This window comes from Calypte anna, chromosome 10 (genome assembly GCF_003957555.1).
Source record: "Calypte anna isolate BGI_N300 chromosome 10, bCalAnn1_v1.p, whole genome shotgun sequence".
NCBI lineage: Eukaryota > Metazoa > Chordata > Aves > Apodiformes > Trochilidae > Calypte > Calypte anna.
The window spans coordinates 19,988,916-20,060,027 of record NC_044256.1 but is presented as its reverse complement, the minus strand read 5'-3'; the positions used below and the strand labels follow the sequence as shown (position 1 = coordinate 20,060,027).

Here is a 71,112-nt window from a genome sequence, read left to right as displayed (position 1 = left end):
GCAGGACAAGTCACTTCACCCCTTTCTCTCCTTTGGAACAAGCACATCCTGACCTCCTTCATGGGGATCTAGCATCAATCCCCACTTCAGAGCTATTTTTTTTTTGCTGACTCTGTATTTTGCATGTTTTATGGAAAATCTGAGACACCTGATCCACACCAGTCCAAGCCCCAGCAGTAAATGGGGACGCAGAAGAAAGGGAGATGAGACCAAGAGCATCACTGTTCTCTTTTGTTTAATCAGTTCCTGCACACTTGTCCTGGTGAAGACACAAGTCAGTGCTCACCAGCCCTACCTACTGAGTCAAATTTTCCCTCCCAGCAGCAGACCCCCCATTTCTGAGGGTTTTAAGCACCTAAAAACAAGAGCTCCCCACAGGGGACCCAACCACCTCCATCAAGGTGGAGCAGCTCTTGGGAAGGCCATGGCTGGGTGTGCAAACCACTTGTGCTGCACAACCTCTGCACTTCTGTGGTATTAAAGGTGAGATGGTATAAAAAAAAAAAAAAAATTAAAATTTAAGACCAAAAATACAGATGCTCTTCTGGTGCCAGGATGAGGCTTTGCTTTCTGCTCTATTCCAGAAAGCTGGGATGGTGGAGACCTGGAAAAAGGGGGAGGAACCTGCAGATATTTGCCCCCAGCAGTGACCCCACTGGAGCCATGAGCCAAGAGAAGGAGAACTTTGGCATTTTGGTGAAAAAGAGGGAGCAGAGCCACTGCCCACGGTGGAAGCTGGCAGAGGAGCCCCAGTGTCTGCCTGGCACCAGTCTGACCAGCAGCTCCACCCAGGAACAATGTGGGGTCTGTAAAACCCCCAGAACGTGGAGGAGGGGACACACACACACACACACACACAAGACAATCCCTGCATTTATTTTAGTCTTTTTTTTTTTTTTTTTTTTTGGCTCCAGAGTCTTGGTTTAGGAGTAAATCTCCAGGCACTTTCCTTATCCAGGCTGAGAAGGTCCCAACTGCTGCTTGGCAAAAGATGCTCCAAGTGCTCCTCAAGAGGTGCCAGCAGGTCTGGGGGTTGTGGTGGTTTTCCTGCTGCCTGGCCAAGCTTCAAAGAGTGACCCAAGCCCAGCAGCCTTATTTAAGAGCATATAAAATCAGAGCTCACTGAGTAGTTTGGGTTGGAAAGACCTTTAAAGGTCATCTAGTCCAACCCCCCTGCCATGGGCAGGGACATCTCCAACCAAGATCAGGATGCTCAGAGCTCCATCCAACCTGACTTTCAGTGTTTCCAGGGATGGGCATCCACCCCCACTCTGGGCAACTTGGGTCAGGGTTTTACTATCCTCATTGTAAAAAAAAAATTCTTTACATCTCCCCTAAACCTCCCCTCTTTTAGTTTCCAACCATCACTCCTTGTCCTGTTCACAACAAACCCTCCTAAAAAGTTTGTCCCCAACCAAATCAGCCACTTTCCTCAACCATCCCCATCTGCATCTCAAAAAGGCACCAGAAGCAGCAGCAGGGACACCAAAATGCACCAAGTCCTCCAGATCCCAACCCCCCAACTCCTCTGAGCAAAGGCACCAACTCCACAGGGATGCTGGGGCTGAAAACCAGGAGGGGAGAAGTTCAGCAGCACCTCCACCGTCCTGGCTTGCCAAATTTATCAAGACCTTGAAATTCAGAGAGTTGAGCCCCAGGATCCTAAAAAGTTTGTCCCCAACCAAATCAGCCACTTCCCTCAACCATCCCCATATCTGCATCTCAAAAAGGCACCAGAAGCAGCAGCAGAGACACCAAAATGCACCAAGTCCTCCAGATCCCCTTGGATTCAGATCCCAACCCCCCAACTCCTCTGAGCAAAAGCACCAACTCCCCAGGGATGCTGGGGCTGAAAACCAGGAGGGGAGAAGTTCAGCAGCACCTCCACCATCCTGGCTTGCCAAACTTATCAAGATCAGAGAGTTGAGCCCCAGAATCCTACAGGGTGCACATCACTGTTTCCCAAGAAAATAAAAAAAAAGCAAGCAAATAGGGGGAAAAGCCCTTAAATTCACTACTAAAAGTTATTTTTATTACAAACATGACTTCTGGTAATGTTTAGAAGGACAGAAGAACAACTTTCCACCAGTTCTAAAGCAGATGATGATGCGGAAGAGCATCTGTCCCCAGCACTGCCACATTAATGAGCCACATCACCAGCTTGACTTGACAGTTTGCAGCCCTCGTTGAGGTTTCCCTTTTTAAAACACTGGAAAAAAAATTAAAATTAACCTCCTAGCCCCCCCAGCAGCAAGCACACACTGGTTTATTCAGAGCTACACCACCAATAAAAGAAGGAAAAAAAAATAGCTTGAAGGCACAGGATTTTCTAGATGGCACTTAAGCCATCAGGAGTCATCTCTGCTCCTTTAGCTCAGCATCTCCTGAAGCCACCTCCTGTCCTGCAGCTCTAATCCACTGAAAAAAAAGCCTTTGGGTGTCTGTCAGTACAGTTTCAGCCTTAATTACAGAGAGCCATTAAGTAACACTACTGTTCCCCCCAAAAAAACCCTGCCCAGTTATTTACTGGGAAGGGATTTGTCAGGTTGAGCCCCACTGCCAAACCTCTGATAAACTGAAACCTCATTTGCCTTCTCATCTTGGATTTTTCCCCCTTCTTAATGCTTTGAAATCTGAAGTCTGGGCAAAGAAGGGTGACAAAGGCTTTTCCCTGCCATTCAGGAAAAATAAAAACAAAACTGAAACTAATCTGGGCAAAGGAACCTTTTCCAGGAGACCCCAGGGATTCTCTGATGTCTGCAATGGACTCAGCCCCCAGCCTGGCCCAGGAGGTTCCCCACTGCTCAGCCCTGGCAAAACTCACACCAGGAATAAGTTCCTCCTGTAACAAGGGGCTGAGCTACAATAAGACAACTCAAATAATTTCTTTTATCAGCAGCAGAGAAGATGAAGACCAAAAACCCATCAGGAAAATGAGATTATTCCTTCAGGACATGCAGCATCAAGTGGCAATTTAACACCCAGACCACTGCATTCTTTAAACATTTTTAATTACAAACTTTTTCTTTTTTCATTGTAGAAACATCTTGTCCACTCAGGACTCACTCTGAGGATTATTGCCTATTAAAATGACACTGAGGTGACACTTGGGCTTGCCCCAGGCAGCAATCCCCCCACAAATCTTCCAGTAAGTGTCAGGAAGTGGGAACAGATGGATTCCCCTTTCTGCTCTGCACAGGACCACAGGGACCCTGATGCTCCCTTTCCACCCAAGGAGATGCTCTGCACTGCCAGTTCCTAAGCAAATTCTTTTCAAATCTTAATTACAGTTGAATTTTCCTGACCCCATCAAGTCTGACAGGCAACTTCTTGTTTTACCCAGAGCCACTCCAAAGGAAAAACAAAGTTAAAGGATCTTACCCAGCCCCACTCCAAAGGAAAAACAAAGTTAAAGGTATCTTCAGGCTTAAAAAAAAAAAGAAAAAAGAAAAAAGAAAAAAGACACCAAAAAAACCCTGCAAGCTTCAACCATAACCTGGCAATTTCCCTTGCGTGGGGATTTATGCTGATAACAGGTTCAGGACAGTAATTACTGGGCTTGTAAATCCAAACCAGCAGCAAAGGCTGAAACAAGAAGTTTGTCTGGTGTTGGGGTAAAGGCTGGCAAGTGCTTGTGGCTCAGGGACACACACCAAACACATTTTAGCCAGCAAGGCAAAGCACAAGCTGCCTGGAGATCTGGGAGAAGTATTTTTAGAGTGGGTTCTAGGAGCTGATTCCTTCTCTTTGCTCTTTTGGAGCAGAAGAGCTGCAGGTTCCTTCCCATCCTAGCAAGGATCTGGGATGTTTCTTCTTCCTGACCATCTCCCAGCCCTTGCCCAGCTATCTGGGCACACACAGAGGTCACTGTCCCCTCAGGAGCCATTGCTGGTTTGCAGCTGATGGGTTCCCTGCAGCATCTTCCCCAGGCTCTGCACACCAGGCCTGGGGAGCCCAAATGTTCAAACCCACAACAAGGGGCAGAGCCTCTTTTTTTTGGGGTGTATTTTTTATGCTTAAGAAGCTCCAATACTTGTTTTTTAATTATTATTATTATTCCCATGGGTTATATATCCAGGTGGGAAACTGCTGGGAATGTCAGGATGTTGATGCCTGATGCCACCTCACCAGCCCAACCCCAGCACCAAAGGGTTCTCTTGGGTTCCCTTTGGGGATAAGCAGCCCACAGCCACACCTTGGAGAAATGGGATGGATTTTTGGACACATCCAAAGCCTTTTCCTGCCATTAGACCAGGAGGAAGCAGAGAAGCATTTCCCAGGAAGAGCCAGAGAGCAGGACCTTAGGAGCCAGATTCGTCTCCCCATCACCCAAAGCTGCCCCATCCTGGGTGTCTGAGACCCCCCCAGACCTCAGCTTTGCCCCTCTGTGGTTCTCTCCCAACATCTCCCAACCAAACCAGGGCAAATCTCTGGTTCTGGGAACACTGGGAAGCCCTCAGCCCACATTTGCATTCACAGCTCTGGGGTGAGCCCCAGCAACACCATTTCCTCAACATTTTTTTTTTTTTTCTCCTTTGCATTTGGAACAAATTAGTGGCCACATCCCCCCCCCCCACATCACTCCTCTGGGTGTTTCCCACATGCTCCTGGTGCTTAGCAGCAGCTGGATGCAACTTTTTTCCTCCCTTGGCTCTCAAAGCCACAAAATCTGAGCTACCCATCCAAATGAACACAAGGAGGGACACTCCAGCTCTGTGTCCTTCAGGTGTCTCTCTCCTGCCCCACAGGACACAGCTTTGGCCACAGTTTTCAGCTCTCAAACTTACAAACCCCCAGTAAATGGGGTTTTTTTTGTTTTTTTTTTTAAGAGCATCTGACAGACCTTATCTTTCAGCCCAAATCTTAAGCTGACAGTATCTCCAGGGGGTTTCTCCTGAGGCTTTGCTCAGAGCAGAGCTACTGATCCTGCGTGTAAAAAGCCCACAAAATTCCTCTCCAAAAGGAAAAAGCTTTTGCAAAACTCATTTTTTTTTTTCCCTCTCCCTCCCCAGCACATCAGCACCAACCTGAGATGCTCTTGGTTTCAAATCCAGGGTGGTGACAGCCACCCAGAGGGACCCCCCCCCAGCTCCCAGGGGCTGGCAGCACAGCTACCACCATTTTATCAAGAATTTTCCCATTTTATCAAGAATTCCAACCAGCTGCCAACTTCACAACTGGTGACTGGAACCCTTTGCAAGTTGCAAAATCAAGTCCTGTTTTATCTCCAGGCTTTCTGCTCTCCACACCAGTCCCTGGCAGCACCACCAGAGTCTGACATATATTCAAACTATACTCTGAACACTGATTGCTTTTTTTCCAGCCTCAGATTCTGCTTGTCACAACACAGCCAAGGGGAAAAGCACCTTTTTTCCCCCCTCCAAAAAAGAAAAGGCTGCCCAGTAACTCCTCCAGCCCCAGGGATGCATCATCCTCCAGCCTCAGCTTTGCCCTGAGTCCTCCTCATGAAGCTCAAGGCACCTGGAGGTATCAGACAGGCAGAGTTTTGCCTCCTAATGCCCAAAAACCCCAAGTTTTCAGGCAGCCCCAGCCCCATCCATGGCCTGCAGGTTCCCAAGAGCTTCCAGCAGAGCCTCCATCCAGGCTTTCACCAAGCACCTGCCCAAATCCCTTCCCAAACCATTTAAAATATCTTATTGCAGCACAGACACAGATGGGGCTTGGAAAAGGGACTTTTGGCTTTACAACAGGAAGGAGGGAGGCAGAACCATGAGATTTTTTTTTTTTATCAGTGCTTGCTAGGAACCACTTTGGGAGGGGTTTCTCAGGCATATGTATGGCACGTGGCCTCCTGGGCACATTTTTCTTTTTTCCCCTTCATGGCTGAATCCTTTCTTGAGGTTTTCATTTTGGACTCTGAAGCCTTTGAAGCTGCTTCTGAGGCTGCATTCAGGACCCAGAACCTGGAGGTGCTTAACCAGCTTGCTCAGAGAAACCCACATCACAGAAATCCCAAATGCCACTTCCAGCATCTCCTAATCCTCCAGCACAGGATGCCACAGCCACTGATGGAGAGATAGTCCCCTTGAGGTTTATCCATTGTCACTTCAAGGCTTTGTCCAAGCTTCTCCATCAAGAGAACTCTCTGGGGTTTTTTGAATGCTGACCACAAGTGCAACAGGGCAATAACTCCCCACATTTGCTTCAGCTGCTTCATGGTGCCACTTAAAACTCAAGCTAAAACTGGGGAAACCTCCCAGAAATCTCTGTTTATGATCAAGAATTCCACTCGAGAGCTAAACCCTGGGTTACCCTTCCTGGATTTGGCACCCAAGAGGAGATCTCTTCCATCCAGCTGCACCTTGGTTGCTCACATTCAGGTGACCACAGACACCAACCTTCATTCCAGCAGCTTTATTTTCCAGGAGAAATCCTAAACCATCCCAAAACCCAGGGGATGGGAACTCCATGCCTACCTAAAGGGATGGGGAAACCTTGGCAGATTGAGCTTCACCAGGCAGGGTGCACATCAGGGACCCAAGGATGGGGAAGGGATGAGCAAACCCAGCAAATTCCTCACCTCAGTCCTACCAGGACAGATCTACTGAAAGGTCCTCAACTCTTTTTATTAAAAACTTAGAATGGAGCCAAGTAATTCTCCTTGCAGCCAACAGGGAATAATTCCCATTTAGGAAATGGGAAAGGTTGGGAAAGTTCTTTCCCATGAGGGAAGTGGAAAAATGGCACCAGGGAGGTAATTGAGGCCTCATCCCTGGGGATGTTCAAGGTGTTCACACCCTGATCTGCTTGAGGGGTTGGAGTAGATGACCTTGGGAGGTCCCTTCCAACCCAAATTATTCCATGCTGGCCAAGGGCTACCCAGGGAAGGAGGGGTTGGGTTTGCACTTCACCACCTCCCCATCCATCTCTGCCACGTTGGGCAACCCAGCAGCATCTCTGGGTTTCCCAAGCAGAGTCTTCTGCTCACCAGATGCTCTCAGATAACTCTGGGGCTCATGACAAGTCCTACTTTTATCTTGCATCAGAGTTCACCCCAAAAAATCATCGTATGAGGGAGCGTGGAAGACACATTGGCTGCTTAATTGATGTGTTAGGATTTAAATATATTTTTATATATATATAAATATGTATTTCTATTTAGATTTAAATAGAAATATATTTAAATATATTTAAAAATACCTACAGGAACCTGCAAAGCTGTCAGCAAGCACTGTCAGGAGATCAGGATTTCAACCTGAGCCCCAAAAGCCTCAAAAATTAGGCAGTTTGAGCCTCATTCCTGTTTGCTCATGGCTCAAACTGGGTCACTTTCCATCCCTTTTGGACCCACAGCATCCTCTGTACCACTTCATTTTATCACCCAGATCCCAACAGTGAAAAACAACCAAAAAAAGCTGTTTCAGGAGCAGCATCAGCCCCTGACCTGGGGTCTGAGGTTATCCAGGGCTGCTTGAGGAGGGGGTTGCACATGGATTCTCCTGGGGATTTATGGACAAAAATACTGGAATTATCTTTTCATCACTTCAGTGCCACAATCATGAGCTGTAACTGCAAAGCTCTGCTCCAAAGGTGACTTCCAGCACCTCAAAATAAAAATAAGAAAAAAATAAAATAATATTTGGGATGGGGGGGACAAACCCTGAGCAGAGTCTGGACCCAGGGGTGACAACCACATCCCAGGAGAGGTTCTCTCAGAGCCAGCACAGGGGTGTATCTGTGTCTTTCCACCTGGGAGACAAACCTGGCTCATTTCCACTCAGTTCTTTTGAACTTTGGGTTGAGCAGAGGCAGAAGGAGAGGCAGGGCAGAGCTCAGATATTTCCCTGGCCCTACAGGCACAGGGAAAAGGAGTTAACTGATCTTATGACATCCACTAATTAATGTTTGTCAAGATCTAGAGATGAGCTGCTCTCTAATTATTTCACAGCACACCCAATTCCTTATCAAGAGACCTGGTCAGAGCCACCAAGCCTAGAATGACACTTGGGTTGAATCCACCTCTTTCCCAGCCTGATCTGGCAGGGTCAGTGGAGAAGAAGCCTCATCCCAACCCCTGAAGGCCAAATCACATCTCAGAGCTCAGAGAAGATGAATCTGATGTGAAAATCCAAGAGACATCCTGCCTGGACCATGTGGCATCCCCACCACCATCTACTCCATGGACACCACGAGGCAGCAGCAGGGATGCTCTTGAGACAATGTGGCTTCTCAGGGTGAGTTCTTCATTCCCAATTGATTTCTAATTAAAAAAACCCAAAAAACCCACGTGGCTCCAAACTCTTCTCCTTCAGAAAAGACAGTAGCATCCTATTTCCCAGTGGGAAAAGTCTCCTGGGTAACAAACCTTGGATTTCAGCAACGTGCTCAAGAGGTGCAAAGGGTGAACAGGAGCTTGGAGGTGACCTCAGCCTCTTTCCTATTAATCCTGTGTTGAATATTATCCAGGAGAGAGTAATTTTTAATGGGGCCCTGGCTTGTCTTGTTTAAACTTGCACATACCTGAGCTACTTTTAGGCCTAAACCTACAGAAAAGAAAACAAGAGCTTGGCTTCAGCACAGCAAGAGAAGTGCTAATGCCCTCTCCTTTTATCTCCAGGTTTACTCAGGAGCCCAGAGTCAATACACAACCCCAGAGCCTCTTACATTAAGGCACACACCTGACTTCTGCACTGTTTTAATGCCAATTAACTCTGGGGCCTCTCAGCAGTGCAATCACTTGGAGAGCACTTCAGATAATCCAGCTGATAAAGCAAAAAAAAAGTATCCAAAAACCCTACAAATAATATGGTGTGATCAGCAGCTCCAGGGAAGGCTGAGAGCTCCAGTGAGGGAAACCAAAGCATCTCCCACAGCAGCAAACCCCTTTTTCCTTCTGCAAATCTCCAGGGCTTTATCCACAACAAACCAACCATCCCATGCTGCTGATAAATACTGGGCTTCAGGTGGGCCAGAGGGGAGCCCAGGCAGCAGGGGAGAAATGGAAGAACCTCAGCTCAATGCTAAGGTTTCTGTTTGTCCCAGAACCCCAGTCTGGGGTGGGTTGGAGGGACCTTAAATCCCCCCCAGTGCCTCCCCTGCCATGCTCAGGGACCCCTCCCACCCCCCCAGGGTGCTCCAAGCCCCATCCAACCTTGGACACTGCCAGGGATGGGGCAGCCACAGCTTCTGGGGGCACCCTGGGGCTCAGCACTGAATTTCTCCCTCCCAGCTCCTCTTTTCCAGTTCCAAGCCATCCCCCCACATCCCATCAAGGGATGGAGCATCCATCCATCCACCCAGAGACCCTCTTGGGGTCACCTCCCTCACCTGCTCCAGGGGGATGACAAGGAAGGAGCTTAAACCCCCCCCAGTGTCTCCCCTGCCATGCTCAGGGACCCCTCCCACCCCCCCAGGGTTCTCCAAGCCCCATCCAACCTTGGACACTGCCAGGGATGGGGCAGCCACAGCTTCTGGGGGCACCCTGGGGCTCAGCACCCTCACCCTACAGAATTTCTCCCCAAAATTCTCCTCTCCATCTCCCCTCTCCCAGCTGGAAACCCTTCCCCCTCATCCCATCCCTCCAGTCCCTTGTCCCAAGTCCCTCCCCAGCTTTCCTGGAGCCCCTTCAGGTACTGGAAGCTGCTTTAGGTTCTCCTTGGAGCCTTCTCAAGGCAAAACAACCCAGGAAAATTCAGTTTTACCCAGAAAACCAGGGGTGAAGTAACTGAGGAGCTGGGTTAGGTCTGCCCAGGGAGCCATGGGGAGAGGTAAGGAGGGAACCAGGCACCCTGTCCAGCTCCAGGGTTGGGTCCTGCTCCATAAGAGCAGAAACTACCAAAGGAGAGACACCCATCTGTGTGAGCAAAGGACCAAAATCCAGCCTGGGTCCTGGACACTGCAAAGTGTCTCCTGCCAGGATGGGGGTTATGGAGGTTTCCAGCCCCCTTAGCAGTGTGCAGACACCTCTCTGTCTGGTGGTACCTCAGGAGAGCCTACTGAATGTGTAAAGTTCCTTTATTACCCAGAAAAGCCTTTAAAATTCCTGTTTTTCCAACCCTCTGCCCCAGACTCATCTCCTGGTGTGCAGGTCTGAGACCAATGCCCAAGGCAGCACCAGAAGGTGATGCCAGCAAAGAGCAGACCCCAGGCTGGGGCTTCCCAGCTCTGCTCCCCAGTAATCAGGAGATGCCCCAAAACTGACCAAGACAAACCTACAGACAAGTGGGGAAAACCCCACAGCCAACAAGAGGCTGCAAGAGCCTGAAGGGCTCAGAAGCTCAAGGGGGAAACTTTTTTTTTTTTTGTTTCATGTTCTAAATTAAGTCCTCAGGTTTGGTGATTTTGGAGATGGGAGGGATGATCTTCCTTTCTAGATCCACCTGGGAAAAGCTGCCAGGGTGGCCTCCAAACCCAACAGGCTTGCAGGAGAAGAGATGCTCCTGGGGAGCTTCTCCCAAGGGATTTTCCACAGGAGGGAGAGGAGCCCTCTCAGGAGGTTTACCAGCTCAGGAGAGCCTGAACCCAACTCAGACCCAACCAAGTGGTGCCAGCAGAGCAGCCCCAGAGTTCAAACAAGCCCCAGTGCCCTTGGTTCAGCAGCTGATGAGCAGGACCATGCCCTGAGGAGGAAGAGGAGGTGGAGATGCTCCCCACGCCTCCAGATCCCTCTGACACCTTGGTCTGAATGAGCTCAGCTCCTTTTAAACCTGTTTGAGGCAAGAGCAGAGGCCTGCAGGGTGGCAGCAGGACCTGCCCAGCGGGTGCTTCAGACTCTGCCAAAACCCAAGGGGGCTTTGCTGGAGGAAAGGTTGGGTTGGGATGGATGCTTGGGGAGCCAAAGCTAAAGCCTCCAGTGGCATTGCCCAAATCCAGGATTGACAATTCCCAGGACACCTTACAAGGAGAAGCCCAACTCTTGCCTTCTCCAATCAGCCCCAAAAGAGGGGGTACAGAATTAGTCTGGCTGGAAAAGACCTTGAAAAATCACCAAACTGTTAGCCCAGGGATGGGGACTCCAGGGATGGGATGGGGACTCCACCACCTTCAGTTTCTTCTGGTACCCAACCTAAAAACCTCCCTTCTTAATCTGAGGAAGGTAAATCTGTGCTACTTGGACACCAGCACCAACCAGGACACCAGAATCCCAGACTTTGCTGCCCCAGGAACTGGTCACACGTGTCCAAGGGGAGCATTATGGGGTGGGAGCTCCCTCCAAAAACCACATCAGCAGCTCCAAAGAAGGGGTTTCAAGTTTCATCACAACTGCAGCTTCCAAAAGTGTTGCTTTGGGCCTGAAAACCCAAGATTTCCAAACTCTAAGCAGTTGTAAATTTTCCACTGAGGATCAAAAAGCATTTGAGTTTAAAAAAAAAAAAATAAAAAAAAGGAATAAACCAGGGAGGATTCTTCACCAAACATTTTGATGGGGAAGTAACCTGCAGGATGTGTGCCAGGCAGAGAATTGCCCCAGCATCCAAACCACAGCTTTTATTTCACAAACTGCCTTGTTACAACTTCTGGAGACAACTGATTAAATCACAGAATCTGACACTATGGAAAAAAAGGAGAAAAAAAAAAATAATAAAAGGTTATTGCTGCAGAAGGAAATTATTTGCAAATATAAGCAGCCTGGTTTGTGATGCATAAAGAGCAAACCTTCCAGAACTCTAAAGCCATCTGCTCTGCCTTTTATCTACAGATTGCTGAAAATGACCATGGCAAATGGGGTCATCTCACACCCCAGAGCCATAAAAGAGCTCCCTGCTTTTTGCTGCTCTGGCTAAAGAGGATTTGGGCAGAGCAAGCCTTGCAGATGACCCACGAGCCCTTTTTCCATCCTCATCCTGCTTGGAGACCAAACCAAGGCCCCAGCACTGTTTGGCTGCACAAACAAACACCAGCAGCAGGGTTTCAAGTGAGTTTTGCTTCTTTTTCTAGAGGGCTGGATCAAATTAAGAAAGGAACAGCATCACCAGAAAGGCTCAAATTAAACTGTGCCCTCACTTAGCACAATGCTGCTGGCAGGCAAGCGGAGCCTCTGCCTTGCTGGTTGTGTCCTTGGCTCTAGAGGAGCACCAGGAAAATCCCAACCTTCAGATCCTGCTTGGTACTTGGATGCTGAGTTCATTAAATCAGGGGTTCAGCAACAGGAGAGGAGATTTTCTGGAAAATCCATGAGGATGGGGAGGCTGAGCAGTACCACGGGCACTGCCCTGGAGCTGGGGTTGCTCCTTAGCCAAGAGATGGAAGCAACAGAAAGTTGCTGCTCCACAGGGTTCTGAAGCTCCACCAAGCATGAAGGATGGAGAAGGACCAGCCAGGACCCAAACTAACCTCTTCTGGATCTCAGCCAACCTCTAGTAAGCCACAGCAGAGATGTTCTCAAGCTAAAACTCATCAAGATTTCCCCCAAAGCCACTACAACCTTACCAAGGAGAGGAACAGGTTTCAGGACTGCTCCTGGCTTTGGCTGTTGCTGCCAACCCCACATCCAGGAGTCCATCTGCACACATGCAGAGATGCTCTGAACATCAAAAGCTTTGGAGCTGCTGCTTGGGCTGGGGCAAGGAGCTCTTCTGATGCAAATACCTCCACAGCCCATTCATTACCCAGAGCTCCAACCAGAAATACAGCTTCTGCAGCCTGGGATCCCCTGCCCCAGCCAGTCTTTCCTGCTTCTAATAGAGCTGGAATTACCCTGAAAAAGCCTTTCTGAAGATGGCTCAGAACACCTAAGTTTTGGCTTGCTGCACACACAACCCCACTGGAGGGGACAGGAGGTGGGGGTGGTCCCATCACTGCCTTCCCCAAGTCAGGGTCACCTCTAGATGCCTCCTGCCTTGTGCCAAGGATGTCACAGGAACCACTCATAAAATTCAAAGCCTCACCTTCATTTTACAGCCCCTTGGAAAGCTATGACCTGCCTGAGACCAGAAATAGGATTAGGGAATCCTCATGGTTGGAAAGGACAGGGAACCACAGACACAGGCTTTACATTTCACAAAGGATGAAGCAAGTTGAGTTGCAGTCAGACTTTGAGGACTATTTCCTGGAAATGGGCATGGCAGGATTAATCAGAACAGCCAGGGTAAACCAAAAACAAATTCCAAACTTGTTGTTAAATCTTCACAACAGGTCAGATCCAAGAGCTCAACCAAGCCAGTGACCAAAGTCAGCACTGAACCATCTGTCACCCAAGAGTGAAATAAAAATGTCATGAACTTCAGAAACCTGAGATTGCTCCTGCAGAAACCTTGGATCAAAGTGCTTAAAAGGAACCTTTTCAGTCCACCAACTTCTCCAGCTCCCAGGCTACCAAAACCTGCCTTGATGGGGGGCAGATGAGTTTTCTTTTTTTGACTTGAGGCTGCCAAGCAGCAGAGCTCCACGAGATCCATCTTCAGAGCAACAAGAGAGCTTCACAAGGCAGAGCATCTGGTTCAGCAGGAGTTCCTACTGAGCAGAGGATGTCAGAGGTGTCCCTAAAACACATCACAACCCCCCCATCTACCACCCCAGGGCTTGCAGATGATTTCTCTTGGAGAACCATGATCAAACAGCTAAAGGAGGGGTCTCCAGGAGAGGGATTGACTCCCAAGGCAACACATCCTCCCTGATAACTGTGTCCCAGCTTCCTTTTGCCTATCAACATCTGGGGGATGTTTAGAGGTGGCCAATTTATCTCCAACCATTCCACAGATGGTGCCTACAGCATCACCTTCAAACTTCAGGAACTCCAAGAGAAAACCATCCTCTGGAAAGCAGGGAGAAACCATCCCCAGCACTTTAGAAAGATGACCAAGGAGTCACTAACACATGAAGAAACAACAGGGGAAAAAAGAAGGGAATATAAAACTTACAATAAAGTGCAATGGCTCTGGAAAACAAGCAAAATTCTCCAGTTTGTACAAGATATTCCAAAAGCTGGTGTCAGGCCATGGTGTTTGGTATTAATCCCAGATGTATATCATCTCCTCATCAAAGAGAACTTGTTACAGTCAGCCAGCTGCTTTTAAGCTCCCCTTTTCCCCCACAGTGTAATCCATCCCGTGCTGCTGGGATCTCCTGTCCCATGGAACATCCCTGCAATTTGTAACCAGCACACAACCCAGCTCAGCTGGAATTTCATAAATCACCCCAGAGCCCCTGTTTAATAATAAATCTTCTGAGAGCTCCAGATTGCAGGGGACAAAGCAAAGAGCTGAAAGGATATATATATATATATATATATATTTTTAAGGGTTTGGGGTTTTTTATAATTTTTTTTTTTTTGCACCTTTGGAAGAGCTGCAAAGACATTTGTAAAATCCACAAGGGGTCAGTGTCTTGGCAGAAATCCTCCTCCAACGTTTAGGAGCACAAGCATGGGCTCAGCTTCAGGATGTTTTTAATACTCCCAGCCCAGGGTAGGATTTGTGGGGGCTGGGGGCTGATTTTGATGTGTCTCTCTCTTTTTAATAAGAAAAAAAAATAAATTCTGCTTTGCTGGGCTGGTTTTCTGCTTGCTTCAGCACAAGTGACCTCTCAGGAGTGGGAGAACCCAAGGGAGGTGCTGATCTTGGCCCCACCACTGCTCACCCAGGATGGGTGCTGGGGGCAGGCAGGAGGTGGGGCTCAGCACCCCCAGCTTTCCCAGTCCCAGAAACTTCCTCCAGGGGCTCAGCTCAAGACATCTCATATAAATAACATCTCAAGGGTTGGCCCAGATGGTCCTTGAGGTCCCTTTCACCTGACACCCTATGATGGTGGCAGAGCATCCCACAAAGGGACAATGGGATCACCCAGGCCCTTCTCTGGTGCTGTCACCTACACCTGGGACATCAGCCCAGCCTGGCCATGTGAGGCTGCACAGCAAAGGGACATTGGGTCCCAAATCTACCCCAGCTTCAGCCCAAAGCCACCTCTGTCCCCAGGGCCCATGGTGCAGTGATGGGGAAAGCCCCCAAGGGGAAATTTTGTGTAGCACATGAAGCAGAGAGAACTCAGCAGGGACTTTCCTGGTTGGAGACACTTGGAGCAAAGCAGCAGAGCCAGCAGAGCCTTAGTGCCCATCTCATGCAGCCCTGACCTGAAAAGCTGCTAAAAACCAGATGAACACAGAGGAAAAAAAGCACAAGGGACATTTGAGCAAGAAAGGCATCAACCCCTCTCCAAAGATTTGAGCCCCAGGGGCATTCCCACACACTCAACTTGTTTCACTGGAACTGAGGAAAAACTTCTGTAGGAGGAAAAAGCTTTTAGAAGTTTTCCATGCCAAGGGTTCAGCTCCAAGTGGCATTTTGCAGGGAGCCAGGCCCATCAGCTCCTGGACTTCATGGGTCAGCATCAGGACATTGGTCACCAAACTATTTCTAGACCACCACAAGCTTCAGTTCCCAGCCATATTTATTTAGTTTATTTCAAAGATTTGAATTGGGAGAAGATGAATTTGAGACAAAAAGATCACAGCAGCCTCTAAAAGCCACTTGCCCATGACACAACTCTCCCCCTCTACCTGTTCATGGGCTTTGGGCCCAAAATTCTGCTTGAAAGAGGCCAAACCCCAACCACAGACCATGGTGTCCAAAAGGGTGGAGTTGGTAGAAGCTTTGGAGGCACCAGACAGGTCCCAGGCTTCCTGGCCAGGCACAAACAGGTTGAGATCCAGAAGAGTCTGGACATGGAGCACACGTGGTCTGAAGGCAAGAGAAAGGAAGATTCTGCAGAACAGCTGAGTTCCTGCACAAGCCTCTAATGTGTTATAACCTTTTGCTTCATCTTCCAGGGCCAAGGAAGAGCTCTCCATGGGAAAGCAGATCCCTTCTGTGGGAAAACTGGACCTCTGGGAGGCCCAAATCCCTCTGCAGAGGTGAGCAGAGAGAAGGTCCCAGTGCAAACACATCACATAGGGAGAGCACTGGTCCTACAGCTCCAGCACCAAATTGTTTATCTGGAAATTCACACGCTTGGGAGCTTGGAGAAGGAACAATGGGTTAATTATTGACTCACCAAAGCTATTTTTAAACAGCTGGTGGGACAGAAAAACTGCAGAAGCTGTTACAGCATCAGCTCCCCTGGACTGACGGTCCCACTCAAGCCCCACCACGCGAGTCGGAGCATCGTCTGGCTTACAAAGCTCTCAAAAGAAAGAAAAAAAAAACCACTCCAAATTCCCCAGCATTTGAATCACAAGTGTTTGCCAAGAATGGGCCTCCCTCCTTCCAGTTTCATAATTTTTCCAGCCTTTCAGCCTCCCTCAGCCACCATTTGGGTAATAATTAACCGCTCCCAGCGCTCAGCGCCTGCTCAGTCGAGAGCTCTGCATGTTCAGGCTTGGCATGCAAGACCTTCAAAATTAACAGCATAGCAAAGTTTATTTCTGTTAATTATGCTATTTTGGAAGGAGAAGAGGAAGGAAAGCAATTTCCAGAGAGCAGTGGGGGTTTTCTTCTCACCCTCCCCCCCCCAGTCCCTCAGGAGAAGGCACTTCACACACATCACATCTCTGCCCCAGAAAGGGGGTTGTGGTTTCAATTCTGTGTCCCCAAAGTGAACACAGCAGCGTGTCAGATATCCCTGCTGCCATGGGAGGAGGCCCAGCACATGCTCCACACAAAGCCCTTCAGATGGTGGCATTTAACCACAGCTGGGGGGGTTCAGTTTGCTCCCTACAGCAGTTCAGGCCATTCACGTCCCAAATCCTGTCCCACCACGACCTGACATGGAGAGCATCACCCACCTTAAAAACATGCCACCCAACTTGGAAGGTGCTAGAATGCAAAAGGGCTGGATGGAAGAGACAAACAGGGACCAGATGAATATCTTCTCCCTCCAAACCCTCCCAGGGAGGCTTTAAGAGATGCTCTGGGGACTCTCCCCTTTCCCTCCCATCCATGTTTTCTTCCATTGCTCTTCCCAGGTTGGTGGGCAGGCTCTGGAGACAGCCCCAGCCTGTGATCTCCTGCTACAACAACCCAGTTACATGGCCACACAGCCCTCACTGCCCTCCAGCACAGCAGTCACACAGGCAAAACACCAAAAAAAGTTTTATGGCCATTTCATTGGGCTCCTGCCTCACCAGGAGTCCTTGGGCGCTGTGCAAGTGCCACCATCTTCTGCACCACAACCCCAGACCACATCCCAGTGGCAATGGGCAACCCCATCCTGGGATGCAGGCAACAGATGCTCTCGATTTATTCTTTGGAATAAAACCAATCAAGACCACACTGGGGATCAGAATAAGCCACATTTTCTTTCCCCTGGGTCCCAGCTCCAGGCCCATGTCCACTATCTGCAACAATTGTGGAGGACCCAGGCAGTTTCACCACAAATGTCACCGAGCCATCAGGTTGTCACCCAGCCTGGCAGCTGGAGGGAGCAGAGGTTGCCTGCACCCCCAGGGCTGTCCCATCCCAAGGAGCTCTGGAAGCACCATCCCACTGAGGAGGAACCTTGGCAGCAGTTGCAAAACACCAAGGAAACTCTTAGGTCTGAGAAGGCTTTATTAGGACCACGGGCTTGAGAGGAGGACAGGGAGATGCCACCAGTCCCAAGGCCCTGGAGAAAACCATTTGGCATCCCTGAGATCAATTTCCCCCCCTCCAGCACTAACCCCCTCCTCCCAGATCCCACTGAGCACAATCCCATAAACAGCATCCAGATGGGATTTGGGGAGGCTCAAGAGAAGTTCTTGATCTTCTGACAATGATGCCCAGAAGGATTTGGAAAACTGACAGCAAAAGCTTTGAAGTTTTCTGTAATGTGCCAGGACAGCTCCATCATCTCTGTCCCACCCACCCAGCCAAGGGGCTGAACACCCTCCCCACCTCCCTTAAATTAATCCAAGCTTAAACTCCAGGGAACATTCAGGAATCTGGACACTTGGTGCTGCCCTGATGTTGCTCAGAGTCTCCCTGGTCCAGAAGTCCCCCTGATGTCACCCAAGGAAGACAGCACTTAGGACACTGCCTCTGCTTCCTGGGCCAGGCTGAAAATGCTCTGGGAAAAAAATGATTCCCAGAACAAATTACTGGCACAACAGCAACCAAAGCAAGCAGGAGGAAAGGCAGCAGAGCAGTGCTCCTCAAAACCCCAGAGAACCTGCTGGGGTTTGGTTTTCAACCCAGTTTCCTAAGGACACAGGGCAGCAAACCAACCAACCAACCAGCCCATCCAGCCATCCCCACCATTTTGGATCCACTTATTTAACTTCTTAGCAAAACCCAGATGAGGATGAGCAACCACAAACCCCATTTCCCAGGGTCTGGCCCATTGCCTCACATCCTCCTCGCTCTCCCTGGGCCAGCACTGATTTAACACAGAGCCTTCCACCTGGGATGCATTTTACACCCCCCCAGCTTCCATCTCATTCCTCAAAGCTTTGTTTTCAACTTTAGCCCCCCAAACTTGCATCTCCCCAAGCTGGGGCTGAAAGGCAGCTGCAAAAGTCACACAAAAAAATAAAAATCCAGGGAAGTCACTCTGGCTTTTAATGAGATTTTTTAATTTTGGGGTTGTTTTTTTTTTCTGCTGACTTCCATAGCCAAGCTAATAAAAATGGAAAGCAAGAAGAAATTCCAGCAGAAGGGAGGCACAGGGGAGGAGAAAAGGGAAGATAGTGCTCATTTGAACCCATCCTAACGAGGAGAAGATAATTAGCCCCACATATCCCAGAAAGAACAGCAACAGGCGATGCAATTATAGGGAACACACAACTTTTAAGAGCAGTTGCCAAAAATGCCTGCTTTTATTAAAAAGGAATGGTTTCACAAAGGCCCAACTGTAAGAAAGGTTGTAATTTGCCCAAATAAAACTTAATTTGATCCATGAAATAGCTGTGGTTTATTGTGTAATATATGTGCTATGTGTTTTAATTTAATAGAACCCAATATAATTGTAAGCCAGGCGAGTTGCAGAGCAATTTTGGGGTTGTTCCCACAGTCTCTATAGGAGAGATGAGACTTTGTGCATCACACCAGCCCAAGAATAGATCAGGAATCTACAAGGGATTATTCCCAACGTACCCAATGGAAAAGAAGAGTTTTGAGGAAAGCAGGAGGAGTTATTTACAGGAAATGAACTCCGGATGCTCCGCAGTTATCCGCTGCCTCCCAGGCTCTTGGGGTGTTGGGATGGTGGCTCTGGGATCCAACTGGTGACTCTGTCACCTCCAGCACACCTCTCCCTTCTCGGGGGATCACCCCAAGCCACCTCATGGGAGGGGAAATGGAGATAAAACTTTTATTTTTGCTAAGAAGGCTGTGATCCATGTTGACCATCCATGAATCTAGACCCATGCTCATCCATGGCACAGCTCCTGCTCCCAAAGAGCTGAGACAAGGGAAACAATAGGGTGAAGGGACCAGGGTCCCTCACCCCTCCTCAGTACAGCTTCCCAGCCATCCCACACCTAATTCCTTGGAAAAAAGCTCAAAAAGCAGCCAGGCAGCAGCAGATTGTTCACAAATCCAACCACTCAACCCCAAGGCAGCACAGGGCTCCAGCAGCTCCATCCCCACAGGTCCTCCCCCTTCCCCATGGCCATTTACCCAGGTGAGGTTTGATTTTTGATCCTGGCATTTATCAGAACAAAATAAATGCCCCCAAAGCCTCCAGCTGTGCAGCTGCTTCACCCTTCTTAAAGCTCCACATCCAATCCCAACCATTGGCTTCAAGTTGTCCCCATCAGCAACAACTCCAGAACAGTCAGAAACCCTAAGCCTATGGGACCTGCTGGGCAAGACAGGGACATGGACAAGCACTGCAGCAACTCTGCTGCTCTCACAGTGTTTAGAAATACTAAAAACACCAATTCACACCCTAAACAAAGAGCTGGAGATGTCCCTTTACTTGAAGACCATGAATTCCAGCAGCATGGCAACACAAGACAAACCTCCTGCTACTTCCCCTACACCCCTAGGGAGGTTTCCTCTTGTTCTTCACCAGCATGTACAGAAAATGAGGGTGTGTGGGCAACATTCAGCTTTTAATTCTACACTGCACAAGTCCCCTGCACAGATTAAATCCTGAGAACCATGATCTAAAGGTTCAGTGACCCTGCAGAACCACAGCAAAACCCGTGCCATGAAGGGATCTTGGCCTCTCTTTCCAGGAGGAGCTGAACAAGGTTGGTTTTAGATATAATTTCTTTCCCCATCTGGCCAGGGGAAGGAATTTCTCAGCTGGAGGAGGAAGGAATGGCAGAGATGGATGATGAGCATCTCACAAGAGAAGCAACAGCCTCTGGGATTCACCAGCAGCAACTGGGCTGCTCCTCACCAGCCCAGGGCACTGAGAGGTTTGAAACATTACACAAATCCAGAGATTCCTGCCCACTAAACCCCCCCCCAAATCCCAGCCCAGAAGCACTCCATTCACATACTGGAATTCCTAACCGAGGACTTCCACTCCAGAAGACTTTGGGGGATTTGGCCCAGGGAAGGCAGAAATCAGGCAGCCTTCAACCTCCTGGCTGCACCCACAAGACCCTAAGGACCCAGCTGCTGCCTCCATCAATGATGTGATGTTCAGGTGTCCATATAAAGGCTCCAGATAAAGGAGTTTTGCTGCCTGAGAACCTCAGACCACCTCTGCACCTGATCTCCAAAGCAATCAGCTCCTCATTAGTCACATTATTCATCTCAGCTGGGGAAGCTCCAGCCCAGGACTCACTGCCTGAGAGGGGTGAGACTCCCCAGCTCAGGCCCCAAACCCACAAAACCCCCCAAAATCTACACCAAAACCACTTCTCTGTACAAAGACCTGATGAACCAGAGCAAGCTCCAAGGCCAAAGGATTGCAGAAGCCCTTCAGCACAAGCAAAAAGTCCCAATTGCCAAGAATTTGCTGCCCCAAGGTCCTCTGATCCCAGCAGGGATCCTCTGGTGCTCCCAGGGGGGGCACATTCAGCTCCTTCAGTTCAGAGTTTGATCCCCTGGAGCAGCAAGATGGGGAACCAGCCCCCTGCAAACCAACCTCCCTTTCCTGCTGCCCTGCCCAACACACAAAAGCACCAAGAAACAGTGAAGCCACATGAAAAAAAAAAACCAACCCAACATTCCCAGGCCAAAGCTCAAACAGCTCCAAAGGCAGCACCCAGAAGCTCCATCCTAACACCAGCCAGCACCCTCCTGCCAAGGAACAACTTCTCTTTTTCTCCTTAAATTGGGGTTACACCATACAAATCTTAAAGGAATAAGAACATGCCACTTACCTTGGGTGCTGGAAGCCCACGACTGCTCCAGGAGAGAGAAGAAACCCCATTTAGAGGGGGCCAGGCTGTGGGCATCTTTTATAGAGGTTGAGCCAGATGAGGAACCAGCAGCAGCTGTGGCTGGAGGCCCAGGTGAGGCTCATTGGGTCATTAGCAAACCCCAATGATGTTCAGCTGCTCCTGCAAACCCTGCTAAGGAAAGAAAAGTCCTTTCCCCTCCATCCCCCCCACCATACAAACCCCAATTGAAGAGTCACCCATGAGCACCATACAGAGAAGCAACAGCTGAGCTTTGGGAGGGTCCAGGGTGGAGTTCAATAGTTTGGAAGTCCTAAAAGGTCTTAAGTTTGAATGATTACAAGGAGAAACAGGACAGAATGATGCCTTACTGATGCCTCACCATAAAATCCTTTTTTATTCCCTTTAAAGCCTCGCTGTCAGCTGAAATAAAACTCTGGATTTATTCCTGGGGAAGCACGTAATAAAAAAAATAAAAATCAAAAGGGGTGGGGCTGGGGGAAATAAAGCACAATCAGTGGATTAACCCTCAAATTTCAACCCACAGAAACTTCTTCTGCTGATGGAAACCCAGAATAGGGCTGAAAGTTGCCCGACCAGCCCAGCTGCACCTCAACAGCAAGGAATAAAGTCAAGAAAAACCAACAGCAGGTGAAGGACAATTCCTGTGGGGACTGGGATGAGGATGAGGACTTTGTGGGGTGGTTTAAAGCAAGTGTCCATCCTTGGTGCCATTTTGCCTGAAATCTGGGAGCAGCCAGCAGCAAACTGGCCATGATGGCACCACAGCCTTTGGGATGTGAATGGGAAACCTTCTGGGAAGTGATGGGCAATGCTGGGAAGGGAAAAGGGAAGAGGGAGAAGCAGCTCAGCTTTTGGCTGGTTCTTCCCAGTGAGGAGAGAGCATTGCTAAAGGCTTTTTAAAACCAAAACAAAACCCAAAGCATAAAAATGGCCTTTTGACCGACTGCCTGAAAGTGCTGGAGGGAGTGATGTAGGTGGTGTGGCAGAGGCAAAGCCAAAAGGGATAAAAAAAAAAAAAAAAAGCCCTGCAAAGCTCTTGAAAGCTGCTTTTAACTGACAGTGACATGTTTTGACACTGTTCCCTGACAACAAGGGCTGCAACACAAACATAAATTAATGATGTCAAGTGCTAACCCCGATGCTGTGTGAACTCCACCAATGTGGTCCCAATTAAATACTGACTGTGGTTACAATCTGAAAAAATGCCTCAGGAAATGTCACTGGGACATTCCCTGCTTGGGTCTCTCCCTGATGTCCACCCCAGGGGCTGTGAGGTTCCCTGGAGGGGTGGAATCCCCTTCCCTGAAGGGATGGAGCCTCCTTCCATGGAAGGATGAGGTCCTCTGCCCTGGAGGGATGGAGAACCCTTATCTGGAGGAATAAGAAGGGATGGAGTCCCATTCCAGTGTGTCCCCAACCTTATGGCAGCTATGGAAACACCAACTCCAGTTCCTAAAATGCAGGATGAAAAAGCCCTCCTGATGGGCCTAAGCTCATGTCTTATTTTCCCTGAGTTTTGAGCCACCCAGGAGGGTTCAGTGCAATTTTTTCTCTGCCAAAAATCTCCTTGAGCAAGCTGAGGTGCTTCTGCAGTCACCAGATGAAACCCAACTTATCCAGGACTCGTAACACAACCCTAAGCCTTGGCAATCACCAGCAATAAATAACTCCCCTACCCAAGTGAGGTCAGACAACCTCCAACCTGCCCATGCAAGCACACGGGTGCTCCAACCCCGACAGCAACGCCCGAGTCAGCAAAGGGCCTGATTTATCCAGGGTTTCCAAGAGAGAGTAAATCAGCCAAGACAAGTTCATCTGACCAAAACTTCTTCTGGCTCTCAAGTGCTCCTCAGAGCAAATATATTCTTCCCAAACAATCCTGTATCTAAAGTTTATTGCCTGGACAACAAGAGTTCACGCACACAACTCAGCCAAACCCACCTCCGCCTTACTGCAAGTTCCTGGAGAGCTTCCCAAAATTCTGGTGGTTCCAACTGAGGATCCACCCAACCTTGAGTTGTCCAAAACCACCCTTCACTTCTCAACCAGCAGACACATCCTGGAGATACCAGACAGAGAGATAACTCCAGTGCAAGGCTGATGATGCAAACTGGACCTACTGGGAAGTGTTTAGGTCGATTCTGCTCTTCCCACCAACAGTGAAGTGTTGATTTGCACCAATAACCTTTGATTTGCACCAATAACCTTTGATTTCCACCAACACAAAGATGCATGTTTGTCTCCACAACATCTCCACCCTTTTTTATGTTATTGGAAAGATCCCAGAGCCCTGAGCCAGAAGAGCTACAGGAGATTTTCCCCTCTCACCTTCTCCTTTTGCTTCCCCAAAATCACCTTCCTCTAGGAAGGAGCTTCCAGAAACTCATTTATTGGTTTTCTAAGGGGTCCTGGTTGAGATGGGAGGCAGAGGCCTCTTGAACCCACCCCCCCTGACTGCAGACTTTGGTCAGGAGGGGGAAAAAAAAAAAAAAAAAAAGACAATTAAACCCCCCCCCTATAATGTGAATACTTTATTATCAATGAGTGACTGGTATTAGCTTTTTGTCTGGGTATTAATAGTATCTCAAAAAAACCATACATCAAAATTAGGGCTTTCTCCTATTTTTGCTGTATAATTTTTCTTTTTTTTTTTTTTTTTTTTCTTTAAAAAAAAAAAAAAAAAATCTGTATTGAAAGAATTATATAAGCCAAAGTGCATTTTCTGTTTTTTGTCCATATACACATTGCACCATACATAAATAATTACATTGTAAAAATGACTCCATAATTACAAGTATAATATATATTTTCATATAATATATAAAACTTTATATTAAATCTAGGTAGATGATATTTGGGATAGTCTGTGCCTTTTTTTTTTTTTTCTTTTTTGAAATCTTTATTTTTGGTCTTTTTTTTTTTTTTTAAACTTTTTTTTTTTAATTTTTTTTTTCCAAATTCTTTTTTTTTTTTTTTTTTTTTCCTTTTGCCAGAGGCTGACTGTTATCGATTGTTACTGAGTAAAATCTCCAACCAACAAGGACAGGAGGTGATGAACTGTCTGGAGTAGCAGGGCCCCCAGCCCTTGGCGAAGCTGATCCTGACGCTGTTGGGGTCGTAGGGGCCGTCGGCGCAATCCCAGTCGGCCGCGTGCTGCAGGAGGAAGGACTTCTCATAGTCAAAAACCTTGATGGAATAACCAGGCATCACCTTGCGCACAATCAGAGTCCTACAGTTGGGGATGTCCAGTGTTGGGGAGTTGACAAAGATGGGGTGGTCGCTGCGGTTGTAAGCCCACACCCCGTCCGGTTCTTTGCTGAGTAAAATCCCGTATCCGATTTTACTCCGGGTCCTTCTCACAGTCTCGCTCCTGTTCTCCAGGTTGAGCTGTCCCAGGCAGAAGCCGTTTCCTTGAGGTAGGTCATAGAAGATACTGACAGACTGTTCGTACACCGTGTAGAGGCGGCCGACGCGCGTCCGGTGCTCCCAGTAGGCCACGTTGCACCAATGGTTCCGCTTCACCGCGTCGGGCGACGTGCTGGCATCTGGGGGGGGAAGCAGAGGGGGAGTCAGGGGTTGTGGTCACCACCTGGGAAAAGGCAGCTATGGAAGGCAAGGCTCTTCCAACCCAGGGGGTAAACTCGTGGGGGAATGGATCTTGTGTTCAACCAAAAGCTGTGTTCAACCAAAAGCAGCTTCAACGTAAAGCTTGGGTTCAATTCAAAGCTTGGGTTCAATTCAAAGCTTGGGTTCAACTCAAAGCTTGGGTTCAACCAGAAAGCTGTGTTCAACCCAAAACCCCATCTTCAACCCAAAGCTTGTGTTCAACCCAAAAGCTTGTCTTCAACCCAAAAGCTTGTCTTCAACCCAAAGCCTGTCTTCAACCCTAAAGTTGTGTTCAACCCAAGGCCTGTGTAAAACCCCAAAGTCATGTTCAACCCCAAAGTTGTGTTCAACCCAAAAGTCGTGTTCAACCCAAAAGTCGTGTTCAACCCAAAGCTTGTGTTCAACCCAAAACCCATCTTCAATGATGTCAAACGTTGCCAATAAAGAAGCCCCAAGCAAAGGCTGGTGACCCACCAACCCACCCCCCAGCTCCAGCAGAGCTTCAGACCTCTTCTTCTAATTTAACACTCAACCCTGTGTCCAGCAGCTGGGACACTGTGTACTCAGGAGCCAAAATGGATGTTCCACCACCACAACCCAGCCAACCCCGAGCTTGGAGGGTCCCCAAGCTCCTCCAGCACTGCTCTGGTGGTGCACCCTCATTTTCAAAGGCCACTTGTGTGGAGGTGAGAGCCATGAGATGGATGAGTGACCCAACAGTTAGCTCAGATGTAATAATATGCCTTGACAGCAACGCTGAGGTTCCCCTGGGGAACATGAAATCCGAGGAGGTTATTTCATGCTAAGGGGGAGCAGTTGCTACGAGCCACGCACGTCCTCCTCCAAAACCATTGGAACCCTCTCCAGAACGATGAGAAACATCTCTCTTCTTTCTAGGAATTACACACCAGGAAGACAGGAGGCACACAGACTGCCAGAAAGCTGCTTAATTTATGACACCTCCTGAGTCTGTGATGCTCCCAGATGGACGATGGGAACTCTCAGCCCTAAAAAAGCCCCGAGGAAGGTGAATTAACCTCTTGCTGAACATCACTCCTGCTCCTACCACGCTAATGAACAGAAAACCACCCCGGGGATTTCAACCAAGGAGCTCTGCTTCCAGCCAGCATTAAGCTCCCTGACAAAGCACCAGGCACCCGTGGCCTGCTGACCCCTCTGCCTCCTTCCCATCAGGTCCCATTAACTCCCAGGCAGGGTGATCCCATTATTTTGCTTCAGAGACCCCATTGACAACACCGGATTTCAACCACAGCCCTTCAGCCCCACTTCTTTTCAGGCTCAAATTACCCCAGGTGTGGGGGGTGGGGGGAATGGGTTCTCCTCCCCATTCACCATCATTGGGACCGAGTGCCTTTGTTAGGGTTTCACTGGAGTTGGAACTCCACAAATTTATGGGGAAGGAGATTTCAGGGAAGGGGAGGCAACACTCATCATCTTCCACCAACCCCTTCACCCATCACAGGTCTAACCCCCCCCAAAAATTGCCAGATCAGCCCCTTCCTCCCTAGTATCCATTTAAATAATTTTTAGGACCCAGTGCAGCCACCAACAGCCCCGTTTCAGTTTGATGGGCATTTTATCCAGACCTGGGAAGGAAACCCCACAACTATCAAGACACTCCAACCCCCCTGGGAAAAACCACACCATTTCCCTGCAATCTTCCATGGAGAAACAAGCCAAGAGCTCCATGCCTCCCAAGATGATCCCTGGGCCTCCTAAAGGCATGGGAAGAGCCCTGCTGAACACAAGGGGGTGAGAGGCACCCTTAAAATTCTGAGTTAGGGGAAAAAGTGAAGACCCTGGGTCAAGCATCCCAGTGCTGGGTGAGGGACACTTGGGTTTTTTTCTCCCAAGGACCAGGTTCTGCCCCTGTGGTGGGGTGGGACACCCCAGTGGCACTGCTGGGACTTTGTGTCTCCAAGCTGCTGAGCCATCCCCAGTGGACTCAGAACCACTTTGTAATGAGCTCAAACAAAAGTCAGCATAAGCAAAGGTTTTTTTCCCCATTTTCAGTCTTTGGTCAATAATTTCACTGTCTGTGCCATCTCAAATGACCCTCCTGCTTCTCCAGGAGTTAAACAAACAATCTAACTTGCTCCAGAAGGGTACTGGCTTCATCAGAAATGATGGATATGTTGCACCCAAGCACATCACTGACCATTGACACTGGACTTGCCTCTTCCTGAAGCATCTCATGGTGCTTTGCAAAGCAAAAAATGGAATTGTGGGTTAATCCCTGCCACCCCTAGCTACCTGGTGTCTGTATGAGGCACTAATGTCTCCACCAAGAACAGAAACTTTGATGACACTGGTGGTAGAAAGAGTTTCAGAACCTCTTTGCAAGTTCCTTGCTGTAAGAAATGATGTTAACCAAGTTTATGGCTTTAACACAAATCTGACCCAAAGACTCTTATCAAATTAAACATTACTGAAGCAAAGCCACCCTGAGCTACACCTGTACAAATTCCCCAAATCAACAGCTTGGCATGGCCAAAAATCTTTTGACCTGTTCTGATAAAGTCCCCTGGTCTATCACCATGCATTTTGCTCTTTAAAATGCACTATGGCAAATAGTCCCCTCTTTTCTTTTAGGAGATGCAGCTCACAGGTGGCACAACTGAGCCTGGTCTGCAGGTCCATCTTCCACAGCATCCAGTTTCTACAATCATCCTTCCCCTGGAACCCCATCCAGCTGAGACATCCCCCCTGTGCCCTTCCAAAACTCAGTTCTAAGATGCTCAGTTTTGCTTTTGGACCATTCTGAAGCAATTCCCAAGCTCTGCATCAGTTGAACCTCCCAACCTCCAGCAGGTAACTTGGGGTTGTCACGATGCTTTTGAGAAACAATCACTCAGCCCCTGAAATTTCCCTTACAGAACTAAGAATGGGACAACTTCAAACCTCAAGTTCTTCCATTAACTGGATTAATGAGGGGAACAGTTGGCAATAAACATTTAAATTGGCTTTTTCCAGGGTTTACTGTACATTAACATAGCTGGTGGGGGAAAGCAAAGCAGGAGGAAACTTGGTGTCTGTTCTACAAGAACATCTCCCTGTAGGTGCTGCCAGCCTGGGGCCATCTCTGCTTTCCAGGAACTGGCAAGTATCTTGGTAAAATCATTGATCTACACACAAGCTGGAAACAGGGGAACAAGTATTTTTTTTATACCTCCTGCTTTTGTGCCTCTCAAGGAGCCTCATTAAAATCCCTTCTATGCAATTTATGGCATGTACCTCAGTCCATCCATCCATCCATCTCAGGGGGTGCAACCTCCCCCTGACAGTGTCCTTCTCATCTCTGTCACCCTGTCACAGCTCCTGCGAGCTTGAAGCACTCCTGGAGGTCTCCTTTGCTCCTTCAAGCAAGCCAGGACACAGGTTTTAGGCACACCCAACAGCTCCAACTTTCCTTTCCACCACACTTCTAACCAGGGGTGACGAAGGTTCCAAAAGCCATCCACCAAAAGCAACCTGCCTGTGGCCCACAGGCCACCAAAACACCCTGAAAGGAGACAGTTAAATGCTTATCTGCAAACCCTTTGCCTGTGGAGAGCTTTGGGCAGGTCCCTCCTCTCCCCAGCCCCATCCATCGCTGTCCCGTGCCGCCCTGGGTTCCTTCCTTTGCCTCCTTTTATCTCGGCCAGATCCTGAGGAGATGAACTCATCTCCCAGCCCTGACATAAAGCAAGCACTTCAGCAAGCCCCTGGTACACGGGGGCCTGTGCTGTGTCTCATCCCCTGCCAAGTTTCAGTTTTGCCTCCAGCTATCAGCCACCACCACTCAGCCAACAGCCCACCACCTCCTCTGCCTTTTAAATAAATATTCCATTTTTTCCTCTTTTTTTCCTCTCCACACTGGCCTTTATGCACAGACAAGAAAATCCACCTTCCCTCCCCTCCTCTCCCCCCCCTTTTCTGCTGGAACAGAGGTAGGTTTGTTAACTTTCTTTTTGAAGAAAGCAAAATATTTGAGGCCGGTGGTGCCTCCCCCGACACTATAAACGCTGCATTTTTCACAACTATCATTGTAGGCAGCTCCAGCTCCTAACAGCTCCACTTGGGCTGGCGTCAGGGCTATCTTCTCTCCCATCAAAGCCACCTTTATTGATCAGATGGATGGGCTGAAAACTCTGCCTCTTGTTTACCCCTTCCTCTGACTCGCCCTTTCCTCCGCCGCGGAGATGCCTCGCAGCGGACACGTCCCCAGAGGAAGTTCAAATTATTTCAGATAAAACAACAAGGTAAGAAGCAAGATGGGAAAATCAAAACCAGAACTGAACAGGGGGGGAAAAAAGAAAAAAAAAAAAAAAAAAAAAGGAAAAAAGAAATGGCTCTGGCAGAAGGAATCTTGGGTATGGGAATAAATGCAAAGAGCAAATGCTGCAAATCCCCGTGGCGTTAGCAGAGTTGCTGCTTTCACTCCCTGCAGAGCGTGGAGGTAAAGAAAATAACTTGAGGTTTTAGATTATTTGTGATTTGACAGTGCTTTTTTTTTTTTGCCAATAAAGTTCAAAGCAGTGCATTAAAAGAGAAGAGAAAGATGCTTTTCTTCCAAAACAAAAACACTGCGCTGATGTTGCACTTAAAAAGCAGGATGGAAAACATGGGCAGATCTCAGAACACACCAATAAAGTATCTCTGATTCATGGTTTGGCTCTTCCCAAGCCACCAAAGCTCCTCTCAGCAGGTCAAATGGCCCCCACTATACATGGCTGCAAGTAAGATCTTGCTGCCCAGGGGCAGAGGGTGAGAAGGGAAATCTGCTGCAGCACTCTGAGGAATATTCCCCCTTTTTTGCAGGGATAAAACTGTTCCAAGAGGCACCGTGCTGTTTGTCCAAGCAGAGTCTCCATGAGGAAATGGGAGCCCTCCACCTTCCCCCCAGCTATAAACCATGTTCAGGGGTTTTAAAAACGTACTTAAAGACAACCACATGTTAAAAAAAATTAAAAATTAATCACAGATATGATGGGGACTTCAGTGCAGACCTGACAAGATGAAGGGGGACATTCCGGAGTCTCCAACCCCATTTTCATGTCCCCCCTTCCCACACCCTTGTCTCAGAACAGTCTAATGCTCCTCTGGCCATGGAGCTTGCTTACACCCTCTCAATAATCAAGATCTGTCTTCAGTTTTATTCTTCAGACCATCAGACAGATGCTTCCATCTATTTTCTCCCCTCTGCTGTACCAAAGAGGCACAATGCCACCACCTGCCAAGCAGCATGGCCATAACCATACATTAGCCACTCCAAAACTAGGTCAATAAAAATAAAAAATAAACTTTTTATCTGACTAGGTAAGATAAAAAAAAAAAACACCACAAAGAACATATACATCCTCTCCACTAAAATCTTTCAACAGTTCACCAGGGAGCTGTGGGTTAAAATAATCCCCTATTAATACCCCTAGAAACAAGCTCCAAGGTAAGGAAGGGGTTAAAACTTTCCACAGCAGAAATGGAATTTTTATGACCCTACAAAAAGAAAAAAAAAAAGAAGAAATTAATTGTTAATCTGCCCCAGCAAAGCTCACAACCATTTTCCTTAAGCCAATATACTTAAAATACCTCTGCCTTACAAGTTTCAGCTGGAATGCATCACTGCAGCCCCCCAGGAGCCCCCCTGCCACAACCACCCCCAGCACCAGACCCTGCCTGTGGAGCAGGAGAGCAGCTGAGCAGATGTCCTGGGGACACAGGACCACAAACCCAGCACCATCTCTCTGTCCACCCTCCTTAGGAAGGGCACCTTCTCACCTTTGGAAGAGCTGCAGCCATCACTGAACCCAGTGAATCCGTGCTTTGAAGTTCCTGGGAGTGCTCCAGGAACCTCCTCCAGCCTTGGTTCCACCATCCCTATTCCAGGCAACGTTCATCTGGCAAAACCCAACACCAAAGGAAGCCCAAAAGAGTCCTCACTGCCACCACACCAACCACAGAGGAGGCATCTTCATCTTCCTCCTCCTCCTCTTCTCCTTCACCTTGAAGCACAGCTCTGGTGCTCCTCAGCCTCCTCCTATGAACTGATTTCATTCATTCATCCAGTAGATGATCAACTCAGAAGACCACTTGTGCTGGGCTAATTAATTAAATTAGTTAAAAAAAAAAAAAAAAAAAAGGTCTGATGGGCAACAGAGACAGTGGAAGAGACACATGGAGAGGCCTGGGGGGAAAGGGGGACATTTCCATGGCAGCTCAAGAAACAAAAGCAACACAGGACAGGAGCCAATGCCAAGAATCAGGATGAAAAACAATAAAACCACTCTGCAAAATCATAAGCTCATGGTATTTTTTTTTTCATACCCTTCAAAGAAAAACAGGCAGCTTGTTTAGTGTTGTCAGCCATCAGCAGGCAGCTGATTTTCAAGCTAAATGTGGGGAGTTTGTTTCCCAAGTCCCTTCTCTGGCCATTAAAACCTCAGTCCAGAACATGATTTTGAGGTATTTTAGCAGTTTTTTTTTTTTTTTCCCCTTCCAGCTCCCCTGCATGGTTTACAAAGGTCTTTTCAGCCAAGGGTGAAAAGTCCTAGAAAGTAAAAAAAACCACCAAAAAAACCACCACCCAAAACCTAGAAAAAGCCCAACTCAGGTATTTTTCACTGAGGTTTTTATGTGTTACTTCTAAAAGGCCAATGTTTTCAGAGATTTAGGTGATTATTTTTTCTTTTTTTTTGAGTCAAACAGTCCCCATGTAATCTCTTGCTCACAGCTTCACAGTCACATTCATCTCTTTTAAGTTCCTGGGCTGGGCACGTAACCACTTTTTTTTTTTTTTTTTTTTACCTGGCACGTAAAAGTGAACACAACAATGTAAATACAGCTTCAAAAGGAGCCCAGAACGTAATCACCTAACCTTGGCTGCCAATTATGAAAGCACCAGACCTGTCATCAACCAGAAGTTGGCTGAGACTTCTCCACTCTTGGAATCCAGCCCTGGGTAAATCCAAGCCCGACAAAAATCCCGGCGTGGTGCTTGGCACCTCCGTGAGCACCCACAGCACCCTTGCTGCCACCCTGTGCTCCCTGTGCCTGGAAAAAGGGGGAGAGAATCCAGTTGGGGAAGGACACGGGGTTGGGTAGGGGGAGGAAGGTTTCCACTAATTGATAAGCTGTAAAATCTGGAGGTTTGCTGAAATCTTTTAAGCTGGGGTTGGTTTATGCTGAAAATCTTTTCTGAATTGTCTTGCTGGGGTTGGCTTTCTTTTGCTGCCAGCTGGGGGATGCTGGGGCAAAAAAAAAGAGGGGGGGAGGGAAAAAAATCTCTTTTTCTTTTTTCCCTCTCACTTTTAGGTTGAGAACTTGCAGGGTTTTAGCTCCTGCAAACAACCATTTATACACAATTATTTTTTTTTACATTTTTTTTTGTTTGTTTGCCAGAGCCTGAAAAAAAGTGCTGAGAATCTGGGAGAAATCACCCCATAAATCACCCCCCTGACAGTAGATATTTCCCTTTCAACATCCAACCTTCCCTTCCCCACCCTGCTCCTGCCTGGCTCCAAGCCAGCTCCTCACTATTAATTAATCCAGGGATCGGCTCCTGCAATCCCAGCTACACCAACCCCATCTGACTGGGGCTGGTGGGCAGAAGTTGGATCAACCCAATCCCAGGGGACCTCCTTGAGCTCTTTTTCTCCCTTTTCCAAGCTGTTTTTGGGCTTTGCAGAGGAATTTTAGGTGCTTTGAGACATCCCAATGGATGCCCTCAGGGAGGGAAATCATCTGGCTGGATGCAGCCAACTGGAAGCATCCTGCATGGAGGAGAGACTCTGGAAAATGGTATAAATAAATAATCATAGTTTTTGCTCATAGAGAGAGTTTCGGCTCAGAGCTTCAAAGTGCTTTAAAAGCAGAAACTAATTAGTAGGTCCCTCTGAAGAGAAACAGGAATAACACCACTTTCAGCCTCCAGCACAGTTCTCCAGCTGAGCCTGGGAATCGCCTTTCCCAGAGGGTGACGGTCCAGAGGTGCAAGGTTTGGGTTGTAACCAAACCAAAGCCCTGCCTGGTTCACACCAGCATCAAATGAAGGGGTTTCTGCCAGGTGGAGGGGACACCGAGGTCATTTTGAGACTGCTGAGTTGGTGAGGATGTTGCTGAGGTGGCTGCTCAAGCCTCCCCAACTCCTGGTGCTTCCCAAGAGCATCAGAACATCTCCAGTGGCAGCAGGACACTAACCCAGCAGGGGATGCCTGACACTGACACCTCTTCCAGAGAAGATCAGCAGATTTTAAAAAAAATAGGCCCTTTTTTCCCTCCAGTTTTTAAATATGAAGGCACTGATCTCCTCCAAACAAGAGGACTGTCATCCAAAGGCCACACAGCCCACAGCACCAGCCTGACCCCACGTTACAGCTCAGCTCCCTCTGCTAACACCCAAAATTTGCCATTTCCAGAAGCTGAATGCTCAGCAGTTCCCCTCCACAAGGCCTCCTTTGGTTGTCCCAGGCTGGTCACACAAAACCTGCCCCCCAAAACCACCAGCAAAGCTGGAAACCTTGCACCAGATGGCTCTCTCAGGGCAGGGGAAACGAAGCAGGAGCTCATCTATTTTTACCAACCAGAAAATCAGCAGAGATGCTTCCCTGGGTGAAAAAAAAAAAATAAAATCAAAGCAGAACCAAATAAACCATCACCATTGGCTACATTTTGAGAACCTGCATTGCTCTCCAGCCTGAACCATTCCCACTGGGCCCAGACGGAAGCCAAACCTCTTCTCCTGCTATTGCATCTCCCTCTGGATCAGACCTGAGAAGCAGCCGTGGGGCTTGGGAGCGGAGGTGAAAGGATGGGAGAAGCAGTGAGGAGGCTGAAATAAAAAAACAACCCAAGGCCACCCTGATTTCTCTGCAGTGAGGAGGCCGTGCAGCCACACACAGCATCCTCGGGAGAAGAGCGAGGCGCTGCAGACAGCTGGCTCTCGGCTCCGTGCCAACACAACCACAAATATCAAGGACTGGGAAAGCTTCAGGAAACTATCACCCACCTGGAGAACAAGCTGTGAGGGAGGAGTGCCAGCCCGGGGAGGCTCCCTGGGGGCCACCAACAGGAGCCCATTGTTTTTTTTTTCCATAGGGGATGGGAATGAGTCGCTTCGCTCCTCCTTGTGTACAGAGTCTGGCCATGAGACCCCAACCCGGGACCTCTGGGAGAACAAAAATCTTGGGGCTTTCATCAGTGCCTCCAAAACGTTCACTGGTACCTCCCAAACCTCTGCTGGCACCTGGAGCAGCTTTGTGTCCACCACCTCCTCAAAAAACTCTGGTTGATGCCCCCTCTTGCCTGCTAATTCTACCCCAGAATCCTAAAAGAAAAAGCTTTTCATTTTTCCCCAGCATGGTATCAATGCCCTCATAGCTATGGGAAGCAGACTGGGCTTGAGGATGAAACAGAAATTCAGGCTTTGTTCTCTCTGGCCCAAGCCCAAGATCCTTCTCCTGATAAAAGTTCTCCCTCAGATTGGTTCTGTGAACAAAAGTTGGGGACAGCCACCACGCTGTGGCTGCCACCCTGTGTCATCCCACCTGTGCTTGCTTCCAAGTCCTCTCTCGTGGTGCATTTGCCCACGTTTTACAAGGAATTAAAGGATTTTGGGTGCCAGCATGGCCTTGGTGAGGAAACAATCCCCTTTCTGGTGTGCAGAACAATCTGCTCATGCCAAAAGGCTGAAGCTGCACGGGGAGCCCCTGGGCTCCAATCTGCTGGAGAAGAATTCAAAGCAATGGGGATGGAATCCAAACGTGGCCACCAAGGTGGGGAGCACAGGGATGAATGGATGAGGGATGGCTGTGTGTGCAGCCAGAGACTCCACATTTCCTGAGAGCTGGTCCTTCTATTTCTGTGCAAACATTTTCTGGGTCTACTCCAGCCCTTAGTCCAAGTGAGCAGCTCATTCCACTGGTGGCCACTTATTCCCACTGGTGGCTCTTATTCCCACTTCAAGCAAAGACTAAACATTGACTCAAGCAGCTCAGGATCCCATCCTTGGTCCCTTAATTCACCATCCAGGCAGCCAGGATGTCACACTGGTGCTTTCTGCTTCACAGGAGGATCTACACCACCAGCAACATGATGGTAAACAACCCTTCTGCTATTTTAGCTCCTAAGGGAAAGGTTTCCTGGCCATTTTTTTTCCAAAATCCACTAACTGGCAACCCAAAGGAGCAGAGGCAGCACAGGGCAAGCATTTCTACTAGCCTGGGGCAACATCACCCACTCAAGGACCAGTCATACCTTGTCTTGTTTCCATGCTCCCTGGAATGGCACTGCAAAGCTATTCAAGTTCAGATAAACAGCATGAAAATTTGAGCAAGGGATAAACAGGGGATGGGGGATGAAAATCAATATAACTGCAGGAAATCCACAGCATTCCCCAGCATCACTGCAGCTCAGTGACACGAAGCTTCCAGAAGTCCCCCAAAATCATCCTCACAACCATGTCCCAGATAATAAAATTCCTTCAGCCTGTATTTGCACATGGGAGAGTGGAGGTGACTCATGCTAATTACCCTCCCTGGCCAAGAAGGAGTTGTTTTCATTTCTAAAAACCACAGTTTCTTATAAAAATGGCAGGGGAAAAAAAAAATAAAATAGGGAAATACCAAAATATACACACACAACTTCATGGGATACATCCTGTCCTGCTGGGCTGATAGGAATCCCAGACACCCCAATATTCCAGCTTCACTTTGGGGTGTTCAGAGAGAAAAGGAGTAAGGAGATAGAGCATGGACATGGCCAGAAACACCACGAGCATCACCTCTGGGTCTCCTGATTTCCAGCAAGTCCCATTCAACATAACCCAACTAAAATAATCTGTGGGTGTCTGAGCTGAAGAAGGGTCTTCGTTCAGATTAAGAAACCTCCCACCTTTTTTTTTGGATGAGCTTAGAGGGCAGCTAAAAATAACCTTCCCAAGACTGGCCCAAGCAGGGTGCGTGGTTACAACTCCTCCACCAGACGTTTCAGGGGGGGTAGAGGGGGACAAGGCAGAAGCTGCAGTTATAAACTCTGCAAAGGAAGCACCAAAGTAAGCAATTTTCCCATCGAGAGGAAAAGGGAAGGAGAGCAGGTTGGGCTCTTTGTAAATCAAGGACAAGGAGATTAACAGAGCATGTGAACGTTCTGGGTAAGTAGCTCAGGACTGCAGATCCTGAGCACAGCTCAGTGCTGGAAGAGAAATGGCACAATTTTCCCTCCCCCTCCAGGGAAATTTTAATTTTATTTTTTAAAAAGGCATTTATTTTGTGGAAGGATGCCTGGTATTGTAGGTTCAAAATGCAACCTGTCAGCATTCTCCTATAGATATCACATATATCCATCCACATATATAAAATATCCCCCTGGATGCAAAGAACACCCCCCCTGCAAGAAGCCTGCAGAAGAAATGAGTGGGCAAAACCAGATCCAACTGTTTTGCAGAAATATATTCACAAAGCTCCAAAGAGCAAAGGCAGTTTTCCACTTTGGACAATTTTGGTTCATTATTGCAACATTTCTGCCTCTTTCTGCCCGGGGTGTGGATGATGTGGAAGTCTCAGTGTTCAGCCCTGGTATTTGCACGATACAAACAACTCAGTGCTCTCCATGTTACAAACTCTGTCAAGTTCTTGCTCTAGAAATCTTTAAATTGTTAAAAATAGGAAAGAAACTGCACAGTTCACATATTTTATAAGCTGGGTTAGATCAACATCTGCAAAAAATATCCCTGTTAAACGAAATAGCAGGATTTCATTAAGTAAATTGCAAGTTGGCAAAAATTCTGAAAGAAAGGGAAAAAAGCCACAGCCAGGGTTGTAATTTAAACCTTATTTTAACTGTGACAGCACGACTGTATGAGGCTGCATTTCCAAAGGAAAAAATAAAAGAAAAGCCTAAAAAAAAAAAAAAAAAAAAAAAAGTACCTGCTCTCCCTGTTCTCCAGCTCCATGCACCACAGTGTCTGCAGTCACCACACTAAAGAGCTCTTCCCCAGAGATGGAGATGGAGCAGGACCCAGTCCTGGGCCTGAATTCTCTGTAGCCAACCCATCAAACGTGCAAAAATCCAGGATTTTCCATCCTGGGAGGAACTGGATGCCTGCATGGTGGGGGTGGGGGGTGATGATGCCTGGGGAGCCGAGTGGGTTGGGTTGGATCTGGAACCCCCAAGACCAGAAGGAAAGTCTGGAGGAGGCCCTGGAGATGCTGGAGTTGGGAAAAACATTTTTTTCCTCTGGAAAAGAGGAGAGAGGAGGAGAGGAGAAAAGGAAGAGAGGAGGAGGCTGCAATGGGGAGACCTTAGAGCACCTTCCAGTGCCTGAAGGGGCTCCAGGAAAGCTGGGGAGGGACAAGGGCCTGGAGGGATGGGATGAGGGGCAATGGCTTTAACTGGAAGAGGGGAGATGGACTTTAGGAAGGAATTCTTTGCTGTCTCCACTGTCCCAGGGGAACCACCTGGAAGCAGTCCTTGGGGATCAGTAAAGTCACACACTGAATCCGATGGCTTTGAAAACAAAACCTAAACCCAACAATTCCAACCATACAAACTCAGAGCCTAAGAGACCTTTAACAACAACAACAACAACAAAAAAAAGCCCCAATTATTTGCTTACAAGGTTTTGGCTTGGCTATTTTTCCTGGCACTTGTGACACTGAGTTATTTTGAAGGGCTGTTTGCTTCAGGAGGAGCCCAGAACCCAGCAATCCCATTTCCTTTCTGATCTAAACATCCGTTTGCCGTGCGAGCAGGAGGAAAAAAAGAATAGAATATACAACCAACCCCTGTGCACTTCAGGAAGCACAAAAAAAAAAAAAAAAGGGGTGCTGGGTGCTGATGGGGGGAAACCAGGCAGGCACCCACCTCGTGTGAGACAGCACAATGAGGTTGCCACCTCCAGGTATCCAAGGGGACAACTTGGGATGGGTGTGATGAGATGTCAGGAAAAAATTGTGTGCTGGGAGGGTGCTGAGCCCCTGGCCCAGGGTGCCCAAAGAAGCTGTGGCTGCCCCATCCCTGGTATTGTTAAAGGTCAGGTTGGATGGGGCTTGGGACAGCTTGGATAGTGGGAGGTGTCCCTACCCATGGCAGGGGGTGGCTTTAAGGTGATTCCCACCCAAATCAGGCTGGGATTGCATCATCAGTCCCAGGATGGTCCTGTCTGAAAGGGAAGGAGCAATCCTGCTGATGTGCAGGACTGGGTAATCAGATTAATTACTGTACCTCTAGCAAGGTGCCTGCTGCCCCAGCTGGGTGTCTGTGCCCATCCCCAAACTGGTTGCCCACTTTGGGGTCACATTTGCCACCCTCCAGGGCTCATCTTGTCCTGGCCACCATCTCCCAGCTACGTTTTCCACCCTTTAGTGAGCTAAGGGACAGCTTGCTGTCATGTTCTTAAATTTCCTGGCTTTTGAGGAGACAAGCCAGGTCATTAACATTATTTATAGGTTCCTGTGTATGAGTTTCCATTTGTTTGTCTGCTTAAAAAGTTAGGTGAAAAGAAAAAAAAAAAAAAGAAAAAAAATTCCTGGAGGTCAGACAGTTAAAAAAAACCAAACCAAACCCATGTCCATGGTCTTGAGGAACCCAAAGGATCAGCAGCTCCTTTGGAGACATAACTGTTTCCTTAAATGCTTATTGTGTAAATATTTAAGCTACTTTATAAAATTTTTACAATGTACTTAGGAAGCATAAATCTCCCCCTTGGAACAAGGCAGGCCATGGCAGCAGCTCAGGCTCAAGAGGGCTTTTCAGAACACAAACAGGGACAGTTCTAATGCCAGTGTTGGCCCCAAGGGGCCCCAAGGTCACAGTCCTTCAGAAATAATTACCAAGCTGATCCCCTTTCTCACCCCAAAACAGAGCATGGCTACGTGCAGAGAGTCACTGCACAGCAACTGTAACCCCAGTGGCATTGCTCCTAAAAAAAAAATAAAATTATCTATTTAGGGTTCCAGGATAGTGGAGAAGTCCTAAAATTCTTCTCTTGGAAATGCAGCACTAGATTTAACATCCTAGAGGGAAAACCTATGGAAGTCCAAAATCATCCTTCACTGCAGGAATTAAATGGTTTGGGTTTTTTTTTTTTTTTATGGAATGCCACGTGGAAGGTTTAAACAAAGATGATTGCTGCATCCCTCAGCAGGACAGGAGACTGCAACCAAACCACCCACCCCAGCACAGGGATGCACTCCTCTGAGGTGAGGATTTCCCTTAAATTCAAACAAAAGCAGAAATTTCCCTGCCAGACACATCTGTAGTCGGGGTGGTTTCCATACGGGAGGCTGTGCAGCTTCAGGAGATTTGCTTGGCCACGAGGTTTCCCAGCTCCAGTTCTTCAAACTAAACAGAGATCTTCCTACCTAACACAGCAAACAATATTTGCAGTTTTTTCCCCCAGAACTTGACTGTGCTTTAGGTGTGCTGGAGGCAAGGACAACACCGACTGGATCCAGGGAACTGGAAGTGGATTGACTTTGCAAAGCCCAGCTTTCTGCTGGGGATGATGAAGTGCAAAGGAAGGCTGGAAAAAAAAAACCAACCAAAACTTGGATGGGAGTTCAAACAGCAATGTTTTCAAGATGAAAGGCTGCTCTTCGATTAAATGTTTAAATAAAGTTTTCTCTTACTAAATCATTTAAACATTTTCACATTCCAGGCGTTTCTAGAAGCGCTTTTTGTTTATTGTCATAACCCAGTGCCCTCAGCAAGCGACCACGGCCATCTGAGGCAACCTGTTTGCTAAAGGGAAAGCTCTTACAGGACACTAAAACTTCACAACAAGCAGCCTGCTTGTTATCTTCCATCTCCAACCTCCACTCAGCTCTCCAATCACCATCACATTTTCCTCCCTCGCTTCCAGATCAAGTCTTCCACACCACACGTGGGCACGTCCAGGTTCAGCTCCAAATATTGACCAGAAATTCAAAAGTAACTCGACTGACTTCACCAGGGTTGTATTTAGACAGCTGTAGCTCAGAGGAGAAACTGGCCTGGGCGTTCAAATTGTCTTTTTTAGTAACTCTTGGGCTGTTCCAGGCTTCTGGCAGTGATGAGGTCAGCCTTACTCAGCCCAAGAGAGATGAAGGCTCTGCCATCAGCACCATCAAAAAAAGCTCAAAATTTGCTCAAAAAAAGCTCAAAATTTGCACAAAAAAAGCTCAAAATTTGCGTGCAGTTCCTTCTTCTAATCATGCAACCAACAGGAGGGTCCAGCCAGAAATATTCTGGTCATCCCCTGCTTCCCAGCATCCCACTAAGGTCATTTTAACACTTGCAGACAAGAGTTGTGGCAAATCAAACACTGTCTTGCATAGTGTGAGATGCTGGGAAAGCTCTGAAGTGACTGTGGATCACACACCCCTGGGATGTCTCACTGAGGTGTCCATCTCAAGCCTCTGAAGATGTTGAGGAGCTACAACTCGTGCAACCATGAAGCACAACACTGGTGCCCTACAATGTGACAAAGGTTGAACCTTCCCTCTCCCAGCCTCTGCTGCAAAGAACAAGTAACTACAGTGAGATCCTGAATAAATGGGGTTCAAAACTTGAACCAGTTCGGGGTAGAAACATTGGAAAAGTTTTGCTGATGGCAAGACAAGGCAGCAGTAGGAGAGGAATGGAAATCTCAATTTCTTTTAAGATAAAGCTTGAGCAACATCATGTTGTTTCCAAAGACAGAAGGTAACTGGGCTAAGTCACCCAGTGACTGTTACCAGCCCTTATATCCTTGCTTCCTTGTAAATCCATAATTAAAGGAAAAAAAACCCCAAACAACATCCCAGACCCAAGGGAACACCAGTGCGCATGAACCCTGAGTCCCACACGATGCCCAGGGTGCCTTGATGGTTCCCTGATGGTTCCCTCCCTGCTGCCCAGTTAACACCTCCCAGTATAAAACTCTTTATTTGGTCACTATTCCTTCAGAAAGCCCTAAAACCCCAAGATAAGTGCATTCCCTTTTCTGTGTATCTCCTGCTCTGGACCAATCTGAAACCAAACAAAACGCTCCTTGTGGGAAGGAGCTGGAAAACCCATCAGGAAGGAGCTGGAGATTTGCTCCCAGGTTCCCGTGGGGAAGGTTGGAAGGGGGGGCAGCCCAGGCAAAGGTTACAAGAAATTCAACTTTTGCTCTGATAACAACAGGGGCTATTTTCTGCCCATGACATCAATGCTCCTGACTCCTGTTAAACAATGGGGACAGTCCAGTGCTGGTTGAAGTCATGGAGGGCTTTGCTGTTCATTTTAGTGGCCAGCACAGTACATTTCCCTCCTAAAAATAGGTTGGTTTTTTTTTTTTTTGGTCTTTCACATGCTTCACCATCACCCAAAGCCTCTTGGCTGACACCAAGATAAATCCCAGTGAATAACCTCAGACCTTTGTGGCTACACTCCCCAGCAGCAAATAATGAGAAATAATGAGTTTTGGGGCACAACTCATCTGACTTTTGGATTTCTCATCTGACTTTTAACTTTTGCCTTATGTAGAAGATGAACTGTGCTCTATGAGTTGCTCTTTCTCACCCTTGACTTCATTTAAGTACTAGAAGAACTCCTCAGACATGGACATCTGTATTAATCCAAGAGAAATGTGAGGACTGCTACCCAGATAGCATCAAAATGGCCCAAAAAACCTATCAGCTCTTTAATTACATGCAAAAATTCTCACTAAGAGAATTTAAATCTTATGGGTAATGTGTCCTAAATTACTCTGACTTATAAAATTGAGCTGGAAATGGACTGTGACTATAAATACATTAGTGGATCCTTCTACCTACAGACACAAAATGGATGTGTAATTGGTGGCATTTAGCTATACCTACATAACTAAAAAGTATCTTCAGTATTTTTCAGTGTTGCTCAAAACAAAGCACACTTCTGTGCCTAGGAGAAGGTAAAGGACATCTCTTTTCATAGCTACAATCTGCATATTCCAGCTTTGCTGGAACCAAAGAGGCTGATACAAAATAAATGGACTATTTGGGGAAGCCAGGGGCTGAGAAAACACGATGCTGGGGGGTGCAGGAGGTGGTAAAGTTACAGCTTGTATTCATGCAATCCCTTTCTCAGAATTTTTTTTAAAAAATAAGAGCTGCCACTGATGTCTCTCACAGCTTGAAGGACTCAGTCATGGCCAACCCCCAGCCACTGCTGGGCAGAGATCTATCCCAGCCAAAAAAGGGTCTCTGCACCAGCCAAAAAAGGGTTTCCTCTCATGTGTAATGCAGAAGGCAGAGCATCCATTCCTTTTTAGCCCTGTTGCTAAGAAAGACACCCACAAAAAGAAGCCCAGCTCATATCCTTTCACACATCCTTGCTCCTCTTCACAGCCCAGAGAGGAGCCCGAGGACAGGGCAAGGAGAGCAAAGCCCCACGTGCCTAGGTGGCCCTGCTCTGGCAGGGGGGGTTGGACTAGATGATCTTTCGAGGTCCCTTCCAACCCCTAGGATTCTGTGATTCTGTGATTCTCTGGCCTTGGCCAAACTCACCTGGTTCATGTTTCCTTACAAACCCTGAAACACAAACACATCCCTAACACTGCTGGGAAAGCCCAGCCAAGCGTCTGGCAGAGTTGGGATTGAAACAAGGGAAAAAATAAAAACCAACAAAAAACCCCAACAAAACCCACAGTGGTTTTGACCCAAACCCAAGATTTCCCCCCCTCAAACTTGGCAGTTCCCACTGGCATTTATTTTATCTCAAAACCCAGGGCTCCAACACCCTCCCCTTGGGGAAGAGGTGGGATTTGCAGAGCCCTGGGAGACACCCAGCTCCCTGCCTGACCTTGGGTGCATTGCTGGACCTGTCCTTCAACAGCCAGAGCTCCTCCAGTGCAAAGAAATGGCAACCACAGCTTTTAACATCCCAGCAACCCCAAAAAAGAACACAGAAGTCCCTTCCTAAGCACTGGCTGCAAATCCCCTCCCTGGCACATCCCAGGAGTGGCAGTGGGAGGCTGCACACAAATACAGCTGCAGGCATCTTTCCGACTGCTGCACAGTCAAGTTTAAAAGCAGGATGTTTGGCTGAGCTGCTCTTCCCTCAAATAAACACCCACAACCTTACTCAAAACAGAGAGGCACCGCTCTGGGAGTACTCGAGTTGCCTTATTTCTAAACAGCTCTGATTTTTCCTCCCCCCCTGGCTGCAGAACACCATGGGATGGATGGTACCTTGGGAAGGAAGAAGGGGCCAGAGCACCCCAGGAGGGACATGGGCATCCCAGCACACACAGGCAAGGATTTTTCTCATCTCCTCTGCACCTACCAGGTGGGGGTAGACAGGAAAATTGTGTTTCTGAAGCTCTGAGATGGGGAGAATTAGTCCCTGATCACTGACTGCTTCACTGCACCAGAGGAAAATATCACAAGGTAGCAGGGGGACCTGGGTGGGAACTTCAAGCCTGGGTCTGGGTCTGCACCTAAGACCCACTGCTGCCTTTGTGGGACCAATTCAAGGCAGTCTGGAGACCACAAAACATTCTCCAGTGACACACAACTCCACAACACTGACTGGAGCATCACACCAAGGAGATGCAACTCCAGCCCTGTATCCCCAGCCATGAGGTGATGCAGACACAGCACTTCAAAACCATTTCTGCTGCCTGCATGTTACACATTTTAAGTTCATTGAAATATTTTGGTTGGAAAAGAGCTTTAAGATGATCAAGTCCAAGCATTAACCCAGCACTACCAAGGCCACCACAACTCATGTTCCACAGAACCAGATTTACACAGCTCTGAAATCTCTCCAAGGATGGTGACCCCACCCCTGCCCTGGGCCAGAGCCTAACAACCCTTTTGGGGAAGAAATTTTTCTTTACACAATATTTTAGTTTATTCACATTGACACAAGCATTAACAACCTAATGGGAGAAATAAGTAATAAAAGTTCAGCCATTTATTTTCTGACCAACCCCATCTTTCTCCTGTTTGTGCTGCCTGCACTGTTCTGGGTCACTAAGGACAGACATGAGCAGTCATTTTGGGACTTAATGAAGCAGTTGGGTGTGAGTTGTTAATGCTTTAAACCCATTTTGCTTACAATTAAATCCTCAGCTTGGTTGCCTTCCTTGGAAGCCTCCTCTGAATGCCTCAGCCCCTCCACTGGAAAACACGGCTGGAAATCCCAGCAGAGACTTCCCAGTGCTGGGCAAGCCACAAGCACTCAAATCCAGGGATCTTCACCAAGGAATCCTGATCTATTGAAGACCTAGAGAACCAGAAGACCCCCATGTCTTTACTCTACCCAAGCAAACCTTGTGCTTGGATGGCCAGAGGTGGCCAAGCCACAGCACCACATCCCTGCCCAGGCACCCGGGAGATGCTCTGAGGTGGGACAGCTCAGAAACCAACCCAAAAACCTCAGGTGTGAAAACACCCCGTGTTTCAAAGAAGACAGAACCAGGAAAAAAAAAGCATTTTGGAGGCAGGCAGCAGTGAGGGCTGAGCACACCCCAACCCTAACTGGTGCCAGCTCAGCCCTTGCCCGGCCCCTGCACCCAGCTTGCTTCTGCCTCCGAGGGGAAATGCTCTCTTCGAGGCAGCTGTTTCTCATTGTGGGCCTCTGGCTGCCTGCGTGGGGGGGAAGAGAGCCTGGAGGGAAGGGGAGAGGGAAAAGGAGGGGAGAGAGTATGGGGATTAAAATAATATTGTGTACAAATCTCAGTGAGAGGGAGAAAAGAGGGTGGTGGGGGAAAGAGGAACGAGGCAGCGATGGAGCGGCAGGGATTTGAGCCCCGGCTGATCCGGGATTATCTCCTGGCTCTTATCAAGGTTCTGGGGTTGGTTTAAGTTTGTCCTCGTTTAAACCCTGATGGATTGGACTGCCTGCATCCAGCCAGGGCAGCCCCTTCCAGTCAGTGAGAAAAAGCAGCCCAAAAGCATCCCAAGAACAAAGCCTCGTGGTTCACGTGGAGAACGAGCTCCCTGCTCACAGAAACCTTCCTCAGTTTTTTGCTGGGCTCTGAAAGCAACTCCCTTCAGCAGCCCAAGACCTTGGGAGGTGACAGCCCATCAATTACCCCCCCTTTTTTTTTTTCTCCTGCTTACGTATTTGAAAAGGAACAATTAAAATCTGGAGCATGCTGGGATGTGCACACGTACGTCAGGGAAAGGGCTTCCTGCCCCACCATGACCAAAACCTGTTTGCTGACAGATCTGATCCAAAATGCAAAGCACCACAACGTCAAGAAGGTTCTCACATTTTTGCTCTCAGTATTCAATGACTTTTGGAAAAAAAACAGGTTTAAAGCCAACTCTGCAATATTGTTTTTACTGTTTACATTTTAAAAATATTTTTAACTAGCTACAGTCTAACTGTATCTCCTGAGGTTGGCTTCTGGGTGCAAACATTTCAGTTGAATTTTCTGCAGCCAACCATCCCTAAATCTCCAAACAGGTCACCCTGGGGCTCCTTTCATTGCCAGCCAAAGCAAGCAGGGGAAGGGTGAGGAGGGAACTATGTTTAGGATTGTATCCACCATGGAGACTGAACCCAAGGGGACCACAACCACCAAAAGCCCAGGGATGAGGTGACAGGACCCAGTGACCCCTCCACACCATCCCATCTCCCCCTCCCCAATCACCTCACTGGCCAGGGAGCCAACCTGCCCCAGTTCTGCCTGCAAGTTTGATTAAGAATAATTAAACAGACAGCTGTAACCCCTGCTACATCAACATGGAAATCAGTTTCTCTGCTTGCCCCCATGCAGGCAGCACGTGGGAACGCTGGAGTGCATCCTCACGGGTGCAGCACAGGATGGGTGCAGGACAGTTTAGGAGCACACCCCTGTTCCTGATGGAGCTCAGACACTGGTTTCCTATCAGGAATGAGCCCTGGGCATCCAGGCTCCTTGATGGTTACAAAAAGCCATGCTCAACTTTGCCTTCCTCCAGGTTTTAACCAAGCCATGAGCTGAGGCTCCCCCGCGAAGCAGCGGAGCTCCCCAACCAGCAGAACTCAGCAGATCAAATCCCAAGTGCAAGCAGCCTTTGAAGCAAAGCCCTTCAAAGAAAGGCACGTACCAAATCCACTGAGGTTTTTTTTTCTTTGTTACACAAACAAATTCAGCATAGCAAGAGCAAAACTAATTTGCAAAGATCTTTAATGTTAGAAGTCTCAAATGACCGACCCTTTCAAGCCCAGCTGAATCCAATCCGGATTCAACGGGGAAAAGACCACAGATATTTCAAAGTATCTGGCTCTAATTACCTGGAAATAAAAAAAACCCAACTCTAATTTTGTTTCAGTGACAAAGAAGTTGCCCAGAGTCCTCCTTGTCTAAAACCAGTGGCATGCGAGTGACTTTTTTTTTTTTAAACAGACTTTTGCTGACATTTCCCTTTCATTAAAATAGCTCAACAATGGGGGGAAAAGCAACTCACCCTGCACATAGGATCTTTACCTTACTTTGTACTCACAAAGGAATTTCCTTGCTCTCCTCTGGGGTGAACGTTTCCACAGTCACACACACAGCAAAGTGTCCCAGAAAAAGGTTTGCTCCCTTTTTCCAGGAGATGGCCAGAAATTTTTCGAGGCTGGAGAATAAACCAGCTGGGTTGAGAGAAGACAGATGTGATGTGATGTGATGTTCTGCCAAGGGGGTGCAAACAGCCACCCCACCAGCTATCCCTGAGACTAGGCACAGCATCACTGCCAGAGATGGAGAGAAGCTTTGGGCTGGGTGACATGGACACCAGCTTCCAGCACAGCCCATCCCTCTGTCCAAGGGTTGAAATAAAGCCCTGTGCAAATGGAAAAGTGGGATAGATTCCCGTGCTGGGAACCTCCTGTGTTATCTAAAGGCAGGCCAAATCAGAAAAGGGGGTGTCCTCCAAACAAGCCACCACTTGGATCACTGGGAAGCAACTTTGGGTTCTGGTGCTGCCAGAATGTCCCCACCAGAGATGTTGGGAAGGAGCTGGCACATCACCAGCTCATCAAAGGACATGAAACAGCCTGAGAGCCTCTTCTTGCCCACCCTTTGTCCCAGGACCACCCCATCCTTTGAGGACAAGAGCTCACACCACAGAACACTGAGAGCTTTGGCTGAACTGGGACTTGAGCTACTCCATGGCACCTAAGAGCATCCAGTGCTGCTGGGCAACCCTGGCATGGCCACCTTGACCCAACTCTTCCCTTGGCACTGGATCCAGTGAGCAGATCAGGTTTGCCATGGATCAAACTCTCATCCAGCGTCCTCACCCATACTGTGAAACCCACCTGAGATGGAGAAGAAATCCCCTGATAAAGTTTTGCAAACTCCAGAGCTAGCAAGAGCTATCACCCTTGCCCAACTCAGGCCCCAACCATTAAACAACCTCCACAATAGTGTTATTTATTTTTTTTAAAAGTCACAAATTATTTCCAGCAGCAGGAGGGTGGAAGGATGCAGCGTGCTGGACCCCGCTCGCCGGCAGGCAGCCAGTCCCATAAATGGTTGGCAGCAGGCAGAGCAGCAAAGTCATTTCTATTGAAATCAGCTTGTTACTACTAATTTTTACTGGCTTGCCAGTTGATTCATGAAGTTTTGTTGGGTTTTTTGGTTGGTGTTGTTCAGTTGGGTTTGGTTGGTTTTTTTTTGTTTGCAGATCTCAGAACTCAATTCCTGAGACACGTGGGGAAAACCAAGTCCTGGCCTCCCCAGGAACAGGGCTGCTCCTCACTTTGGCATCTGTGTCCTGTCAAAACCAGAGCATCTTCTTTTCAAGGCTTCATAAAAACTTATCAGAAAGAGTTCTCAAGTTTTGAGTAAGCCAAAATAAAAACCTCATGGATTCAGCTTTACCACCACCGGCCCCATGGCAGAAAAGGGTTGAGGCTTCAACAGCAGCTCCAGACCTACATTTTACAAGGACACCTTGGGTAGGAGATACCAAACTCCCTGCTTTCCTATCTGCTCCCTCTCTCCACAGCTGGATTACACCAAGTTACTGCACTACACAAAACCAACCAGACCTAATCCTAGACTTTGAGCTTCTCACAGGCACCAGCAACTGAGCAGCTGTGAGACTCAGCGTGGCTTCTACTCACTGATCTCAAACCTGCAGGGATAAGAGCTCTTCTGGGATGGGCAAGGACAGTGACTTGTCCTGCCACTATCAGAGGGGTCACAAGAGTTTCAGTCCATCAAAAAACCCAACAGAGAGGCTGAACAGTGCACTCAGCACTGTACATGAGCTGAGAGCACCAGCAGCCACGTCACAGCCTGGAGAAGGATGCTACAAGGACAAGCTCAGGCATCATCACCTCCCCCAGCATCATGTCTGTCTCTGTCACACTTCAAAGTGTCTTGAACATTTTAGGACAGCACTTCTCATATGTTTTGCTTATTGTGCAGGGAAAGGTCTTTACACTAATTATTTGTCAAGTGTTGGAGCCTACAGCAGCACTGAGCTCAAAGCAAGGGGGCTACTTGATAGAATTCCACACTTCTCTTTCTGAAAAAAGACAAGTTATGGCTTCTTAAGATGGGGGAAAAAATTACATCTAGCTCATTTTCACATACAGTCCACGTCAGGAAGCAAAGCACATGGCACACCACCAGCTCATCCAGGGACATGAAATAGCCCAAGAGTCTCCTCTTGCCTCCCCCTTGTCCCAGGATCACTTTAGGGCTCAAAGATCAATAAATATGAAAGCTGCAGGAAGAACTCAGGGCACAAAGACTTTGTGTGCTACAGGACTTGGAGGAAAGATGTGAAGATGCTCCCAAAGGCATCGCTGGGAACCAGTGACAAAACATCATTGATTGAGAAGTGGGGGGAAATTAGAGCCAGGGGAGTGCCAAGCCCCCCCTGAGCTGTGTTTGCCTTCCCTGTCACCAGTGTGGGATGCTCCCAGATCCCACAGCCTTCCCGTGGGGGGGGAGACGAATCAACTGCCTCATTCTTCCAAGTGGACAAACTTGGATTTTGCCGGCACAGGATCTCACAAGTGAGTCCTTGTCTCAGCACAGCACCAGGCACTCACCCTGGCATAGGCCAGGCTTTGTAACAGCCAGAAGGAGGGGAAAATAAAAAAAAAAAAAAAAAAAAGGAAAAAACGGAAATAAAGGCAAGAAAAGCAATGTACTCTGCAGAGCACATCCATCCCTCCAGGACCCATCTGTCTCTGGAGGAATAAATCTAAAGGTGATACAGGAGGATCACCACCCAAGTGCTCCACCTCCCTGCAGGTATCTAGAAGGCTTTATTTTGCAAACCCTTCAGTCAGTGCCTTTTTCCCCCCTCCTCATTCAACAGACAACAGCAGTTTGCATCACTATGTGTGAGAGGATAAAGCAGCTGGCACTTGTTTAAAAAAAGTCTTTAACATTCTTTGGCTCCTCGAATGGAAAAATCTTAGCAAATGAGACCTTAATAAATGGAAAGAGCTGAAAAATGGCCTCTCTGCTGGCATGCTTGGCTCCTGCTAATGGAATATGTAGATAAAAATGACACAGTTGTGCCTCAAACCCATCTGCAATGCTGCTGTGAGAAATCCTGCCCAGGTATCCCCAGCGTGATCCTCAGTGCATCAAGAGATGCGCCCGCAGCAGGGTGAAGCCTCCAGCTCCTCCTCTGGCCTCTAAAACACAGCCAGGAAAGGCCTCCTGCTCTCCCAGGAACAGAAAACTGCTGGGAAGAAAAATATCAATTCTCTACTGATCCCTCTCTCTTGCACTGTTGGGAATTTGACTTTTTGGCAGGTTTCTTTTCCATCCAGGGGGGGCTTTTATAACCTGAAATGCAAAATGCTGAGTTCACAGAGAAGCATCACAGCCTGCCTGATCCCAGCCAAAGTTTGCATCCCTGTGGAGAGGTAGGAACAGGTTGTATTGTATGAGGGAATTCAGGTCTGGTCATCAGAATGAATTATTACACATTAAGAAAACAAAACAGAACAACAACAACAAAGGAAAGTGGTGCTTTTGCTTACCACCAGCTAAACAAGTCCTGATGGCAGCAATGGGGCAAGTAAATGGGCAAGCAAATAACTTTCACAAGCTGCTTGCTTTGAATTAGCTGGAAAAAAAGGTGATTAAGAAGATGCTCAGGCAGGAACAGGGCTTTGGTTTTAATTGCACTGATTCCCTGGGATGTTGCTGGTGTCTTCCCATCATCAAAGCCTGGGCTGAGCAACCTCAGTCATGTTCAGCTCCTCACCAAAGGAAAAACCCCTCTGGGAAGGGGACAGCAAAACTTGGCAGTGCTGGGTTAATGGCTGGACTTTATGATTTTAAAGGTCTTTTCCAACTAAAATGATTTGATGATGCTGGGAACATGCTCCAGCACCTCAATGCTGGAGACCATTTAATCCCTGCTCCAGCCCCTGGAGCTGCAAAGGCCATTACAAGTCAGCATTTAGCAATTCTGGAAGAGGTCAGCCAAGACAGGCATTTCCCTGAGAAATGGTTTTGTTCTTAGAGGAAAAAAAAAACCCAAAACCAAAAGAACCAAACAGGAATTCAGGATCTGAAGGCAGGACCCCAGTGCTGGCACTGCACAACTTCTCCCTGACCTCCCCTCTCTGAGCACTCAGCCCCCACAGCTTTTTTCCAGGCTAAACACCCACTTTTGGGGGAATCACCCGAGGGAAAGGCACAAAACAGGAGTTTTAGAATACTGGGATAAGCACCACTTAACTCTGATATCTCACAAGTAAGGTAAGACCTTGCTAAGCTGTGTCCCTCCTCATCTTTCACCTCTCCAAGGAATTCTAGGAAAGCAAAGGAAGGACTGACAAGGGCCTGGAGTGATGGGACAAGAGGCAGTGGTTTCAAGATACAAGAGGTGAGACTGAGATCTTAGGAGGAAACTCTGTGCTGGGAGGGTGCTGAGCCCCAGGGTGCCCCCAGAAGCTGTGGCTGCCCCATCCCTGGCAGTGTCCAAGGTTGGATGGGGCTTGGAGCACCCTGGGGGGCTGGAGGGCTCCCTGAGCATGGCAGGGGAGACACTGGGGGGGATTTAAGGTCCTTCCTTGTCATCCCCCTGGAGCAGGTGAGGGAGGTGACCCCAAGAGGGGCTCTGGGTGGATGGATGGATGCTCCATCCCTTGATGGGATGTGGGGGGATGGCTTGGAACTGGAAAAGAGGAGCTGGGAGGGAGAAATTCAGTGCTGAGCCCCAGGGTGCCCCCAGAAGCTGTGGCTGCCCCATCCCTGGCAGTGTCCAAGGTTGGATGGGGCTTGGAGCACCCTGGGGGGGTGGGAGGGGTCCCTGAGCATGGCAGGGGGAGCACTGGGGAGGGGGGCTTTGAAGTCCCTTCCAACACAAACCAGTCAATGCTTTTATGACCCCCACTTTGCTTCTCTGAAGCACTCCATTGCCCAGGGGACATGGGGCAGCCCACTCCTCTCCTCTTTCCTGGAGCCCAGCACAAGGCAGGGCCCATGGCAGAGCCAGGAAGGCAGCAGCCACGTGCATAATCCCCTCTGATCCCAAGCACTTTGGAAGGACAAAGAGCTGAGTCTCCTCTGCCAGTAAACTGAACCTGTGGTTCCAGGGGCCCAAGGCACTTCAAAGCCCTCAGCAGCCCAGCCAGCAGCACTAAAGGGATGTACTTTTCTCCTGTCGAGCAGGAAAGTCAAATCCACACAAATAAGCAGTGTTCCAGCAAACCAGGTTTAACCATCAGCAGCTCCCAACGAGCAGGGATGTTTTTCCTGAAGGTTTGTTGGTTTTTTCCCCCTCCTCCTCCTTTCCAGTTTGTCTTAGGGTATTTTTTTTTTAAATCTCTTACTAAAACACATCTCAAGCTCCCACACCAGACCTTTTGGGTCTGAGCATCCTCCTGAGGTAAAATGCTGAGTTAGGTATTGGAGAGCAGGGAAAGGAGGTGCCTTTGATGAACAGCAAATCTACAGACTTCAAACGTTTCAGTGAGCACCACAGATTTAATAAGTTATTTCCGTGGAAAACCTTAGTAACTCAGTTATGAATCACACCCATAAACACCTCTCACTCATCAAAGTGCCACCAAAAAAAAAGAAAATAGTTAAAAAGAAAAAAAAAATCTATTACTGTAACCATGAACACAAGCCTCTCTCTACAGGTTCCTCTTAGAAGCCAAAATTCCTCCTTCAGAACACTCACCGTTTTCAAAGGTCATAAATAGACCCAGCCCAGTATTCAGCAAATCCATTTAAAAAGCAAAACAGGAGCAAAGAAAAAGGAAAATTCAAACAAAGGCAACCCATCAGATAGGCACTGTTTGAAAGACCCAACCTGAGTTACATCAAAAGAACTTTTACTACCTAGAAAGCCATACCCAGCTCCTCATGGGTCCAAGGATGTCATGTTTTGGCTACCAAGATTCAACTAATTTACTTTTAAGTAACTTGCTTACTTCCTGATGTTTCTTTATTTAAGCATGATGCTTAGGTGCTTGGAGAAGTGAGGGATGTGATGATCCTGTGATTCAAGGCCAAGCATCATAACCACTCAATGAACCACAGACAAAAACATTTTATCTGGGTGTTGTACTTACTCCAAGAACTTCTAGGTTGAAAACATCCTGGCTAGCTGCAAAAAGCCATCCCTGTTCCAGGGAAGGAGCAACTCTTCCTCCTTCTGTGCAGAAATGGAGCAAGAAATTCAACTTATTGCCTAGATAGAAATGGTGCTCCCAAAACTCAGCTCACTGGTACCTTCGTTTCAGGGCACAGTCCTGCCTGGCTCCATCGGGGCAAATTCTCCTCCTGAGAGAAGAAGTCAGGAGCTTCCTGAGCCAGGAGCTGGGTGTACAGACAAATGCAGAGGTTATCTCTGCAAAACAGCTTTAATCCTTCCTTAGGATGGGGCCAAATATTGCCAAGACCAAACTTCTTCCACCCTCTGTGCACCAGGCAGTTGGTGTTACTCCAGACAGATGAACCTACAGCTCCAGCAGCTCTTTTTGGTTTGGGTTTTTTTCTCCTTCTTCTGGAGAAGGGACAGCTCTGATTGTCCACATTTTTTTAGGTGCTGTTTTGGAGGGCTGAAGCAGTAGTATCAGCTACCATAATAACTGAGGAGGACACATTCCTGCACACGAAGCAATGGATGGTGATGGGGAAGATCCATCAGTTTCACTGGTTCAGCTGAAAAACATCACTGGGAAGATGGTTCTTAGGGCAGGTTGGTTGAATGCAGGGTGCTGGGGGAGCTTCCACTTCACCTCCCTGCTCAGCACCATCAACATGCTGGAGAACAGCACTGCTCTCCCAAAATACAGGTACTAACAAAGACATTTCTCTACCTCCCAGTCCAGAAGATCTTTTTCCTCCTGGCAGGCAGTATTTGTACAGGCTGGTGATGCTGCTCTCTTGCTGTGTGGGATGCAAAGCCTCAGGACAACCTTTATTTCCCTCCTCAGGAGACCTTCAGCACAAACCACCTCTTTTCCCATCTCCAGCAAGTTCCCCAGTGGCTCCTCACCCTTCACAAAATTGATTTCCCCTCTCTCTTACCTCCCTGGCCCAGCTCTGAATTAATTTTGAGACCAAAAGCTTTGCATTGCAAAGCTCATAACCCAAAAGACACTTTTTTATGAAGAGGTGTTGTGTGCTTTAGAAAACCCCCTCCAGCTGCATGCCCACTGATGAAATTTCACCCTCCTTATAGAGATCAAACCTCTTTATGAATGGGATCACCAACTTCTCCAATAGGACACTGGGTACAGGTGGCAAAAGGAAGGTGTATGTCACCAAAGCATGGTGATCTGGAAGCTCTGAAGACCTAAACACTACAGCTATTGGGTTTGGTGGCCCAGCATGAGTTGTTCTACAGGGTTTCAGTGGAAAAACAACAACAGGCAGGGAACAACTTCACAGGTCTTGATCCTAAGTGCTTTCTTCAGCTGTAAGTAAGGGTGTATTGGCTCAATCTCAATGCTCTGGGCAACACCTTCAGCTGCCTAACAACCCAACTGGAGCATTCTGCTGGGTTGTGCTGCTCCTGGATGAAGCACAAGGATCAACAGGCTTTGGACACAACAAGGAGCCCACCAGGCTCAATGGATTGATGACCACTTCCCTTCTCCTTCTGCTCCAAAGGGTTTGAACTCCAGGAGCTGCCACCCACTGTGGCAAGCAGCAACATAATGCCAAAACCAAGCCAGGGAGACATTTGTTGTAGAACAAACCAGCAGGCTGGCACCTCTCCAAAAGGGATGGGAGCTGAAAGCCTGGGACGCCGGCTCCAAGAGCTTCCCTACCTTCCCTTTCAGGCTTTAATTCCATGATTCACCCTGGACTTTGCAACGTCACCTGGGATGGCAACCCCGGGCAGGGCCAGAAGCTGCAGAAGAAGAAGCTCAAAGCAAGGCAGGTGATTGTTTAGAACTTCTCCCACCCATGGGGACAGAGGCTGCTGCGTGGTCCGATGGGGATTCCAACGTTCAGGGTCGTCCATGGTCACGTGGGGAAAACCTTCACACCAGGCAAAGAATTCCTCTCTAAACTACACTGGGAAATAGATGCACTTTATTTCCCGTTGGCAAACTCAAAAACTCACGGAGGAAAAATGTTTAATATAAAAACATCTGACAAAGCACCTCCAGGATGTATTTTTTTGCATCAAAGAAGTAGCTCTTGGCAACAGGGAGTGCTCCTCCGACAAGAAAAGGTTTTAGCCAAGCCCTGATTGTTACAGCCTGAGCAGGGCAAGGCAAGCCAGCAAACTTAAAGTTAAATATGAAAGAAAAAAGGAAACCAAAACCATTACTGGCCCAAATAAACATCTGTCTGTGATTAAACTGGATGCACGGATATGCTGTGTTTTTTTTTTTTTAATGGATTTGTTTTTCTGCAAGGGGATGGGGGGGGGGAAGAAAAGGACTAAAAGGCTCCATGGTGCTGCTGGGTCAGACCCACACTACAGCCCCCCAGTCCCCACCAAAGCCAGAAGCACCATCAGAAAGTTGCAAACTCAACATTTCCCCCCCAGAAGAAATTGCTGCGTTATTAATGAGAAAAATAGCTTTTTCTATTTTTTTTTTTTTCCTCTTAGCAGGTAATTTCACAACCTCTCTCCCCCTGTGGAAAGGGCAATGTTTGCCCAGTTTCCACACATATCCGCCTTACATATTTATAGTTTGTTCTTTGTTTTTTTTTCTTCCCCTGCTCCTCACACACAGGGATCTTCATAAATTTCCCTGTTAGCATAAATCCTTGCAGTCTGTTATTTCTGGGGGGAGAGGAAGAGAGACATTCACTTTCTCCATTCAGTGGATTTGAAAATCTGCTTCCTTAAGTTCATCCTAAACATTGCTGGGAGCAGAAAAAGCAGCTTCAGAGCCACCACAGTGGCTGCGTCACCACCTGGGATGCCTCCTGCCTTCCTCCCTGCTTTGGAGGACCCCACTCCCCAAATCCAACATCCCCAGTCCCACCACCACCATGCCACAAGCAACTTCTCCACCTTCCTAAGTCTTGAAAGAAATCCAAAATAACCTAAATAAGCTCCAGCCCATTCAGTCTGTTTCTCCTCTCTTTGTTAATTCACAACTACCCTCCACCAACTCTGGAGGGGATAACATTGAGTAAGTCACCCAGATGAGCAAGATCCCATCTCTACACACAGCCCACCATCTTCTAGGCTTCAGAAAAGCTGCTCAGAGCAGCCTCACACATGTGCTTCCACTTCTGGGGACAGCTTCTCATCACTCCAGAGTGTGGAGAGGAATTAACCACTCCTCCAGCAAACCACCAACTCACAACTTCTTCTTTCAGCTGCATGTTCCCAACTCAAATGGGGTCCTCAGAGCAGCCTTCCTTCCTTAAGGAGCTTCCATGGAGACACCCAGCTGGTGCAGGACCTCTGCTGGGGACTTTGCTGGGAGGCAGTGGTGAGCTGCACCCATCACTGCCTGTCTGCTCCTACAGCTAATTACTCACCCTCAGTTACTACTGCTCCAAAGAAAACTGACACACCAACATCTCTACACTCTCTGGAGGGTGGACAAGCTGCTCCAGACCTGCAGCAGCCCCAAGTGATGGTCAGTCCAGCATGGTGACCTACCAGAGGCTCTCAAGAAGCAACACCTTTTGCACTCCTACCTCTGCTCAATCCTTCCCCTCCTCCTTGGTCCTTAGGACCTCCAGAATCTAATGCCACCAGTAACAAGAACTCTGGTTGCTACTTGCAGGAATCTGAGGCTTTTTTTTTAAGCCAGAACGGACGCAGCGCACAGTGTGAGGCCAACACCAAGGGGCAAGGACGTGGTCTTTAAGAGAGGTCCGTCCTAAAGAAGGTCAGGGATAGCCCTGTGTGCTTTAGGGGAAGGCAGGGAATCCCATGGCCCACAACTTCTGCTCCAGCACGTCCCCACTGTACTGAACCAGTTCCCGCAGCAGCCCTCTACAAGCCTGGCAAGTCTAACGGGTACAGCAGCTTCTTGGCATGTGGTGGAGGAGCCAAGTCTGAGGGGAAAAAAAAAAAAAATTACTACAAATGTTCCACCAATTATGAGTCACGGGGCTGAGCTTTTGTTCTGCCTTGCTGGGTTTTGCCCTTTCCCTGGTATTTTGCTGGCTCCAGCCTGGGGAGCCGTGGGGACGCCGACACCGGCCAAGGCTCTGCTGGTACCCGGGGGGACGGACACAAACCCAGCCAGAGGAACCACCTGGGCTTGGAACATGACTCCCAGAGCAGCTGCTTTTCTTCACCTCTGCTCCCCAGGCATCCCTGGCTGCAGACATAAATCTAATGAGGAGAAGGAGCCCTCTTTGTACTCCCACAAGCCTGTGTGTGACACTGCTTGAGCTCAGACTATGGAAACTTCAGCTCTGAGCATCCCCAACACTGCTGCATGTGCTCCTCAAAGCTCCAGCTTCTCCAAGGAACTGCTGTGGCTGGACACTGATCCTTGGAAAAACAGTTTCATGACCCAATTGCTTTGATCCTCAGGACTTATCCATCAATCCAGCTCAGGACACACAAGGCAGCCTCCTCACAGCTACTCAGAACTTGTGCTTCCAGTTCACACTGACTGTTACTCCAAGTTTCAGGGAGCTTCCCAGCTCATTGAAGACTTTTCTCTAGTTTTAAGAACAGCATCAGAGCCATGAAAAGATCAACTTCAAAGAAAGGGTTTGTTTTTTTAAAAGAAAACATACATCCAGAGATGGTATTTGGACTTTATGCTAAAACTTTCTGCCTAGAAGTTCATCAAGTAAACGACCAGCAGAGGAAGAATGGTTCTCTTTGTTATCCCAAATTGAGTTTTGTGGTTTTAGTAGGAAAAGCCTTTTTGATGATCAAAGCTGAAGCAATAAATACTAGTGGCTTGATGCTAGATCCAAAATGTACTTATTTTTGGAACAGGAGTTAAATGCACATTGAGCTGCTCTGGTACACACCAGGAAAGGCAGAGGAGAAGCCCATGTGCTTTGTGTATCATTTCCACAGACCTACATTTCAAGCAGACCTCTTAAATAAGCTCTGATGGACAGCAAACAAAATACTGCAGATCGACTGGAGTCGAAGTGGCTTTTCTCTTTTCCTTTTCCTTCCCTGTGATGACAAGTAGGGGTTAACTTCAGCAAAGCTCTTATCCTCTTTCAGCAATTGTGAGCACTGGGGAAAAATAAATCACACAGCCCCAGACTCTTATTAAAAGTTACACCATTGGAAACTACACCGGGGGAGAGGAGGGATCCGATTTCAGTACAATCTCAGTCACATGTTATTGTTATATTGTTAAGTAAAAAGTTAAAAATCTCTCTTCTATACCAGCAAATCCACCAGATGTCCCATAAAGGACTCAGCTGTGAGCGAAGCTGAACTATTACATCCTCAGGAACCCCAGTTTTCAAACTCAGCTGCTGTAATTAATGGCAATTATCGAGTTACAATAAAAGCCATGGGCATGGGGAGCTTTAGGGACGTGGATCCAGCCCCAGGAAGGTTTGTTAGAAACTGCAAGCACATATTTATGATAGCATAACCCCCAACAATCCAACTCCTGGCTAGCAATTGTTCCCCTGCTATGGCCACTTGGCAGCACAACAAAAGCCAGGAGGGCCGGCACAGGGGATCCGGCACGCGGCAACACCGACCAGGGCAGCAGAACCTTAAAGGAGACAGAGAAGGGAAAATCCCTGGAGTGGAATGTGCCACCACACCATGACAAGGTGGTGCCGGGCTGTCTAAATGCTCTTCAAAGTGCTGTGGAGTCTGGATGGGCTTCAACAGCCCATGGAAGCCACAGGTCCTACCAAACTGGCCATAAACATTTGCAGGTAGAGAACGGGAAGAAGTATCTGTAACTCATGGACCCAAGGGTTCCCTCACCACCATCAACTTAGAGCAGCTCCCAGAGAGAGCAGCAAATCAAGTGCTCAGCAGTCCAGCAACTTGGCACCAAGGTGCCCAGGTCCTACCCCACTGCAAAGCCCACCCCAACTGTTGAAGGAGGCAGCCAGAACCTCACCAGGATGAAGACTGCTCTGTGTTCATCAAGCTCTCAGACCATAAATCAGGTTATTTTTTTACAAAGAAATTAAATCTGATCCTATAGACAGGTCCCTCCTGCTCCCTCTCTGTGCAGCCAGCCCCAACCTGGAACAGGACACCCAAGGTGGAAGACATGGAACTATCACAGCAGTCAGAGCTCAATGCCATCAAATTAAAGCCCAAACTCCCTGCCTGCTTGCAAGTAAAGCCACCCCAGGTTTTGCATAGCACCATTAAATGAATGAAAGGCTGCTGGTGTGGGGCAGAGCAAAAAACCAGGACCTAATTAAAAGCAAAAGCTTTGCTCAGGAGCTTCAGTGGTATGGGAGATGGAGTCCTGCTCAGGACCCAGCAAGCTGAGCCAACCTGGCAAGAACCACCACAAAGCAGTGGTGATTTGAAATGGTCTCATTGCTCTCACCATGAGAATGGTGATGGTATCCAGCTCCACACCAGCCCATGACCCCAGTGCTCAGGAAAGATCTTGGTGGCTTCTACAGGGGACACAAGTGGCCCTGTGGCCACCCTACTTGTCCCAGCACTCTCATCCTACATAAAGTATCACAGCACAACCCGCCGAGCACAGATGTCTCAGAACAACTCCAATAGCTGCCTTTTTTTTTTTTTCCTTATTTTCACACCAACACTAGAAATGAACAGCAGCACCACAGTTCCACCCCTGTCTCTTTCTGCATCCCAGCCACCAGCACAGACCAGAGGTGTGGGAAGGTGCAAACATTGCCAACCTGAGAAGTCTCCGGGCGTGACGTTGGGCGAGTTTGTAGCCTCTGTTTCAGTGTAAGACAACGTGGAATCTGATAGATCTGGGGGGAAAAAAAGATATACATATAAGCATTTTTTGTCCTCTTGTTTCCAAATGCTATGTGAGCACCCGTGGCTCTTCAGCTTCCCATCATCAGCCCAGCTCTCCCCAAGAGAGGAATTCTCCACCGGGTCAGAAAGCAGTGACTGACTTTGTACCTCCAGTGTGCAACTGCTAAGTCTGAATTGCCTCGACCACAAAAATAACTGCAGCAAAGCTGATCAAACAAGTAGGAACTTGGTGCTTACTGGATAAAGTTACATTAAGCCTCTAAACAATTCATAGTTACTATACTTAATTATCACCATTAAAATTCTTGAAGCTGTTTATTCTTGCTTCCTTCCTTCCTTCCTCTTTGCTGAAGCGAAGGAAACTTTGTTTTAACAAGTTAAGAGTCTTTGTTATTCTCTCCTGCTTACACCCCTCTAATTAAGTGCTCAACTGTTTGCTCACAGATTAACTATTATTTTTCCAATCAAACAAGCCAGGGAAGCAAATTTCAATCCCTGGCTGTTGTTTTAAGAAAGTCACATGGCACTCACTACCATCTCTCCCTGCAGCACCAGCAGTTTCTAAAGGGAATTAAATTGGAAGTGGGAGCATGAGGAGGAACAACTCCCTTTTTTAGTTCCACAGCTAACAAAAGTTAAAAATGGGGGGGGGAAAAAAAACCATGACCAGCAAGATGGTCTGGTCACTGCCCCATGTCACAGAGCAGCTGCAGGGATGAAGGAGATGAGGAGATGGTCCCTCTGGCCTCCCTTTCCTCCTGCATCTTTGCTTGACAAAGGATGGTCAGGATGGGGTGATGCCAATTCAAAACATCTCCAGCCAACCCACCCAAGATGGTTTTAAAAAAAAATAAAAATTCTAATTCATCAGGAAAAGTGAAAAACCATTCAGAAATGACCCCGAGCTGAGTTTCAAAGACATAAGGTCTCATTTTAATAAGGAGAGGAAAGGTAATAGCAGGTTCCTTGGCGGTGCTGAGCAACCAGGGCTTTAGGGAAATGGCACCCAGGAGCTCCCACTCCCCCTCTGCTCTGTCACCCCACAGATTACACACGCAGACAAAACACAGCGTGGGGTAACCTTTCATTATGCCTTCATTAAAAATAGAGCTTCATATTATTTTGGAAAATCTGCATGTGTCTACACCGTAATTTGGTATGATAAACCAACATCCATTTACTCCTTCAAATCTGTCAGCTGATGCTTGCTCAGATATAATGAGCAGCCAGAAAAATCCCAGCGTGTTGGCTTTCTCCTGATGTGCTATGTAGGGATGTCAGAACCAGCAGCAGGACTGCAGCATGAAAGAACTGCCAGGAGATCAAAAGAAGAAGGAAAAAAAAACCCAAAACACTTACCCAGTGGCTTTTGCTCATCATTAGGAGACAGCCGAGAGTAGGGAGGTGGTGGAGACTCTGGAAAACAAAACTTGATGTTAGTACTGTGTTGGGTTGATCAAGGAAACCCTCATGTTTTCTCTTCCAGGGTAGGAACTGTTCCAAGGTTATAAACACTCAATGGAAGCAAACCCACTTGGAAGCCACTCAAGAGCAAGAGATTTCCAAACCTTTGAAGAACGGGTGCTCCACCTTGACCTTCCAAAGTTGGCTTTACCACCAAGAATGCTGCAGTTCTTTACTATACCCCACTCAACACCCCTGCCTGGACCCTTGTATCCCAAACTACACAAAATAGCAAGTTTCTCCCCAAGATGCTTTCATCAGACACACTGGAAGACAATCCTTCCACCACAGCTATAACACACACAGAGAGCTCCTTCAGCACATTACAAGGGCTGAAAAAGGGTGCTGGGTGATAGGACACTCCTCTCGTAGCACAGGAAGCCTGGCACCAGTGGCCAGGCTGGCTTCAGCCACCCAATTGATTCTGGTCCATCCAACAAAGCCCTCAGCACACAAGTGGCTCCTCAGCAGAGGCCTCTGGTGATCCCACTCACCCTGACCTTGGTTCAGCAAAGCTCCCAAGCACAGGTTGGGCTTCAAGCACCAGCACATCAGCAGTCATGGGCTTGAAGTTAAACACTTCTAAGTGCTTTGCTCAACCGGGGCATCTAACTGGCTCATGCTGCCCTCCTAAGAGTCCAGCCCATGCAAAAGGTTGACAAAGGTCCTCCATCAACTTAGTGAAGGGTTTTTTTCCTGTTGAATTATGACACTGATGTGCATCTTGGATTATAACTTCCTAACACTGAGTATGAAGCTGGCTGGGCTCTATCGTGGCAGCAAAATTAAGCAGACCCTGACTCCAGAGAGCCACTGTCCTGAGAAGTCACCAGCACCATGCTGACCCAACTACTGACACAAGGGTGTGTTCCTCAGCTCCCCCACAGCCACTGAGCCCCCAACAACTGCAGCTCAGCTCGGGTTAGTTCATCAGGAACAACCTCAGCATCCCCAGTGTGACAGCTCAAGGGTGGCCTGTGGTCACTTACTGTTTGTAAGAAAAGGTTCCTCACCTCTTCTCACCACACCACCTGCCCAGCACCAAGCTGCTCTTCTCACAGGGCAATTAATAACCTCTAAATAAAAAAATAAAGCTGGTGATGCCCCAGTCTGGACATAAGGATGAAATTTGTGCCGTGGACAGTGGGGTTGGTCCCACGTTGGAGCCAGACTTGCTGGCACAGGGGACTTCTTGGAAGCACCAAGGCGTTTTCACACCAGACAGCAACTTCACCCCACTGTGATGTGGGCACAGGGATGGTCTCTGCAGGCAGCCACGCAGACACTTGTGGCAAAGGACATTCAGGCCTTTCCCTGGCTCCCACCGGAGCGGGTGGGGCCCTGGCACAGACACCCGCTATCAAAATGATAAGGAGCCACTCGATAAATCAAGTTCTACTCTCTACTACTCCCTGCCCATGGCTTGCAGCCACAAACGGCTGGGAAAACAACTAAGGCTGCAGGGGACTGACCGGGAAGCTTTGCCCGGTTCTGAACTAAAAGCAGAGTCCCACAAGAGCCCGTCTAACTCCCCCCCCAAAAAAAAAAACCAAAAACCTGCTCCCAGCCTCTAGCGATCTTCGAGGGAAGCACGCCCAGCATACAAGTTTTCTTTCAAAGAAGTGATGCAAAGCCGGGCAGGATCCCGGATTACAAAATAAACTATTAAAAAAAAATTAAAAAAAAAAAATATCAAAGCTCTTGCCAGCGAAAAGGGACCGCCAGCAGGAGGTCGGTGTCCTCCAGGATCCCTCTGCCCACGGGGAGAAAAATAAATAGAAAAGGCTGAGAAACGCCTGAGCTCCAGCCGCCGCCGGTTCCACCCGAGTCCGGGGCATCCCCCACCGCCCCCTCCTCCGGACCCCCCCTCCCTGGCCCGCCGGGGCCCTGCGGCTTTAAGCCGGCGGCGGTAATTGCCCGGCTCCGCGGCCGCTCCGATAACCAGCGAGCCAGGCTGGCGCCAGCAGGATGCAAACTGCATATTATCGCCCCTTCGGCACCTAAATAGCAGGGAGACCTCGGCGGGAAGTGAGGGGGGGGAATAATAAAGAGCTTTTTAAGCTCGCCTAGGGATGGAGAGGAGGGGGGACACGGGGGATGCCTGTTCGAAGAGGGAGACCCCGGACCAGGCGCATCCCAACGGGGCATCCCCGTCACTGCGCGGGTTCAAACAAGGAACCAAGGAACAAACCCTCGACCGTGGGGGACGAAAGATTCCCCCCCATCCCGATCTATCCCTTCCCCATCCTTCCCGTCCCGGCTCCTCACCTGGCCCACAGAGGCGGCTGAAGTGGTAGGGGTTGCAGCAGACGGTGGGTCCGTCGGCGACGCCGAAGCTCTGGCACTCGCAGAGAGGTTTCAGCTCGGCGGGGTGCTGCAGGTCGGGCCAGCGGAAAAGTTTGCCCAAGAGCAGGTGGGGGGGAGCAGCCTGGCCCCCCAAACGCACCTCGGTGCGGGCCACCAGCACGCAGCCGCTGGGCATCCCCCCGCGGGACTCCACCGCCTCCAGCAGGCTGTCCAGCGAGCGCTCCTTCAGCCGCTTCAGCAGCGAGTAGGTGACGGCCTTCAGCTCCTGCTCCAGCAGCAGCAGCCGCGACCGCCCCTCCCGGCCCCGCCGCTCCGGGGAGCCGCCGTCGGTCGCGCCGTCGGGGCTGGGGGGTCCAACGGCGGCGGCGGAGTCGTGGGGGTGCTGCGGGCCGCCGGGTTCCCGCTCCATGAAGAGGCAGCAGGTCACCGTCCGACCGTCGCTCTCCTGCGCCCGCCGCGGGCTAACCCCTTCGATGTCCTCCCGTCGGGGCGAGTTGCGGAGCCGTCCCCCGCGTCGCTCCGCCATGGGGTCCCCGCGGCGCGGAGCCGCCGCTTCCTCTCCCGCAGCCCCGCCGCGCCGCTCCTCCGCCTCCCGTAGCAAGCTGCGCGCTACCGCGCGGATCTCCGCCGACGAAGGGTTTTTCTCCGGGATTTTAAAACTACCGGTGGTGGTTCCGAAATCGTGGCCGCTCCTGACGCTCCCATCTCCGCAGTCCCTGTCCGGAATGACGCGGCTCCTCCAAAGTCGCCGCACCAGCCCTGAGCGTTTGGACCTGAACATACGACACGGTGGCGGCCGGGGGTCGCGTCGCTCTCCGCCCCCCCCCCCCGCCCCGCCCCCCCCCCTCCCCCCCCCCGCCCCCTCCTCCGCGGGGCTCCTCGCTCCGCCGCCGGCTTTATCTCATCTCACACCCGCCGCCCTAGCAGGGCTGCCCGCAGCTCCCGGCGCGGCGGTTCGGATCCCCGCGGCCCTGCCCAGCGACTCGCCGACGGCCCGCGGCGGGGCCGCACCATGGGGGAGGCGGCGGCGGGGAGGGAGCGCGGAGCGGGCATAGACGGCGCCGCGGGGGTTGCGCCGACGCCGGCGGCGGAGCGGGGCCGCTCCCGTGGCGGCGCTGGGGCTCGGGCGCGTCGCGCCGTGCCCTACATCGGCTGCCAACGCGGGGCCAGGCGGGGAGCGGCGGGGGCGGCCGGCGGGGGCGCGGGATGGGGAGAGCCCCGGGCAGCGCTCGGTTCCGCCGTACAACGGGGAGAGGAGGAGGAAGGAGGAGGCGGAGGAGTGGAAGGAGGGTGGGGGGGGGGGGAGTGCCCCGGCGCGGAACGGGGCGCTTGGAGGTATCGATTCCCTTCCGCCAAAAATAGTAAAAAAAAAAAAATAATAAAAATAAGATAAAAATTAAAACGAGGGAAAAAAAGGATTAAAAATAGTAAGCGTTAAAAATAATTAAAAACGGAAAAATATATTAAAAAGCCAAAAAAAAATAATCCAAAAAAAAACCCCCAAAAAAACCCCAAAGCCCCAGCCAGCAGCAGAGCCCAGAGCGAAGGCCGGTGTCAGCACGTGTTGTTGTAGGTATCCCGGAGGCGCAGTTCGCCGCCGCTGGTCCCGGCGTTTGGGCCCCGCGGTGCCGGTTCCGCTCCCCCGCGCGGCTCCCGGGGCCGCCGCCTGCTCCGCGCTCGCGCTCCCTCACGCCTCTCTCTCTCTCTCTCTGTGTCTCGCGCTCCCTCCCTCTCGCGCTCTCTCTGTCTCCGGCTCGCGCCCGCCCTCCCGCCCTCGCGGGGCTTTTGTGTGTCTGGGGCGCGCACGCAGGGCCCCCCGCCCCCCCTTCCCCTCATCCCGGCGAGCGGCGCTGCGATTGGCTGCCGCCGGTCACGTGCCAGTCTAGACACTTTGGCGGCTCGGAGCGGCACCGGGGGTTGCGCAAACACCGGCTCGGGTTTCTCAACCCCCCCCTCTTAAAGGCGCACGCACCGGCACCGAGCGCCGCCTCAGCCTTCCGCGCTTTTTATTTTTTTTTTTCGTTTAAATCCATATTCTACGCTTTTCAAAATTGTTTTTTGTCTTTTTTTTTTCTTCCCCGCAGCGACGCGGTCACCACAGGGTTAACCCGCCCCCCCCTCCCCTCAGCGGAGCCGCCGCGGCGGGACACACCCCCGCGCTGTAGCAACTTGTCCGCCGTGGCAAAAGTTCAGGCACGACGCGTTCCCATTGGTCGGCGGCCGCGTGACGCGCGCAGCAGAGGGCGCCTATTGGTTGGTTGCTCCCCCCCCCCTCCTTCCCGCCCTCCGTGCCCATGAATGAAAGACATTCCGCGGGCGCCGGCGGACGCGTCCTGCTGGGTCCTAGTGCTCGGCCGGCAAGGGGGGTGCGGAGTGAGGGGAGAAGGGAGCCTCCCCCCAGGCTGTTTGGTAATGAGGAAAAATCAATTTATCCTCCCCAAAATAATAATGTAGACTAATAATAAATGTATTTCAACTCACCTCGGTGCTCGGAGGGGTTTTTTGGAGGTTTTGAGGGTGTTTTGGTACAACTGGAGGATGATGGCCACGTTTCTCTGAGCTGCACTGCTGCACCTAAAAATGTGATTTAAAAACACCCAGTTAAAGCAATTTTTAAATTTTTTTTTTTTTTTACAGAGTCGGCTTCACGCAAGGGACTCCAGAATGTGGCCCCTGAGCTTTGCACCAACGTAATTCCAAGTCTGTGAATTGATCCTTACTGACCTGTAGCACCCAAGGGTAAAACCACTTTTTTTTCCCTGCTCATTTTTTGGGGGGTTTTGAGGAAAATGTGCAGTGTGCTTTGTTAAAAATGCAACGTCAAGACAAAAAAAAAAAATCATTGTACTGGACCTGCTGCCTTTGGGCTTGCTGGGGAGTGCTGGCCCCATGCAAGGGGGGACTTACAAAAAACCCCAAAACCAAAACACAACTCAGCTTCAGATACAGAAGGAGGAATTGGGATTTTCAATCCCTGCTCCTGAGAGGTTCCAAGGCTTGTATAAAACCCAGAGGGCTCTCAGCTTGCCCTGCATGACCCCATGGTTCACCTCCCTAAATGCAGCTGATGCTTTTCTTCCCAGTATCTTATTTACCAACTGGCATCCAGATTATAATATGTCCCAAATGTGCAATTACCAACATTTAAATACATATAAATCTTAAATATAGCACTCTTTCAGCTAAGGGTAGGTTATTATTTCAGCCAGCAACCCATTACTGCTTATCCAACACTATATAATCATGGTCCAGGCAATATGGCACCAAGAACAATGGAGCCTTGATGGGACCTGGAGCTGGTGACCATCTCTGTGGGCACAGGTATGCACTGGAGAAGTCCCTGTGTCACCCAAAGTGTCACCTCTTCCAACAAGAGGACATTGTTCAGGGCTCAGGGTGCCCAGATAAGTTATAGGAATGCTGGGCATTAAAGGATTTCTGCTCACCACCAGAAATGTGCTCCCTCTTCTTCCCTTTTTTCCCTCTTTTTCCTCTTTTTTTCCTTTATTTGCCTGGAATAACAATTCCTGGGAGATGCTCTGGAACACATCCTATAGGTCTTGGCACAAAAGCTGCAAGAGAAGCTTTTGAATCCCTGCCAGTCTTATCTGACACACATCAGCTCCATGGACCTGTGGGTGGCCAGGAGGGCACCAGCACCAACCTCATCCCAAAGCCAAAATCCAGGCAGGATGAGGGGAGAGGGGACAGTTCTGTCACCATGTTGTGCCAGCACCTTGAAGGAAGGTGACAACAGAGCCCAAACTTGGGTTTTCAGTAAAATAATCTCATAATTTTCTGCCTTTTTTGTCTTTTTAATCTTTAATATTTGATATATTTCTGGTCAAAGGATGCAGAGGTTAAAGCAGAAGCCACTAAAACAGCCATTTGACATGCAGATTGTCAGCATTAGATGATCTAACTATTAGATTATTATTAATTAGATTAATTTTATGAAAATGGAGTGCCCATTGAGGGGCAGCAAAAGGTGGGGGACACATTGACCTGGGACTGGGGGCACAGAGTGCATGAGCCCAGCAGAGAAATCCCAACCAAACTGCTTGTGCCAGAGGCAGGGACTCTGCCAAAAAACTCAAATACCTCATAAAATCAGGCTGGTTTTGCTGGGAGCTGATTTTGAAAGGAACCAGAGGAAAAAAAGAAAAAAAAAAGTTTTGACAGCATCAGAATGTCCCATTTCATTTGTTTTAATGACATTGCCATCATTTTCCAGTTCAAACTGACTTTTTTTTTTTTCTTTTCATTTTACCCTTGTAAATGTTATATTCTGTGTGGTGACACACTGTGATAGGACCTTGGACTGCCTTCAAAATGGAAAAAAAAAGAGTGAAAATCAGAGAAGGCTTTTTGATAAATCTGAAGCTTACCAAAAATAATAAAAAACTTTGAAGAATTTTCCTTTATGGAGAATTTCCCAGCTGCTGGATCCATACACCCAGACCTCAGCATCTGGAAACCCTTGGTAGGGAGGATGTAGGGTAGGGAATCACCTTGCTGCATGCCCCACAAAGCCCATCCTAGCTAAATCCTTCACAGAGTCCCAGCCTGGTTTGGGTTGGAAGGGACCCAACCATTCAGTTGGCCACCAGTGCCACCTCCATGTCCCTCCAGGGCCACCTCCCACCAAGCCCCATCCAACCTTCAAGGCTCCCAGGGGTACTTTTCCTCCAAGTGGGATGAAGGTTTCACCATCCCAAGGCTCCACCAATGTCTTAGGCAGGACATCCCATAACCACCTCTCAGAATCAGGACAGGAGGCCAAAAAGGGACAAAATCCGAGTGAAATTCACCAAATCCTGCATTTCACCCAACCTGAAATTAATGTTAATGGGTTAATGGAAACTCCACAAGAGCTGCTGAGTTTCCAGGCTCTTCAAGGCCCTTCCCACGAGTATCTGCTGTGGGTGGGGAGAAGCTGACTCACACTTTCCAGGGCTGGAGTAACATTTCAACACCCCAGTGCTCCAGCCTTGGGGACTGATGGCAAAGAGCAGATTCCCAGCAGAGTGGTTGGGAAGTTTTTGGACAACATGTTTGCTTGTGTCAGAAAATGGCAGTTTGGTGAAACCAAAACTTGGTCTTTTTTTTTTTTTTTTTTTTTTTTTTTTTTCCATTTTTTTCATTTCATTATCAGTTTCCATGAAGTTCTTGGAAAGGTTCAGAGCATGGATTTGTGATCAAAGCCACAGAGGTAAAATCATCTCCCCCAACAGGTCTTCACTGGTGGGTGATGGAAGTAATCCATGGTGATCCCTACCCCATGGGAGGCCCCTTGCTTGGAGCAGGGACATGGACTTTCCAACCCCAGGAGAAGATCCAGCTCTAAAGGTGATTGCAGCCCCATTTCTTTAAATCTCTTCTAATTGGAGCCAGGCCAATTTGTATAAATAATTAAGAAGTTACCCAGAATGTCTGACTTGGAACCCAGTGATGAGAGCACCCAGCTGAGCTCTGGGGTATCAGGTTCAGTGCTTGGTTTGGGTCAGGACAAGCAGGGACTGAACCACATGTCAGGCCAGCACCATGAGTACAGGATCATCCCCTGTGCTACTGCTTTCAGTTTTTAGGAAAATAAACTCAAAGCATCCCAGTAAAGTCCTGGTGCAACCTCAAGAAAGCACTGGTGTCTCAGCCTGCCTTCATCCAGACCTAGTGCAGCTTCCTTGGCAAAAAAAGTGTTGGATTTTTTTTTTTCTCTTAATAAAAATTGTGTTTCTATCTCTCTTGGGCAGCCCCTCTCCCCAAATGGACCTCATGGCCCAATTGCCACTTTGCAGATTCACCAGAGGGCTGGTGACATGGATCTGCTGAGCAGCAGCATGGCACAGGAGTTACCAACAGGAATCATTCCTTCTCTGTGCTCTGGAATGAAGCTGCTGATCCAGGGGGAGATGTCCCTGTCACCAGACCTCCCAGTGTCATTCCTGATGCCATGGACAGTGATTTTGTATGTCCTGGTGAACTGCTGGTCCCCCAAAAATGAGGAATATGGATGGAGAGGATGAAGACATGAACTCTTGTGTCTTATCCAGGAGGACATCCTACCTTGTGGTCAGTGATGAGCAACCACCTTCCAAGGGATCAATCAGACAATCTGCTCCCAGGACTCACAGGAGATGGCACCAGAGCAGGATGGAGAAGAGGATGAGGAGAAGAAGTCCCACTCAGCCAGGCCAAGGATGGTGCAGCCTCTGAGAATCCAGCAGGAGAGAGCTGGCTCCATGCTGGCTCCAGGAATCCATCTGCAGGAGAACAGTGTGGGAAGTTTTAGGCTCCCAGAAACCCAAAGCATCAACCTCAGCCTCATTCTTTGCTCCTTTAGGTGCAGCCTGAATGGCAAGGTCAGCCCTTCAGCTCCTCCTGCCCTGCTCTGCCTGCACCAGCCAAGCCACAGCACCCACCCAGATCCTGGGTTCTCATAGGAAGGGAATTACAAGCAGGGGATACATCTCAAACCCACACCACCCATAACAAACACCCAGGAGTTTGTCCTTTTTATCTGCATTTATTCAGCAACCTGTGGAGCCAGTCTGCCTTTCTGGAGCCTTTTCCAGACAGATAACATCCAGGGCTGAAACTGCCCTTTACTTTTTTTTTTTTCTTTTGCCTTAGCTATGGTGAATTGTCATTTTTTTTTTTTTTTTGAGCTGACAAAGGTCTAACCCAGTAAGAAAACCAGACCAGAGCTGCCACCATGCTTCCCTAGCAGTAAACTGCATAATATGCTAAGCCCAGAGTCTTGAAAACAAAATCAGTCTGCCCTTAGCCATATTTACCCATAGAATTTGCAAACACAAACCTGGCAGTTCCTCTCTGGGGGGTAGGATTGGAAGAAAGCAAAAGGATTATTCTCTTTGGAGATGGCCCAGTGAGCAGAGGGAGAGGAGGTGTGTGTTAAAAAGGGTTTGAATGGAGGTTGGTTGTGTCCAGTGGTGTTCTCCTAGAAGCAGGAGCTAAAAAGGTGGTGGAGCTGGGTGAGAAGGAAGCTCCTAGGTTGACAAAGACACCAAAGCAGCTCTGAGAAAGGTCAGATATAAATGGCAACCTGTCCCTTTATGCAACAGTTTGCTCTTCTATTTACGATGGTATTTTCTGGGAAGAGCTGGTCAGAGCCAAGTAGGGCAGGCTTGTAAAAAGATAATTTTTCTCCCTTAGAAAACACAAAGACAGACAGACTGGGCTGCTGGCTTTTCTCCCTTCCCAAGATCTGCTGCCCTGGGCAATTTGTTCTGTTGCAGCAGCTTTTTTGCTGAAGTGCCTGGCGTCTGGGCTGCTCCAGAGCAGACGCCACTCACTCCAGTAAAGAGCTGCTTACCACAGCTTGGGTAAATATTTTCTGCAGTGGTGCAGCAGAGTTTTAAAGAGCAGCACTGTTATTTCGTAGGCATCTCCAATAATAACTCCCAGGGAAGCAGCCACAAGACATTAGCAAAAGCTGCTGCCACTGACCAAAACTTTAGAGAAGGAGGAACAGAAGTGGGAAGAGAATAGAAATAGTCACTGAGTCACTGGCTGGATGCAGCAAGGGTAAAAAAAAAAACCAAAAAAACCCCAAAAACCAAACCAAAAACCAGGCAGGCTTCAAAAGCTGGTCCTGGGACATGAGACACACAGGTCTGAAGCTTCCCCAGATTTCTTGCAGCCTCAAAATGGGGATATGAGAATCATTAGGCAAAAGTAGAATACTGTCTTTTCTGTTTTGAGCAAAGGCAGCCAGAGGCAATCATTGCTAAAGCACCAAAACTCTATCTCTTTCTGTGTTGAAACTGGGTTTTGAGCTGGCTGCAGGAGCTCCAGGGCTTGCTCATGCACAAGTACATGAAAATAGAAAGTAGGGTTAGGGAGGAAAGGAGCTGACCCTAAAGTCATTGGTACTGCTGGTTGTTACTGGGAGCAAACCTTCCTTAAACAGACTCCAGGACACAGAAGTGGAGTTTGACCCAAAATTGCTTCTCAGACACCCAGCACCCAGAGCAGGATTTGCTTAACAAGGTGGTTGGGAGCCAGTTGGGTCTCCAGGGGGTCTCCTCCATCCCATGGCCACACCATGGAATGAGAAAACCTCTCTCTGAGCAAGAACCCAGGGGGATCTGTACCTTGATCTGTGCTGAGAAGTCACCTCTGTCCAGGAAAGCCCTGGCTCCAACATCTCTGGCTGTTGCAAGATTATCAGAACCAGCACCTTCTTCCCTAAAACTCCCTGGGTGCCAGCACCACGTGTCCCCACTGGGCACAGCCCCATCACTTTGTGTGTGGAGGAAACACCAACCAAGC

General features: G+C 48.7%; 1 protein-coding gene across 1 annotated transcript; it reads right to left on the bottom strand.

The window, feature by feature from the left end:
• Positions 1–24,174: 24,174 nt before the first annotated feature.
• Positions 24,175–63,643, bottom strand: SMAD6 (SMAD family member 6). Its single transcript, XM_008502158.2, has 4 exons — positions 62,779–63,643; positions 60,406–60,462; positions 58,959–59,036; positions 24,175–24,738 (listed from the first exon to the last, which is right to left on the bottom strand). Exons 1-4 carry the CDS (start codon positions 63,596–63,598, stop codon positions 24,197–24,199), a joined length of 1,497 nt encoding a protein of 498 aa, XP_008500380.2. The 5' UTR covers positions 63,599–63,643; the 3' UTR covers positions 24,175–24,196.
• Between the last annotated feature and the right edge of the window lie 7,469 nt (positions 63,644–71,112).

Bases quoted from the DNA above. Each gene is read 5' to 3' on its own strand.
- SMAD6 (XM_008502158.2), bottom strand. From the start codon at position 63,598: ATGTTCAGGTCCAAACGCTCAGGGCTGGTGCGGCGACTTTGGAGGAGC. The intron at 60,463-62,778 runs GTGAGGAGCCGG...TTTGTTTTCCAG, and splicing joins CAGCCGCCTCTGTGGGCCAG to AGTCTCCACCACCTCCCTAC. The intron at 59,037-60,405 runs GTAAGTGTTTTG...TTTTCCCCCCAG, and splicing joins TGATGAGCAAAAGCCACTGG to ATCTATCAGATTCCACGTTG.